General features: G+C 36.8%; 2 protein-coding genes across 3 annotated transcripts; one reads left to right on the top strand and one right to left on the bottom strand.

Annotated features, from left to right (window-relative positions):
• The first annotated feature begins 27,820 nt into the window (after positions 1-27,820).
• On the top strand, positions 27,821-53,693 carry LOC149817164 (receptor homology region, transmembrane domain- and RING domain-containing protein 2-like). 2 transcript variants are annotated; one of them, XM_089987504.1, is made up of 5 exons: positions 27,821-28,003; positions 28,490-28,748; positions 33,043-33,273; positions 51,875-52,279; positions 53,005-53,693. In XM_089987504.1, exons 2-5 carry the CDS (start codon positions 28,592-28,594, stop codon positions 53,601-53,603), a joined length of 1,392 nt encoding a protein of 463 aa, XP_089843630.1. In that variant the 5' UTR covers positions 27,821-28,003; positions 28,490-28,591; the 3' UTR covers positions 53,604-53,693. The 2 variants fall into 2 exon arrangements, with proteins under 2 accessions (XP_089843630.1, XP_089843629.1); XM_089987503.1 differs by lacking the exon at positions 27,821-28,003 and having other exon boundaries at positions 28,327-28,748.
• Positions 53,694-54,555: 862 nt separating this feature from the next.
• LOC149817163 (uncharacterized) lies at positions 54,556-62,139 on the bottom strand. The gene is made up of 2 exons (XM_089987500.1): positions 62,043-62,139; positions 54,556-55,019 (listed from the first exon to the last, which is right to left on the bottom strand). Exons 1-2 carry the CDS (start codon positions 62,110-62,112, stop codon positions 54,793-54,795), a joined length of 297 nt encoding a protein of 98 aa, XP_089843626.1. The 5' UTR covers positions 62,113-62,139; the 3' UTR covers positions 54,556-54,792.
• Between the last annotated feature and the right edge of the window lie 9,950 nt (positions 62,140-72,089).

The raw sequence follows: 72,089 nt of genomic DNA, 5'->3' as shown, positions 1-72,089 counted from the left end.
GAACGCGTTGACTTGGTCTTGCACCCACAGATCTAGTTCCCCTCAGTAGCTGCTGCCATTTGTTCGAGGTTGTGTTCAGACTTGACAGGGCCGGTAAGGGTATGTTTGATGGCTTGTTCATGGTTGGACGAAATGAACAAACAGAACAGAACAGAACATTGGTTCTCTTCGTTCCGTAACAGCTGTTTTAAGTCTAACGTTTGTTTGGACCTTACTCAAATGCTATGTTCCAAATGTCTGCTGTTTGATGACGATGTGCAAACAACTTGAACAGTCATAAATAATGGGTCGAATTACTTAGTTTTGGATAGTATCTAACCTAATACAAAAACAATGAAAATCTGTTGAAAAAGCATCAAAGCACATTTAAAAGACTCATTGACAGGAAAAATTATGCATACATGGATACAACTGACGCAGAGGAGACTCTCATCCACGATTCCCCGCATGGATCACCTTTGCTTGCTTTTCAACCAGTTAACTGAGGTAGTTGGTTCAGTGAGTTATATATAACTTGAAGGGCTTGAACTAAACAAAAAAGGAATGATGGTTGGTACCATATATTAAACCAAAAAAAGTAGTCAAAGTAGAAATGAAAAAAATTCAACTGCATTCTTGTTTTATAGTCAAGACTTACACATTCCACAACAAATACTATTTATGCACATCAAACAAGCGATACGACAGGTAAATAGTACTTGAAATTTTAACATTTTGGGAGATTATTGCATGTTTTATAGTCAAGCACTGTTCTTAATGATACTAACAAGATGAAGATCAATAAATAGTAAGGTATCAACAGAAATGGGATATTTTAATGAACCTTTTCATGCCCTTTTTTTAGAATCATAAGTAGTTAAAGAACTAATTTTTCCAAAAACAAACATGAAATCTTCTCTCATAGTTAATCATAAATTGATATTGTTGAAAATGCAACCCCAATAACAACGATAAGCAAACCATCAAATGGCAAAAAGACATGAACATATTGCAACTAAGTAAAAGAACAGATAAAAACCATTTTCTCATTTTCATTTCTTTAACACATAAATAAAACATTAGTCAGGAAATGCATAGAAGGATCCATTTCTTCCACTGCAACCAAAGAGAAAAAACAGATTTTGATCCGAGAAATACCAAAAAATGCATAAACAAAAATATGTTTTTTCCTCTTCTGTTGGTTATTTTACAAAATGCAAGAGCCGGGAAGAAATTATTGTTGGCTTGATCAGTGGTGGCGCGAACGACAGGCAGAAGAAGCAAAATCCAAAATGGCAAGAAACCCATTCTAAAGAGACCTTCCATCTTCCTCTTTCATGTCTACAAACACTTCATTTTCTTCTTCCCTTTCTTCTTTTCTCAAAAATAACAACAAAATCTAGAGAGAGAGTGTAAACAACAATAAAATCTAGAAAGAGCCAAAAGTAATTCAACATTACCATTCATGAAGATCAACAAAATATTGAACCCATGAACTGAACAAGAGCAAAAGCCAAAACAAAAAGAAAGCACAAGAGAAAAGAACATCAGACAGATAAAAAGGGCTCACACCGGAGCTGCTAGCCCAGTTTGCGGCAAATGAGAGGTAGTGTAAGCAGGAGGGAGCGGAAGATCATTAAGATGCATACGCAAGATTGCATAAACATCTACCAAAATTTTATGCACAAGGTTTTGAATGTTAACTGGAATTTAACGAAAATGAGCACCGCTTCGCGCCATCTAAACAAAACACCAAGAAGTAAGCAACCACGTCCACGAGATGAACCTTCACCTTTTGCTGCGCCTAATACAAACAAGTCCTAAGATCAGATCTAGCCCAAAGGACTCTCCTTAAAGGTCTTTTGTTGAAGAGTTTCACAAATATTAGGCAAAACCAGAACAAGTGAAATGTAGATGGTGTCTGCTTCTTCTCTCATTTGTATGCCTTCGTCAACACCTTCGTCAACATCTGTCAACAAGGCATCGTATTTACATTTAAGAAATGCATAAAAAAAACAATATGAAAGGTCGACGGGGAACGATTTAAAGAAAAAAGCATCGACGGGCACGCCCCTCCTATGCAGCAATAACTGGCAGAGGGGGAGGCGAGGACGGCGGTTAGAGGAGGAGAAGGAGGTGCTGGACAACCGACGGTTAGAGGAGGTGTTGGACGGCCGACGGAGGGGGAGGCGAGGACGGCGGTTCTGACGGTTAGAGCGCCTTGTATCGGCTGTCCAGCTCTCTGCTTCATCCTGGTCTTCCTCTCTATGACCCTCGTCGGATACTCCGCCTGGAAATCGATCCGGACAAAATCCAATGAGGACTCCGGCGATCTCGTCAAGAACCCGAAGGTTTCACCTTTTTTTTCGTGAATATTTAGGAGAATCGGAACCTATGATCTTCTTTCTCCTTCGAAATCACAAATGGACTCGGTTTTTTAGATCATTTTCCCTAATTTTTTGAGTCATTAGAGCGTGATCTTTATTTTCTGACGGAACTATCGAATCGGCGAGATTTTTTCTTTAATTTTCGTGAATTTGTATGAAAATTAGGAACTCGTGGTCTCTTTCCCGTGAAAATCTATAATTTTGACACAGTTTAGCTTTCCTTTTTTCTCATTTTTAAACGATCGAGACTTCTGAAGTCTCTCCTTTTTCTCATGGAAATCACAATAGGTGCATTTCTACTTTTCAATTCTGTGAATTTTTTCTGTTTCTTTCTTTTTGTAGTTGCCTTCAATGATCATCGGAGGATTCTGGGTGTTCATGGATATGGCGAGCGGAAAGTACTTGTGGAGGAACCTGAGATTTGGTGCTGAAAGTGTGAAGAAGGAATCCTAAATGGTTCGTCCATATTCGAGACACGTTCCCCTCTTTTTCTATTCCCTTTTGATTTTCTTGGGGTATATGGTTGGACAGATCGGGTTTCAATGTAAATAAGCTCACGTTTGAAAATTCATAAACAGAACCAATGTTCTGTTTTGTCTTTTGTTCATTTCGCTCAATCCTAGACAAACCGTCAAACATGCCTTAAAGGAGCGACGGACAGGGCATGTTTGAGCTCACCTTGGTTACCAACGGATTCATGTTTAGCATAACCAAGCTTGAGCTTGGCTCTTGATCGAATTAGAATATTAGTTTGGTGACTACTTCAGACCACATTGTTAAACCATTTTATTGACGTTTTATATATTTACACTAAGGGCACATTTGGAAGAGAGAAAAACTCATAGCAAAAGAAAGTTTTGCCTATCAAAGATTTTGATATGAAAAGTTTTTGGCTTGTTTGTGTAGTATAAAAAAATAGAGAAGGAAAATATAAAAAAATGAGAGAGAAGGAGGGTGGTGGTGGTGGTGGGATGGATGGTGGTGGTGATGGTGAGATGGTGGCTGTAAGATAGAGTATAAAAATAAATTTTCTCTAGGAAACATTCTTCCACCCCTTCCATGAAGGAATGTTTCCTATTAAAAAGTGTAATTTTTAGAAAAACTCTATCAGCGAAAAAGTCTCTATGGTTTTGATGGGTAAAAAATTTGTACTGATTTTTTTCATGTTGAATCACTTTTCCTACATCAGATTTTTCATTTTGGATAACTTTTCCTACATCTTTTTTACTTTCAAAAGTGCCCTGAGAGACCTAGACCTGCTGCTTTGTCTGTCGTACTTACTGTCCTAGCAGGTGGGTTAATAGGAATTTTTTTCTTTGAATTGATATTCTTGTTACAAGATTGGGTAATATTGCTTGTTGGTGATAATTTCAATCTTTTCCCAATAAGTTCACATAGGGGCAGGCAGTCTATAGTATTTCCTTTTGGCTGAATTGGATTTGAAGACAAGTCATAATTGTTGTTCTTTCTCTAATGATTGCAGGTGAATATTTTCCATCTCGGGTAATTGGTATCTGAGTCTGTGTTTGCAGTGGGTAGGAAGAAGCCTGTTATTGTGTCCGATAAAGAGCCTCCAGTTATGGGTGTTGCTATTGGCAAGAAAAACATGAAAAAGGATCATGTGGTTGATGATGACCAAGTTTCTACATGATCAAGTGCCAGGCTTAATGGATAAACAAACTGCAAGTGACAAGCATCAAGTTGATCATGAAATTGTTGAAGTGTCTGCTTTAACTGATGATGTAGCTTCTCCTAACAAGAATCTGAAGGAAATGAAAAGGGAAGACGACACCTGTGTAGAACAATGACAAGCAGAGTCTAGAGAGAAGAAAGCAAAGATAAGAAACAAGGATTTAAAAGTTGATGAATTTGACATTGGCGGTCCTGTTAAAGGTGAATTGGTAAAAGGAGAGAAGCAAAACATGGTAGTTGCAGGTGCAGGAAAAAGGAAGAATAAAAAGTCAAAGGAGGTTTATTGTTATTTGCACGAACAAACAGATTGTAATACTCGATAATTTTTTAGAGATTTTTGTTTGAATATAAATATCTAAGGTAATGAATATTTTTGGCAACCTATTTTATGATTTTTTAATACATGGCTGTGACCACATCGAAATTAAGAAAAATATCAAAGTGATTTCATCGAAATTGGAGCTCGTAAGCTCACAAAACATGCTCGACAATCTCAAAGGTAAAATCATAATTTTGAGAGTCAATTTTATGAGTTTTGAATACTTGGTTGCATTCATATCGAAAATCAAAGAAGAATGGTTTTGATTTCATCAAAATCAGATTTAAAATGCATTTAGAACATTCTCCACAAGTTTTATGAGTAAAATGGTCATTTTATAAATGCCATAGTGATATTTATGACCATAAGGTCATTCTTGTTCATCCCCTTGACTAGGCCAGTCAACTATAATTTTATAAAAGAAAACATATATATATATATATATAAGCATGCTTAAAGTGTAAACATAGTTACCTTAACTAAGTTAAAGTAACTAAATGACTGACCAACCAATTCAACCAACTGAGCTGATTAGACTAGTTGGACCTAGGGTTGAATCACAAAATCCAACCCAAAGACTTAGGCCCATTTAAACAAGAGGGGGTGCCCATGATTGAGAAGCCTCTTCACAAGTGTTGGGTGTGCCCAACACTTGTGAGAGGAGGCCAGACATGTGGCTCATTGGTGTTGGCATTTGGCAACACCAAGGGAGGCCCTTGGCTCTATAAATAGGGCCATCTCTCCCCTTCTTCAACCCACTTCACTCTCACTTTCTCTACTTTCGCCCTCTCCCCTCCTCTAACCACCACCCACCTTTAGCAGTATTTGCCACCTAACTCAGCCGATCTGCACCTTCACCTCAGCTGCACCTAGCTAGCCCTGTAAGACCCGCTAATTTTTTAAGGAAATTATTCAATATGTGGTAGAATTTCAATATATATATATATATATATATATATATATATATATATATTCATTTGATTCGAACCATCGAAATCTTTTTAGGACTTTTCATTATCGACAATGTTACATTAAAAGAGTTTTTCATTTTTGAAATGTTTAAAAATTATAGGAATTTAGGTAGATGAATTTCAAACTCTAAGTATAATCTTAAAAGAATAGAGATTTTTGGAAATGAGCTAAAATGAAATTAACAAAGTTAAAAAGGAGGTTTTCTAAATTTTGAAAAAGTTGGCATAAGGCCAACGTCAGCTTAGGGGCATGGGCGCACTCTAGAGTGCAGCCCACGCCATTTTGAAGTGACCACACACAAACTCAAACAAAAAATAATAATATGATTTGAAAGCCTTAAAAACGGGGGGAGGGGTGGCATTTTTGAAAAAGTTTTCAAAAATTCAAACCCATAGAGGGCGTGAACTTGAGTGGAGGCTTGATAGCCGTCCATCTCTTCTTCTAATCTCAGTCGTTCAATATGTAAACTCTAAACTTTAAACAACTTTGAGAAAGGAGAAGTGAGAGAAAACCCAAGCCATTTTTTGTCTCTCTCTCCTTTCTCTCTCTCCCTTCTCCAACCGTGTGCACCATTGCCATTACCTTCTTCCTTGTGCTCTTGTGTAAGGTGAGGTACCACGTAGGGACTTTCCCCTACACTTCTAGCCAAGTGAAGCTTTCATTCTTCCGGTTCTCCTCTTCAAATAAAGGTGAAGTTCTCTCTTCCATGTTTTTACCATTTTTCTTTTGGAAATGCATGCATGCCATATCCGAATGCCATAAAGCCTCATGCCCTTATTGCATTCGATGAAAGGTAAGGGGTTTGGGTAGATTAGATATTGTATATGTTCTTTCTCGCATCTTTGCATTCCCACCATTCTTGTGCACACACCTCATCTACTTGTTGTTTTCATTTTTTCTTGGATTCCCCGTTGTGGTTGGGTTCCTACTGCTTATTCATGGTCGTGTGGAGCCTCAGCTAGAGGGGCAGAATGGTGTAGGTGATTGCAACACACTCTTGCTGCTAGAAGCAAGGGGTTGTTGTTCCGGCACCCCCATTTTTTTATTTTTTTCAGTTTTGGGTGGAAGCCGGTTGTGGAGGGGTGGCAGTCGTGCCTCCTCTCTTTCTCGTTTTCCCCCTTCCATCGTGGTTGTAGCCCTATTGGGTTGAGAGGGAGGTTCAGACCTGATCTGCCCGCAGCAGGGTGACCCAGGCTGACCTCACTCGGGTCAGCCCAGGCCCCCTCTTTCTCTCCCTTTTTCTTTTCTTTTCCCGCTCCTTCTTCTTTTCCTTTGGGTGCAGCGGCACTCGGCTGCGTGCCAGGTTGGTGTTTGGGTCCAGCCAGTACCCTGTGCACCTGTTGTGTTGTGTCTGGGTCCCTAGCACCTGGACCATCCTTACCCTTGTTCCTGCGGTAACCTCAATGTTCGGGCGCCCTGATGTAGCCCCCTTCTTTTCGGCCTGGCATGGTCTAAACCGAGTTTGGTCCAGACCTGTCAAGAGGTCCCTGGGCCGAGTAGGTCTCAGACAGGGGTACCTCACCCTACAGCCACACCGTGCGGCTGGCGTCCGGATGCCTGCTGCAACAGGGTTGCCATAGGGGTGTCAGTGTCCTAGCGCAGTGACCGTGGGCCTGCATCATTTTCGGGTGTGGCCGGGCCACACCGGGTTTGGACACCCCGATCCAGACCTTGCTCACAGTCTGAGCATTTCTGCACAGGCCTGGACCGGTCAGTCCAGACCTGGGTTGTTCGCTATTGCCATGACATGTACCCGGTTTGGGTTAGGTCGTGGTTGCCGCTCATTGGCCCCAATAGGGCGCAATGTGTTGGCCATTTACTGAGCTTTTGTGTAGCCTCATGTTGTTGCGTCATGACAGCAGGGAGGTGATCGGTGAGCTGCATTGGCTGCTCATTTAGGGCACCCCATCCACAACATGGTTTCAGCTCCTGTTTGGCTGTAGTTGTGGATGATGCGGTATTCTCGCAACAACCTCGTAGGCTACAACTACCCATGTCGAGGTTGCACCTTTCCAACCATCATGGCTGCAACATGTGGTCCCTCGCATCGATACTAGCATGTGTTTGTAGAAGTGTGATCGCCACTATTTAAATCTTTACAAGGAAAAACGTGCCAAAGTAATTATCGCAAATATGTTACGCAAGTTATCGCACATCATGACACATGCATGAGAATCCTTCGTTAAAATGCGTAAGAGTGGTGGTGAGGTGAAAGGAATGTGTTGCAAGTAGGTGAACCGCCTTTGCACTTAATGACACCAAATGCGATTCAAAAAGGCATGTGATGTGGCGCGCAATTGCAAATGCATATTTTTGTCATAACTGCAAAATAATACGTGATAATGGGTAGTTGGCTTATGTATTGATTGTTGTCGCCCAATTACATTTCTCATTTGCACATATTGACACAAATGCAATATGAAATGTATGTGACATGTGTAGTTGATGTGATTTACATCTTAGCATGTGTGCAAAATTGATCGAAACATATTTGATTGAGTTAGAAACTTCATACACTCTTGCAAATCATGTCTCATAACTAAAATGTGTGAATTAAGTATGTTTGTATATCAAGTGTCTCATTCTTCAAGATGTTTTTATCATGCAATGAATGTTTAATGGAATTGTGTGCGTTTATAGTTGACACATAACGCACACTTGACATTTGATTCATCCTGAATATACAAAAGGGACATGGGGCACATTGCAGGGGTACAAATGTCTTTTGAGACTATTATGTGTGTAAGCTCTGTAGCGAGCTATGTGTGGGCGATGGACCCATCTTGTGAGTTGAGCTCACTAGTTTGAAATATGTCATACACCCCTAAAAATGATAATGATGAATGTCGCCTTCACCGGCAAGGTGCTCCTTTTAGCCGTTTGTACTAGAGCACGTGAATGGGCGGGCTAGACCTTTGAGTGTTGTCCTACGAGAAACACAAAATCAGATGGGCTTAAATACCTCAAAACGAGGGAATGTATAATAACTGAAGCCTTAAAAAGATAAATAGTCCAGTTGCCCATTTACAAAATGGTTCACCTTGGAGAGGGTGGATGGTACAATTCTGAGTGACCGATCGATTTTACGACATCTTTTAAAGAGCAAAGGCATCCTTTGACCTCCAGTCACTCAGAGTTAGGGAAGTTGAGGTGACCTATTGAGGTGCCTCTGCTACTGCAGTAGTGTGGATTGCAATCTATTACCTATGCAGGGTTTTTTCTCGGCTACGGGCTGCCCGCATGAGATTTACTCGGTCTGTAGGTACTCCAGTTATCATATAATATAGAATAATAAATGTCGGCGATATTTTTCACAGAATGCGCGGTTCCTTCACGTACCTGAATAAGTAATCAAGATGAAACAATTAAACTAACTTGCTAACTACTGACTTATGAATCAATGCTTATGTTGTAGTTCAATTCTTAGTTGCTTAACTGCATAGTTGTTTAGATGCTTAAATTCGCTATCTTGCTTATGGTTCTTTATTTTTTACTACTGTATTTGTTTAATTATTTCAAGTGTTTCTTACTGTTCCATCATGTTAAAGTTACTTAGGTTGTTTTTAGTAGTTATCCATGTTGATATCTGCATTTATGCCATTATTGTTTTTGTTTTCATAAATGTATGGTTGAAGATATTATCTCACCAACTCGCAAGAGCACTGACTCCGTTTCATAGGGATATAGGTGAGGACTGCTAGAGGTGCGATCACGATGGCTACACGACAAAGGCTTTGGATCCACACTTTGAACCTACGCAATCTTGGCAGTTGGTTTTGGGGATATCTCCAATTTTTGGGAGACATTTTGTAAATGAAATGATGTACATTTTATTTGGTCTCATTTTGTAAATCAACTATGGAATGAAATGTTTCTTTCTGTTGTTCATTCTATAACTCACTCAAAAATTTTAACTGATTTTCCATATGGTTTTCCCGCTTGCATAATGTTTTAAAAAAAATCCTTTAAAAATCTAAGAATTTTACAAGTTGGGATTTTGGGGTGTTACAAGCCCGACCTACCTGCCAAGTCTGCCCTATTTAAACACTACCCCGACTACATCCAGTCCAAACCTAGCTTAACAAACCCTAGTTCAGTTTTGACCAAACCTGATTTTGTCCACCTGTTAGAGTGCTCGAACTAAACCGAGTTTAGTTTGACCCAGGTTCCTCACACAAACCAATTCAGTTGCTATCATCGCTCCAATTTAGTCTACAACATGATCTGATTTATCTACATGCATCAAAGACTATATTAGAGGAAAAAATCTTCCAGGACTTTTTGGATTTTTTTTATTTCTTACCAATATTATTTATGAGGTATTCAGACCTTTGAATCTGAACTCGGGTCTTATTATTTATCACCATACCCAGACCCTATAGGGTTTGGTTCAGGTCGGTTCCAGGTAAACAAAGCATGTTGACACCCCTAGTCCATGCCCAACACCATCTATCAAAACCGATCTAAGGCAACAAACCCATTCATTCTAAATCTTTAGTTGACTCCATGTTGATGTGAAAACTGATTGAAATAAAGCGCAAGACCAGAAAACATGCTCATATAGACAACATCGGTTAGCTAGTTGAATGCCCCATGTTCGCATACGGTCTAAGATATTCACATGATTAGTCATCAATATTGTAAACACCTCAAATTTTCCTCATTCATGCTCAGACAACCCTCCTCGTGCAGTGCCAACCCTGTTAGGTCAGTGTAGGAGTCAAACTCCGAGTCTGTTTCAGAAAATCACCACTTTACCCATTTTTACTAAGAAAATTATCATTTTACCCCTAGGTCATCCCGGACCCCAGTCACTCGAAGTCAACCAAGCTTGTTGGTTAGTTCAGAACAGTTAAAATATTAGTCATTTCAAGTTCATTTGAACTCACAATGAACAAACCATTTCCATTTCTGACCATTCCTGCCAAAATGGGATAATTTCTTCATAAATGAGCTCATTTCTCACTCAAATCCAAGTCAATTGTCTTTGAGTCAGTCAATCTTATTTTCCTGAGTCTAGCTTGAGATCACCAAGAGTTCAAGTGCTCCAGCTTCAGTTCAAAACCATTTCCAAGTGTCTAGGAGCCCATTTTAGCCTGTTTCAACTCTTTCAGCTGAAATTGAGCTGAGTTCAGTCAGATGAGCTAGTGTTCGAGCTTCAATTTTAGTTCATGTAAGTATTACTGATCTTTGTTTCAGCTCAAACCCAGCTCAGATTCGTAATTCACTTTACTCCGATGATCATTCCATACCATTTCTCTAAAAATGGCAGCTTTTCTTTAAAATTTAGTCAAAAAGGTCAGTTAAGTCAGTGCCTTGTCAGTCTAGTTGAGATCCGAAACTCTTTTTCAGTGTCACTCTAGCCCGGTAGAGCCCAAAAATCATTTCTTGAATCATTTTGCAATTTTTAGCAGTTTTAACACTTTTGAACTAGTACAAGTGCCAATCGGGGTCTAATATCCAAATTTTTTTATTCAGGGTTAGCATTTTGCACGGCATCTCATGTCATTTCTCATCATTTCATATCATTTTATCACATTTCATTTCATTTTCGAGGTCCGGAACTCCAGTTTTATAAATTTCAATCCAGATTGAGTTTTAAAAGTTTTCAAAAATCAATTTCAAACCCTGGGTTTCCAAAATTGACATTTTTACCTCTGGGATTCTAAATTTAAAAATATTTTCTCAAGAAAAACAATCTGGATTTCTTTCAAACTCAATTTTTCAAATTCTAAACTGATTCTGCTTCGCAACAGGGTATGAAACTTCAAATTCTGAGTTCGTTTCAAAAACTACCAAAAATAGCTTATTTCGTCTGAGAATTTTTCTAAAAAGACTATTCTACCCTATGATTCTCAAAATGAATTTTAAATTTAAAAAATGGGCCCACTCTGAGATGGCTTATTCATTTGCATTTTCTTTTTATTAAAAAAAATATTTCTTTTATTCCCTTTCAATTTTCTCTTTATTTTTTTGTTTTTGTTTTTTTATTTTATTTTACGCTTTTATATAGGTGGGACCCATAAGGTGGTCAACCAAACCTCCAGCCCCCTCTCCCTTCCTTTCTTTCCTTTTTCATTTTTCCTTTCTCTTTCCGTCTTCTTCTTCCTTTCTTTCATTTTCATTTTCTTCTTCTTCTTCTTCTTTCTTTCCTTTCTTCTTCTTCCCTTTCTTTCCTTCTTCCCTTCCCTTCCTTCCTTTCCCTATTGTCCAGCCCATTCACGTAAACAACCTCTCTCTCATTTTTAAAATCTATCACTCATTAAAAAGCTAGGGATTTTCTATTTGCCCTAAGTTAAAAACCAAAAACAAGAAAGACCCTCTAATTTTTTTTTGGCTGGGCACTTTTGGCCTCTCTAGCCCTAACTCTCTTTCTCTCTCCCTTGGTTCCCCCTTGGTTCCCCCTTGGCTCCAGCAGCAGCCCTCTTCACAAGGTGCAACATCATCCTCCATCCTCTTCAACCGTAGTTGTTGCACCCCCAACTGCATCAAGCCTTGCAGCCAACCACCTTGTTGTTGCATCTCCAACCTCCATTGCACCAGCCGTTCTACAACCATCAGCCTTGCCTCACCTCCACCATTGGCAGCCACAGCAACCACCTCTAGCAAACACCATCGATCACCTTTAGCCTAGGTTGTGTCCCTTCTGGCTGCAACAAAGATACCAAGGTGAGAACCCTTTGGCTCATTAAAAAATTTCATTTGTTTGTTTTGGCGACGATAGAGCTATCGAGTGAGCTACTTCATTCATTCCATGGATGAAGCCTCTCACTTCAATGGCTGACATAAAAGCAAATATAAATCATGCCCCTCTGCTGGTTTTGTTTTTATTTTTATTTTTCATTCTCAAGTATTGCATTTAGTATAATTTGTTATTTCATAACACACAATATTGCTTTCATTAGTGTCTAACTTAGGATTTCATTTTTATGTAAAGTCCAGTCAATATTTTATGTTCAATTTTTTGTTTTTAAATATTGAGATTTTTATGGTGGATGCCTGTGTTTAATATTTGTTTCTCTGCAAAATTCTGGATTAATTTGGGTTTTGAAACTCCATTAAATAAATCCTAAACCGAGTTTGGTTTTGAACCCTTCAAAAATTCCAATTTCTGTTTTAGCAGACAAGAGCATCTAAGATCTCCTAGATGGACGATCTAAATTTCTCTCAAAAAATTCCAGTGAGTGCCTATTAGAGTCTACTATTTCTCAGTAAATTTTTAGTTTTTTCCAAAAATATTTAGTTCTGCTAAAAATTGATTTTTCCAGCCCCCAAAGAAAATCTCACTTTCCCGTGTCAGGGTCTAGACCGACCCTAACCCACTGTGTCCGTCCAATCCATAGGTTTTCTGTCAAAACTTCAAACATAGAAGTTGTTCCTAACCATTTACTCTGTCTTCGCCCAAAATTTAGGAATTTTTAGAACAGCCTAGATATTTTTCCCAAAATTATCTTCCCTGTCTGTCAGATTCCAATGTCCAAAATTTTTAGAGATCTAGGTCTCTGATAATAGTGTGTTCATTTTCAAACCGTAACCTGAATCCCAATATTATAAAAATATTAAATCTTCCTTTGTTTACCAAGGATATTCGACCAAAATTTTGGCCATTTTCTCATCTGTATGCTATTTTTACCATATTTTTTTTCCGAAACCTGTCAGTCGACCCTAAATCCTAGAGTCGCCGAATTCTGATCCGACTTGTCGGAGTTGTCCAGCTCTGACCATAGGTCAAAACCAAAATCTGTAAAAGGAAAAAATCTTTTCCTAACCATCCTTTGTCATCCCATAGAATTTGGGATTTTTTAATGGTATTTTAGTGCCCTAAATCTAATTTAGAATCAACATTTTAGGCAAAATCTTGATTTTTTTGGGCTTTTAGCTATTTTCTACATTAAAAAAATAACAAAAAAAAGAATTTTTAGATTTATTCTGTTTTTAGGTTTAGTCTAGGTGTCCATGCCAAATTTGTCTCAATTCCAAGTTCATTTGCTTTGTATGTTAGTTTATTTTTAAATTCAGAAGCGAAAATCAGGCGAAAAGCGAGTCAAATTTGATATTTTGTGATATTTTTGCCATTTTAGGGTTTTTATCATGTAAATAAGCATGGCATGTCATATTTGAGTTAATTTCAATCTCATTTGCATTTCAATTTCTCATTTTTGCAAAATTTATTTTTAAAAAAAACTGGTTTCAAGGCCATATTCTTGTTATCAGGGGCATTTTGGTCATTTTGACCTCAATTTCGAAATTCTAAACTTTAATTCTCCAAATTTTCGTGCATATCATCATGTTTCATCATATTGTATTTTATTTATTTTATTTGATTTTCAAAATTCCAAATTTTACAAAAATTCTTTTAGAAAACCCTGATTTCAAGGTCATGAGAGGCATTTTGGTCATTTTGACCTCAATTTTAAATTTCCAAGTTTATTTTCGAAATTTATTCATTATTTCTCATGTTTATATCCAAGGGGGTATGATTCTGGGTTTATATCTGAATAATATCTGATAATTTCCAATATTTTCGGATAAATTAAAAAAAAACTATATTTTTGTGCTGACATTGTTTTCTAGTTTTGCAAGAACATTCAAGAAGAAGATTTTGTTATTTTATTTCTTTTCTTTATTCAATTCAATATAAAAAGCAATGTAATATTTGGAATAAGAGTTACTTTTCAGCTTAGAATAGGACTACATTGCATATAGTTTAATTCCTGCAAATTTTTAATATCTGATGTATGATATATATGCACATTTTCCAAAATCACTATGGTTGACACGAATGACACATGCACAAGCTCTTATGAAGTTTATAAACTTGGTGGGATTCGTATTTATGGCCATAGTCAGAATACGAAGAAAACCAAGATTTATGATCTTCGTATTAGCCACATTCAGCCTACACTCTTAGGCTAACTTAAAAAATGCATTGCATTTCTCAAAACTCAAAAAGATTTCCCAATTCCTCAATGAAACATCTTTCAAATTCATATTCATTCATTCAATTTGCATTATTTCGAAATCATTTTTCAATTTTAATTTCAGAAAAATTAATTTTCTCAAAAATTTCCAAGTCTTTCTCAGGATTTGATTTTCTCAGAATTCTGAATTTTCAAATGAAATTTCAAAGTATTTCCCAAGTTCAAAATCTTGATTTTCCAAGATTTTCGCATTCTCAATTTCATTTTCAAATCTCAAAAATCAATTTTCTCATAGTTCCCATTTTCCTGAGAATCCACTTTCCATTTCAAAAAATCATTTTCTAATTAACTTCCTGATTTTCTAAGAATTCTCAAATCCATTTCCTCAGAAAAGTAATCCAAATCTCAAAATCAATTTTCCCAAAGTTCAAGTTTTCTTGAGAATTCATTTTCTAATCAAATTTCTGATTTCCAATGAAATTCAATGATTTTCCCAGGAATTCCATTTTCAAGCACTTTTCCAATCATTTTTCAAGCATATTTCAATTTTTCAAGGCAAACATCATATTTTCTCAAACTTGCATTATTTTCAAAATTCCATAGCACATGCCTGATTCTCTGTGCATTCTAGGAAAATAGAGCATAATTTAGATAATTTAACTTAGTCAAAACACACATTTGATCCTTGGTTCGATTACCCCTGGTAAAGGCGCCAGGAACTGTTGAACCTCGTACCAACAGACGGATCCCATTCCACGGGATTTTTCCGTAAATTTTCAAAACGGAGGCGAGTAATTTTAAAAAACCATTTTCAAAAACTTTGGTCGAGTTTGACTCGCAGAATCATTTCTCTCTCTCGCAGAGGGAGGGGGGGATTTTGCGATGATAACAAATACGCAAACAAAGAATTGGGCATAAGCCAATGAACCTTTGCCTCCATAAGTACACACTTAACAACCAATCCATACCAATCTTGTCCTTGTAACAAGAGGCTACACAGAAAGAATCATTAGAGGCATGTTTGGAAGAGAGAAAGATGTAGGAAAAGTGATGCAAAATGGAAAATCAGTACTAGTTTTTTTATCCTTCTAAACTAAAGAGACTTTTTTGCTGAGAGAGTTTGTTTAAAAAGCCCATTTTTTATAGGAAACATTCCTCTATAAGGGCATGTTTGGAAGAGAGAAAAACTCTTATAGAAAAGGAAAGTTTTTCCTAGCATGAGAAAAATAGAGCGAAAAAATATGAAAATTTGAGAGAGAGGAAGAGGATGGTGTTGATGGTGGTGAGATGAATGGTGGTGGTGTTGAGATGTGGTGAGATGGGTGGTGGAGAGTGTAAAAATAAATTCTCTTGGTGGGAAACATTCCTCCACCACCCCATGGAGGAATCACTGCAAGAATAATGCGTATTAGCGACGAACGCTATCCATCGCTAAATACGTTAGCAACAGATTTTGCGATAGATTCACGACAGATAGCATCTGTCGCATAACCCTAGTCACTAAACTGTGACAGAATTTATTTATCGCCAATCCCTCGCTAAGTAATGATGGCTTAGCGATGGATCATGTTCGTCGCCAATTTGGTGACGGCCATTAGCGATAGCTTAAATTCTATTGCAAACAGACAACTACTTCAAATTAGCCACGGATTAACGACTACTATTGTCCGTTGCTAATTTTTAATAAAAAAATAAATTTAAATTTTTTTTGAAATATTTTGAAACTTGAGAAAAAATTCTCGTTATACAATTCATATAACCTGCTTATAAAAAAAAAGTACACATAAAAAATACATATACAGGTGAAACAAATTTAACACAAGTTCTAAGTTAAGCAAACTTTAACAACCAAATAGAGTCCTTGCCAAGTTATAATTAGTTACAAGTACGTCAAACACATTAAACAAACGAATCTAATCCTCGCCAAGATTTTGTGCATCATCCTCTTCATTTTCTTGATCTGCCCCTCCCTCCATGCCTCCATCAGCTCCTCTACGTTAATCATCTCCAGCATCCTACAAGAGAACAAAAATGTTAGTTTTTATAAACAAAACATAATGAAATAAATTATATGCAATGCACCTAATCTAATGCAACAAAGTAAATGGCCGAATGACACATAGACTAGCAATAAACTGAAGGACATTAACAAAATTCAAATATATGTTCTAAGACTGGAAAAAAAATTATAGTGATTCAATCATGCATATATGTGTTCTAAGGTTGTCAAAGAATATCACAGTGATTCACACATGCATATATGGTTTATAAGGTTGTCAAATAAATGTGTTATGTATCACAATCTTGCATATATATGTGTTAAAAGACAGTAAAAAAACTTTCATAGTGATGAAATCATGCTTATATGTGTTCTAATGTTGTCAAAAAACTTTCATAGTGATTCAATCATGCTAATATGTGTTCTAAAGTAGTCAAAAAACTTGCATATTAATTCAATCATGGATAAATGTGTTCTAAGAAACATTTTATAGTAATTCAATCATGCATATGTGTATTCTAAGGCAGTAAAACAATTTCATAGTGATGAAAGCATGCTTGTATGTGTTCTAAGGTTGTCAAAAAACTTTCATAGTGATTCAATCATGCATATATGTGTTCTAAGGTTGTCAAACAACTTTCATATTGATTCAATCATGCATATATGTGTTCTAAGGTTGTCAAACAACTTTCATATTGATTCAATCATGCATATATGTGTTATAAGGCAGTCAAAAAACTTTTATATATGCTAATATCATGCTCATATGTGTTATAAGGCAATAAAAAAACTTTCATAGTGATTCAATCATGCTCATATGTGCTCTAAGGCAGTCAAAAAACTTTATATGTGATTCAATCATCGTATCATGTTCTAAGGCAGTCAAAAAATGTTATAGTGATTCAATCATGCTCATATGTGTTCTAAGGCAGTCAAAAAACTTTATATGTGATTCAATCATGCATATATGTGTTATAAGGCATTAAAAAACTTTCATATATGCTAATAGCAGGCTCATATGTGTTCTAAGGTTGTCATAGTGATGAAAGCATGCTTGCATGTGTTCTAAGGTTGTCAAAAAACTTTTATAGTGATTAAATCATGCATATATGTGTTATAAGGCACTAAGAAAATTTTATAGTGATGAAATCATGCATATATGTGTTGTAAGGTTGTAAACAAACTTTCATAGTGATTCAATCATGCGTATATGTGCTATAAGGGTGTCATAAAAATTGTATAGTGAATCAATCATGCATATATGTGTTATAAGGTGTCAAAAAAAGTCATAGTGAGGCAATTATGCATATATGTATTTAATCATGCATATACTAGCTTGAAATCTAACGACATGAAACAAATGACATGAATCTTTATACCTGACGGGCACCAGAGCTTAAGTTGAATGCAGACGAAGTTCCCCTGTCCTGAAAAAAGTTGCACAACTCATTACAGACAATATTGGGAATGACTTCATTTAAAAAGTACTTCATTTTGTCCTCAAGACGCTGACAGATACCATCCCAAGACATAGCAGGGTCAATCAGACATTGAGAGTTGATGTTGGCGGAAGAACTTTGAGAGGCGTGGCTGCATGAGGCAATGACTGGTGTGGTGTTCATGTTACTCCCAAACCCAAACACACAACCCTTTTTGGGTTCACTAGTTGCAGTCACCCATGCTGCAGGATCAAAAGGCGGATGCTGAGTGGAGTCATCACCATATCGTTGTACTATTTGCTGCTCGTATGACTCCTACAAAGTAATGATTAGAATATGAATTAATAATTAAGAATTACATTATTTATGATAACGTAATTCATAATAACTTGTATATTATAATGTTTATTAATACAATAAATAAATACTAATGTCACTCTCGCCTTCTCTGATACAAAATCTCTCATGATCTTACGTTTATGCGTTTCAACAAACACATTCTTGTAAGGCACAATGTCTTCTTTTTCTGCTTCCTGTAATGTTAAATGATAAAAAAATCGATTAATAAGTATACATAAATACTTACAAATTTGATTATATATATATATATTGATGAATTACCATTTTCTTCTGGTGGCTCCCAAAAGTCCTAGATTCACCTGTGTGTAGATGGGCATAAGACATCTTCGTCAGTTTTGTACAACCTTTGTTGAGCCGTTTCGAAATTCATTGCTCGCCCACTTGTCGCACATGCCCTCCCAATAATCTCTTCTAATAGTAGAAGGCCCATGGCCCTTCTACTGCAGTGGATCATCTATCCCACCAGTTGCTTTTTTTGCTGCAGTCTTCATATTATGCAGACTTCTGATACGCACAATGTTCTAAAAAATTTACTCAACTAGGACAATACCGCCCATATAGGTTTGTCTAACATATCATGGAATGCTAGGGGTATCAACCATTGCATAATGACATGACAATCATGGCTCTTCAACCTATATAATTGTCCCTCGTCTATTTTCACAGCCCGGGCAATGTTAGAGACGTATTCATCTAAAAATCTCAACTGTCTCAACCATTGACACACATGCTTTACTTGATCTGGTTCAAGCACGTACCTTGCCTTTGGTTTCAGTACTTTGCCATTGTACTCTTTGAGTTTCAATTCTAGTCTTTTACATATTACTTTTAAATCCACACGAGCCTTCGGATTATCCTTTGTTTTCCCTTTCACATTAATTACCACATTGAACACATTATCAAACGCATTTTTCTCCACATGTATGACATCCAAATTATGTTGTATCAATAAGGTCGACCAATATGGTAGTTTTCAAAATATAGATTTCTTTGTCCAATTGTGATCCTTCCCAAATCCAAGGAAGGGCGTCGACCTACGGGCATCTGTCAGTCCACATGAAAAGTATTGCAATCTTCTTAAAATCTATATGTCTGACAACCTTGTGGGTGAACCTTCCATTTCAGTTGTGCCTGCTCAAAACACATTCTTTTGTCATCAAAACTGATGGTCGCTGGGTAAAAATCGATAATGACAATCAAACCAACACGACTTCCTTTCATGCGTCAATCTAAAAGATTTTGTATCCCACATGCACTATAGTCATGCCAACCTCCCATGTGTACTCCAACCAGATAACATACCATATGCAGGGAAGTCACTGATTGTCCATAAAACAATAGCCTTTATATTGAAATTTTGTTTTTAGTAGGCATTGTATGTGAGAACACCGTCATCCCACAATATTTTCAATTCATTAATCAATGACCTTAAATATACATTAAGATTTTAGCCCAGAGAAGTCGGACTAGGGATCAATAGAGACAAGAAAAGATTTTGACGCTTCATACACAAACTTGGAAGAAGGTTGTATGGGGTAACAAATACCGGCCAACACGAGTATGAGGTTGATCTACCCCCAAATGGATTAAGTCCATCTGTACATAAACCTAGCCTAACATTTCTCACTTCCATTGTCAAGTTATGATGAGTATGATCAAAGTGCCTCAAAGCTTCTGCGTCAATAGGATGTGTGATATTGTCTTTATCATGTCAAACTTTATTTGCATGCAATATCATTTGTTTAACTATCCTCGAAGACATATACAGTCGTTACAATCTAGGGGTGAGAGGAAAGTAGCAAAGTGACTTATATGACACTTCTTTTGACCTTGTGCTACCATTTCTTCTTGTCTTTGGCTTGAACCGAGAATGTCTACATGATGGACATGATATACTATTTTCTTGATTTTTGAAATACAACATGCAGTGATTTATACAAGCATCTATCTTTTGATATCCCATACCTAGAGCATTGACCATAACCTTCGCACGGTAGAGATTTTGTGTCAATTTCTCATATTTGGGCAACATATTCTTTACAATAGAGCACGGACGGTCAAAACATGATTGACGCAAATTATACTCTGACTTCAAATTCAGTAGTTGAAAAACTGCAGGCAAGATAGTGTGACTCTCACAACCATTCCATAGTGGCTCATCAACATATCTAAGTAAGTCATAAAATCTACTAGCTGCATCATTTGTTACTTCTTCTTCTACCCAGTTGGTGCATCACTATGTCGCATAGCAGAACCCATTTTTGGTCCTACGACATCAAATATCAAATCCACATATGGATTATCGTGCACCACATCCACCCGTGCGTCAAAATTATTTCAAAATTCTTCACCATGAAGCGTCCAATTCTGATAACCACTAACAAAACCTTTCCTGTATAGGTGATGTCTAACGTCATGAGGTTCTACAAATTGATTGTTCTTACACATCGTGCAGAGACATCTGATCCGACCAGTGGGATCCACTATACTGACACTTACCGTTGCAAATTCAATAAAACTGTCAACAACATCCATATATTCATGTGACACTTAATTATCAACTATCTTATGGTACATCCATTCACGACTTGTATCCATTTTATCCTATAATGTTACAGATATTATCATCACCAGTTAAAAGAGAATCTTAATAATGATATGATGAAAAAAATATCTAATTTATCTATTAATTCTTGTTTGGTGATTGTTTGTGAGCAATTTTTTGTTTCAATTAATGCATAAATTTTCGTGTGTAATACCATCACATCATATTTATACACATCACGAGGATATTTAGAAATATGAAATCACATTCCATAAATGATACATTCATTTGAAGCATATTTTCATAATACAATTTCACATGGAAGATATAATCAAATGGAAAATAACTTCATGCAAGCATGGATACAGACATATCAAACATTGCAATATATTCAAATTATTCATATCAAAACAATGTTAAAGATATACCTGCAGCAAGAACACTCCAATATCTCGCTAACTACTACTATGCCTAGCATGAAATCCATACTCCAAAAATAAGAACACTGCTATTTTCATACATTAAAATCATGCTCAGCATGATCTCCAAACTCCATCAAAGCATTTCTAGATATCCACAACTAAGTGAGTATGTGAATAGAAAAGTGTTGCATCTAATAAATTAAATAAAATGTGATACGCTTGCATCACTTACTCACCACGGGTATTTACCCGATTTGAATTGCTTTTGCCTTTGCATTTTTTTAGCCACATGCGATGCTTAGCACTAAGTATCAAGCAATTAGCTCAGCAACGTACTTGCGAAGCATAAATATATAAATTAATATAGGGATGATGCTCAACCCCTACCTGGCGAAAAAAGAAACAGAGAGGGGTCAGAGTCCCTTCCTCGCATCCCGTAAGATAGGGAGGGGGCTCGGCCCCTCCCTGGCGAAAAAAAAAATAGGGAGAGGGCTCAGCCCCTCCTTGGCGAAAAAAAAGGGGAGGGGGCCGAGCCCCTCACTGGCATCTCGTAAGACAGAGAAGGGGCTCGGCCCCTGGCGAAAAAAAAAATAGGGAGGGGGCTCGGCCCCTGCCTGGCAAAAAAAAAAGAAAAGAAAGGGAGAGAGGGTCAAGCCCCTCCCAGGCATCCCGTAAGACAAGGAGGGGGCTCGGCCCCTCCCTGGCAAAAAAAACAAACAGGGAGGGGGCTCAGCCCCTCCCTAACAAAAAAAAAGGGGGAGTGAGCCGAGCCCTTCCCGCGCATCCCGTAAGACAGGGAGGGAGCTCAGCCCTTCTCTGGCGAAAAAAGCATAGGGAGAGGGTCGAGCCCCTCCCTCACATCCCGTAAGACAGGAAGACAGGGAGGCTCGGCCCTTACATGGAGAAAAAGGAAATGGTTGGCGATAAAAAAGAAAGTGATAGGGGAGTCAGGGGGTTACCTGAGCCGAAGGCGTCAGGCGACTGGCGTCGGGCGATGACCGAGGGGCGTCAGGCGACTGCCGTCGAGCGACTGGCGTCGGGCGACGGTCGAGGGGCGTCGGGCGACGGAGACAAAACTCGGTGGGAAGTGGAGATGAAACAGAAAAGAGAAAGAAAGGGGTTCAAATTATGGATTTACGGGAAAATTGGCGACGGATTCACGACGGACGAATTCCGTCGCTAGGTCGGCAATAATTGGCGACGGCGTAGCGACGAAAAAGTTTTGTCGCTGATCCATCGCTAAGTTGCGATGGATATTGAGACAGAATAAATTCTATCGCTAATCCGTCGCTAATTAGCGACGAACGAATTTCGTCGCTAGGTCAGCACTAATTGGCGACGACATAGCGATAAAAAAGTTTTGTCGCTGATCCGTCGCTAAGTTGTGATGGATATTAAGGCAGGATAAATTTCATCGCTAATCCGTCGCTAATTAGCAATGGATTACCAACATAATGTTTTTGATCGCGAATTTCGCAAATAAGCAAAATTTTAGCGATGAATATATTTCTCTCGCTAATCCATCGCAAATTTGTGCCAGATTTTTTCTGTCGCAGATTTTCGTCGCTAAGTGTAGTATTTAGAATTCTCTCTCAGCAAAAAAGTCTCTGGTTTGGAAGGGTTGAAAAATCTTTATGGATTTTCTATATTGCATCACTTTTGCTATATCTTTTTCTCTTCCAAACATGCCTTTAAGGGGGTGAAGTTATGTTTCTTACGATGAAGAAATTTATTTTTATACTCTCTACCATCCATCTCACCACCACCACCACCCACCATCTCACCATCACCCTCCTCCTCTCTCTCATTTTTTCACATTTTCCACCTTGTTTTTCTCATGCTCGATAAACAATCATCTTTTTTTTTTTTGAAAACTTCTAAAAAACTCTCATAAGCAAAACTTTCTTTTCGTGCGAGAGTTTTTCTCTCTTCCAAACATGCCCGAGGTTAACGACCATGAACAAGAGTTAGGATCGTTGGAGTCAACAAACAACGATGCAAAAGTGTGGAAGGACTTAGAAATCACTTTCCACGATTGGAAACCCTTTTTTCAATGGTTGTTGTTGCACCAATGTGATGGGTAACTGCAAACTATATTTAAGCTTAAAAAAACCAGTCCACGGAAAGGACCCTAATGCAATCCTCTATCACCATTTACGTAGTAACGAGGCATTGAAAAGTGAGTTTTTTTTTTTTATGGTTTCACAATGAATCCGTGTGCTACAAAGGAAAGAGAAGGGACAAGAAAGGCATCCTTATCCTGTCATAAAACATATGAATAATTGACGTTATCATTATTGAGTCAGTTGGGATAGATTTCTTGATAAAGAACATGTACCATCATTGTTATTTTACCTTCATAAGATATAGATAGATAGTTTATCATTAGGGATGGGAGTTGACCGGGGGAAACAGGGTCCTCCCGACTTGCCTCATTTGGACAGGAGATGGAGGACATGAAACGGGGATGGACTTATGCTTTCCCCCACCCTGCCTCGCCCTTTTTGAATCGGAGATGAAGGCGGGGATGGAGGTTAAAATCAAAACTCGTGCAGGGATGGAGGCGGAGATGGACTTATGCTTTCTCCTGCCCTGTCTTGATCTTCGTCATGCCCTGTTCTGCCTTGTCACCAATTCTTCTTTAGGGATGACAGTGGATCGAGAAAAAATGGAGCTCCGCCCCACCTCATCCTGTTTGTACCGGGGATGGAGGACATAAAAAGGGGATGGAGGTGAGGATAAAGGTTAAAATCAAAACCGGAAGGCAGGGATGAAGGGCTGAATGTTAAGAGCGGGGGAGGAGACCATATCACCCTCTCCCCCCCCAAGTCCACTGCCATCCCTATTTATCGTAGTAACAGGTTTATTATTCTTACATGGTGAAAAACAAAAACCTAAGCTGAATTCAACAATTTCAATAATGAAGACCAACGAGTAAAGGATTATATTGGGTGTTGTAAAAGACTGTGAAAGGTCCCATGCTACCATTTCAATAAAGGCTAATCTAATCTAGTCAAGGGATTTGTTTGAATAATTTACCAAAAGTTATCAAACTTTAAGCTATTTAGAAAAAAGTCACCAAACACTTTTTTAATTAAAAAAAAAAGCCTTCGTACCATATTCAGTTACCTTCTTTTATAATTTGTGTTTCAAAGACATCCTTGGTCGGTTGGTATTAAAATCATTCAGTTAACCTTTATTTAGTCAAGCAAAGTGTTTAAAAATGCCTTCGTTTGTTTTATTTGAATAATAAAAGAACATATCATAAGATAAGGTGACTAGGTGAGTTGTTCCATATTAAAAGTTTAAAAATGTCATTTATGCTGCATCCGGGTGGTTGAACTGCATTTAAATGGAAAAGGTGATTGAATGCAATAACGAGGGATGGCAGTGGAAGGTGGGGAGGGAGACCCGTGATGCATGGAGGACATGAAATGGTGATGGAGGTTAAAATCAAAACCCATGTAGGGATGAAGGTGGGGATGGACTTAAGCTTTCACCCGCCCCGCCCCATCCCTGCCTTGCCCCGCCCCATTTCATCCCTGATATTTCTTTAGAGATAGCAGTGGACCAAGGGAAAATGGGGCCCTGCCCCACCTCATCCCGCTGAAACCAGGGATGGAGGCGGAATGAAGGTTAAAATAAAAACCCGTGCAGGAATGAAAAGTAGGATTTGAGATGAAGAGGGGGTGGAGACCTTATTCTCCATCCCCGCCCCGATCCACTGCCATCACTAACAATAACCTAGGCAATATTTAGTAAATAACTTTATAAGTTAAGAAGCTATTTGTAAAGTACTTTATTTATTTATTTATTTTAGATAATTCAAGAGAAAACCCCATCACCGACTGCACATTGGCTGACCTCTGATTGGTAAAACCCTTGAGGTCCTCCCAGCTTGTTGAGAAATACACCCAGCTTTAACCTTGTGGCAAGGGATGCCGCTGAGGGTTTGGAACTCATGACGTTTCATCAACTTGGTGACATTCACAAGTCACCTCTACCAGATGAGAGGAGCCCTCGTGGGCAAGTATTTTAATTATTTTATAAAGAAAAGTTGAATAACTAATACGATGTAACATGGGTTTGGAGTCACCAGGGCTTTTTTTTCTTGGTTAGGAATACTATGATTTAGCAGATGACGGGCAACCCTGGCCGAAGGTTGAGTACTCCCCTACAAGTAGGACCTCAAGGGTTTTATCAACCAGATACCTCTACCAATATGCAGTGACTGATGATGAAGGGAAAGAGGGGGGGAGGATGTTTCTCTTGACCAATGTTATCATTATCGGTGTGCACTGGCCGATACTTCACCCTAAATCGATTATTTTTTTAAATAAATGAAAAAATATTAAAAATTATTCTTAATATCATTTTGATGGTTTTAACACGTGCTATATGATTGACACATAATATTTTATTATTATTGTATGGCCAATAGAGAATGATTCACTTGCATGTCCCAGCCAAAGAAAATGCAACATCCAACACCAAAAGAAGCAAATGAAAGCTACACAACAAGTTAGTCAATATGATATCAAAAGTAGGCCTGATTGAACTGAATCAAATTTTTTGAGTCTTTTAATGGGGGCAGGTCATGGGCCAGGACCGTGTCACCAAGGTCTGTGATCAAGTCAGAGATCACTTGAAAGCAAAGGGAAGAAAGGACTCAAGATTAGGGTGTGTGGGTCACGTTTGACCTGGAGCCAACTGGTATCATACCCTATAGGGTCAGGGTTTGGTGAAAGTCTGATCAGGATCTGGGTTGGACCTGAAGGGTCTGATCGATATATGGATCCGGGTATGGTTTGTGAAATTTCATACCAGACCCTAGTCCAACCCAAGTTCCGACTAAGATCCACAAATTTTAATTCTGTGTAAACAAGATAAAAAAAATTATTTTACCGAGTATGGTCGGGGTCTGATTTTTCTTATGATGGATCTGGTCTGATTTTTCTTATGATGGATCCGATTAGACTCAAGTTCAGACTTGATACCATCATCTCAAATCAGGTCTGCGATTGGTTTCACCTGAGTCCCAACCAAACCAACCCATTGACACCCTACTCAAGAATCAAGATAGAGAGATGGATACTAAGGAAGGGCTCTGCATGGATTGTAGGAGTTGTCAGTACACTTCTTCTTGTAGCGGAAAGTTGCAGGTTCAAAACCTCAATGGCACGATTGAATAATAACTGGGGTCTGGTTTGGTTTCAAACTCCAATACGGCATGTTAATGTGCTTTAGATGACCCACATCTTCGGGTCTGGCGCTGATGAGCACATTAAACTATCCATGTAGCTGAGAGCCCTCAGGCATTTAGGGGTGTGCTTTACAGCTGAGCTAATAGCAAGCTAGAGAAACCTCATCTCTCTCTTTCTTTTCTTTTTGTTTGCGCTCACTAGTTGCCACATATAGGGATGGCAGTGGACCGGGGGAAAGCGGGGCCCTGCCCCGCCTCGCCCCGTTTGGACCAGGGATGAAGGGTATGAAACGGGGATGGAGGCGGAGACGAAGGTTAAAATCCATCCCTGTCCGAGGGTGGAGGCGGGGATGGACATGCACTTTTCCCTACCCCATCCCGTCCCCGCCTCATCCCCGTCCAGACCACTTTTCCCTGCAATATCCCCGCCCCGCCCCGCCTCATCCCCGTTTGAACTGGGGATGGAGGATATGAAACGGGGATGAAGGCGGGGATGGAGGATAAAATCCATTCCCCACTGGGGATGGAGGTGGGGGTGGAGGATAAAATCTTGAGGCGGGGCGGGGGTGGAGACCTTGTCCCCCGCCCCGCCCCACTGCCATCCCTAGCCACATAAAGACGACTTGGAGTTGATTGTGATGTCCAGAGACCGGAAAGTAGTAGCATCTCAAACAGAAGAAATTGGGCCCAAGGCTTTCAAATCCAACGCCTAAAACAAACAGGTGGCGAAAAGGCAATGCAAAAGAAAACCACACGTCGAGTCCTGCTATGTATCGGTCATATTTTAAAACATTGTATTCGTTATTTTTCAAATAAAAGTTCTTGAAATTATTGTGATATATGTCAAAATATCACATATTTTTACATTATCACGATATTCACAAGGTATCAAAATAAAAAATAATCTTTAAAATTTTAAATTCTTATGCTTTTCCTTCAAAAATTTACATATTATAAATTTTAATACTTTAGAAAAATAAAAGTTTTAGTTTATTACGCACCGAAAAGAGAGATCAGGCGCCGAGACTTGCGACATTGGTTCTTATCATTTGACGCTACCAGTTTAACAAAATACAGGTACTTTTACAGTCCCAAATAACCTCATTCTGAGTAATATTTTGATAGTATCGACAGAATGGAGGTGGCAAAATATGATTGCCAAGAGCATTTTTTTTATGACAAGGAACCTCACGAAAACCCGTGTTTGGTGGAACCTCACAACCATCCTGCCTTACGTGGCCCACCTCTGGAAGTTAAGGACACACCGGTGCACCAGTAGGTTTGATCCACGCCAATAGGGTTTGATCCTCACAACCACCCTTTCTCCAACAAACGCTCCCACCACCAAAAGCATACTCACCAATTAAAAAAAAGAAAAAAGAAAAAAGAAAAGTAATCAATAAAAAATAAAAAAAATAAATAGGAAGAGGAAGAGAGAGAGAGAGAGAGAGAGATTATGTCATTCAAGATGTCCTTTGTCTTCGGGAGTCTTTGATGTCCTTGACCTCTATTTTTTGGCCAGCTTTTTTTTTCTTAATATTTCAGATTTTCAATACCAAATGAAAGAAGAGAGAGAGATAGAGAGGGGTCTTCTTCCTCTTTCCTTAACGTCGGCATAAGAAGAGTACCACGGCCTCTGGTCTATTATGGTAGAGGGGTCGATGCTGGTAAGAAGCGATGGAGGCGGACGTGTCGATTCTCCTCCACTGAGCTCTCTTCTCGTTTTGCGTGGAGCTATACTCTGTGGGGTTGCCATGTTCCTGAGGTACCCTTTCTCCCTCTACCTTTTTTTTTTTGCGTTTTATGGCTGAAGGCGTGATACCCATCTTCTAATTCTTTCTATTCTTCGCCTCTGTTTTTGTGGGTAGTGTTTTTTTTTGCGATTTTCTGGTTCTTCTTCGAGGCCTTGTGCGGATTAGCACCCTTATTGCTTGTGTTTTGCGTTTTTCTAATGTGGGTGTGTATTATTCAGGTCTGCCTTTTTTTTTTCAAGCCAATTTTGTGGGGTTTCTCTTTGTTTTTTTATTTGTTGGTTTCCATTGTCTTTGCGGATTAGCACCCTTATTGCTTGATTTTTGATTTGTTGGTTTTCATTGTCTTTGATTTGTTGTTTTATGTTGTTTTTGTTTTCAGTTAAAAATTTCTGAAGAATATTTTCTTTTTCTCCTTTGATAAAGAAAGATTTGAATTTTAGCGATTCGGCTTACTTAATGGTTTACATATGGTGATTTTTGGCCATTATTGCTTGCAGAGTCATGGTTTAGTGAGTAGCTTGAGCTATCTTTGGGTGAATTGGAACCTTAAGAACTCCCTACAGTCACCAAGGTGGAGCTTCTTGTTAGTAATTCTTGTTATGGGATCAGGCACTTTCGGAGGCGATAAGGGGGGACTAGTTTATCTCCCTCTCTTGTGCATTGTTGTTTCTTTGATCATGGGCATGACAACTGCAAACATGGTCTTGATTGGGAAGAACTTCTCGTTGACATTCGAGGACCTTGAAGCGAGCTTCAGTAAGATTTACGCCTGATTTCTAAGTTTCAGGCTGTATTTTAAGGCAAAAATTTATCTTCCTACTGGATGATTTATTCTTAGCTTCCATGCTATTTTCTTACTAGCTATTCTTTGTGCATTCTCATGAGGTTTTATTGAGCATCTGTTTGCTACATCTAATTGTGCTATTTCTATGGAAAGTTATTGAGTGAGTCTCGTAGTTTTATAGAGATGGGGGGAGATTGAAGTAGTCTTTAAGTTTTTAATGTTTGCCAAAAAAATATAGAACTATTGATCTTGGAGAAGTTCGTGGTTAAGGTAATAATTAATTTGAAACGTGGACCATGTGAAGTGCAAGTAGGGCATCTGCTTTTGTGCTTTTGTTGGTCATTCAAAACAATGCCCAAAGTTTATATACATGAAATGAAGGAATTATGTGAATCACCTCAAAGGCTCAAACAAAGAGGAATATGTAAAAAAGTCCAGATGATAGGAATTATCATGCAACAAATGCATGTGATAGATACACACCCTCTCTGGAAGTCATCTAGCATATAGTTACCATTTTTTTTCTCTGAAGGATAGCAATGTAATAAGTCGGCAACCAAGGGGTAGATATGTACTTTGACATGTTGGCTTAAAACGATATAAGACCCCTGATATGAAACAAAAAGTGCACTACAACAATGCCTCAAAGAGGCTACAAATGTGCACGCACAAATACAAATGCCTCTTATGGGCCAAATACACCAAAGCCACAAAAAAGGCCACATACAAAAACCTCTCAAAAGAGAGGAAGAACACCAATATAAAAAAATGTTATTTCAAATATGCTTAAGGAAGCGCTAACAAAAGAAGGGGCTAACAGCTCCTTTATATACAAGATGGTGCATTGGGGAGCTCCCAATATAGATGTTGGGAGCTCCCTAAAGGTCACATTTGTGACCGTTGGAGAGCCCCAAGAGCTCTATGGTCATATTGACCATAGAGCCCCTAACTAATTGGGAAATTTACAAATAAATAAAAATAAAAAGAAACCACAAACTATCTACACCTATTACATTATAAAATAACCAAAATACCCCTTATCAAATACCCAATTTATATGACCAAATATATATATATATATATATATATATATATTTTAACACCCCCCTTCAAACTTATTATGTAATCACCAAAAGTTTGTCAAGTAGAAAATGAAATCGAGGTGACGGAAGCGCCTTGGTGAAGAAGTCCGCTAGTTGATACTCGGAAGTGACATATGGTAGGGTGATGGTTTGCCTCATAAATTATTCATACACATAGTGACAATCCATTTCTATATGTTTGGTTCTTTCATGAAATATATGGTTGTCAGCTATGTATATTGCACTCTTATTATCACAACACAGTCCGGAGAGTGTCTAAAGATAAACGCTCATGTCTTCAAGTAATATTTATAACCAAATGATTTCTGATGTTGTAGTAGCTATTGCACGGTACTTAACCTCTGTGGATGATAATGATACTTTTTGTTGTTTTTTGCACTTCCACGACACAAAAAAATCACCTAACAAAACATAAAAGCCAATAGTTGAGCATCAATCATTTGAATCTTCTCCTCAATCTGAGTCAAAATAAGCAATCAACTCAAGAGAGGAAGAGGAGGATAACAAAAGACCTCTAGAGGTAGAGGTTTGTAAATATCTACAATTCTCATCATAACACTCATGTGAACTGTGGCAGGAGAATGTTGGAATTGGCTATCAGTATAATCTTCATGCGCAATATTAGGCCTAGTAATTATTAAATAAGTCAGGGCGTCAATCATTTGGCGATACGGAGTAGGATCATCTAAAGGTGTCACATCATCATTCTTCATCTTGACATTAATAACCTCAGGTGTGTTCACCATTTTTGCATCAGTAATGTTTGACTTGTCAATGATATCATTAGCAAACTTAGTTTGAGAAAACAAAAATCCCCTAGGAGAGTAAGCAACCTCAATCCCTAGAAAAAATTTAAGAAATCCAAGATCCAATCATTTCAAAATATTTTTTAAGAATATATTTATTATGTTTTACTCCCTGTTTGTCTTCACCTATAATGATCATATAATCAATATAAAGGAGAAAAATAACAACCCTGTGTCAGATTTCTTAGTAAATATGGCAGTATCAGTATAACAAGATTTAAAACCAAGCTTTAGCATAATAGAACTAAAATGGTCATATCAGACTTTGGGTGCCTATTTCAAACCATAAAGCACCATTCTCAATCGAAGCACCTTACTAGAAGGAACTTCATATCTAGGAGGTGAATCCATATAAACTTCTTTTAAATCTCTATTTAAAAATATAATTTTACATTCATTTGGTAGATAGGCCAATCTTTGACGACAACAACAACAATAAGGGTCCTAACCAAAGTCATCTTAGCTACTGGTGCGAATGTTTCATCATAGTTTATCCCGTATTCTTGTGCATACCCTTTGACAACTAATATGACTTTATTTCTTTTTTAGGGTCTCATCACTCTTAGTTTTGACTTTATATACCCATCTACAACCTATAGTTTTCTTACATTTAGGCAAGTCAGATATTTCTTTAAGTCATGGATTTTTCGAGTGCCCCTATTTTTTCATTTATAGCTTATCTATTCGAGATATTCCTTTGCTTGTTTATATGTAGTAGGTTCAAAATAAGACAAAATTTTAGCTGTTATATTGTGGTGAAAAAGATTCATTTGAGACAAATCTATCAAGGTGTCCAGAAGTCCTATATGATCTTCTGACTCCTTCTAACTGTTGATTTTCTAAGATGGAGTATCTTTCTAAAGCATTTGGTTGGCTATCATTTCACGTATTTTATATTAAATTATGCTAGGTCCTTCAGTATCAATATTTTCACTATCTTCATTTGATTGAGGCTCTTCATTTCTATCATTCACAAATAGAGAATCATCTCCACTTTGAGGTAATAATTCAAGCAAAAACGAATACTCAGGGTCTTTCTTAGGCACATTTTGAAAGAAACTTTCATTTTTCAGAAAGTAAACATTCCTGGATATATATAGTTTGTCCTTTTTGAAATCACATCTAAACCCTTTTTGAGTCTTCTCGTATGCTGCTCTTACAGGGCACATATTTTTGCCTTTTTCCCTAATTTGAGTTAGAAATTTATATTGTGCTATGTGTTACTGCATTTGGATTTGTTGAAAGAGGTCCATAAAAGGGAGTGTGTTAGTCATGATAATTTCTTAAGTTGTATAGTTGCAGAAAGTTGGATGTACTTGCTACATTTGCTCTTTCCTTTATGCAATGGAAAAGAAAGAATCTTGGGTTGTTTTGATACATACATACTTATACATTATATATGTATAGGATCCTTGCTAAATATGGCACAATGCTAAATGAAACATTTTATTGGATTTTCAGTGTTTTTTTGAATTTCTAACTGTACAAATGTGTTCAGCACGATTGATTTACTAGAAATTGACACTTGGATCATGCATTTGGGGTAAAAAAAAGCTATATGGAGCCTAAAAAATTTATGAAAATTGTAGGGCGTTGATTTTTGAAACCATATAAAAACAAATCCATGCATCGGAATCAAATCCTCCAAGAACTGATTCCTATAAAAATAAGCATATAGATTACATCTGTATGGTCAGAATTTCGAAGACAGAAAATCTGATAAAATGTTTCATTTAGCACCGTGCCATATTTAGCACATATCCTGTATCCATATATATATATATATAAAGGAAAATTGGTTCCTCCTAACTGTTCATACGGTGCAGACAATGCTGATTATTTTTTTTAAATGTTTCAAGCGATGTTTGCAAATCTGACCCCACAGATGTGTTCAACATGTTCCATTTGCTGGGAATCGACTGTTGGATCGTATTTTTTTGATGAAAAAAATATGATTTTGAGTTTAAATTTATGAAAATTCTGAGCCATAGATTTTTGATGCATTATAAAAGCCTGCTCACATGTCATAGTCAGATGATTCAAAAGCTTATTTCTGCTAAACAGACTATGTGAATCACATCTATAAGGTTGGATTCCATAAAAAGAAAAAGAACTTTAGACTTTAAATTAAGACTGTCCGGCCCCTCCTACCATTAGGAGGAACCAATCACTATATATACATATGTATCTGAAAAGGTCTTGGAAAGTTTATTGGTAACAGTGCAATGAACATGTTGATAATGCACATGCAATTCTGCTAAATAGAAAAACACATCCAATTGATTTCTCTTCCTGTTGGGCTTGCTAATATGCAACAGTACAAAATTGAGCTGATTATTATGTTTGCACATTTCCAGCTCCAGCAGTTACAGGGTCGGGAGAGTTTGGATTGCTATATTTAGCTGAACCTCTTAATGCTTGCGCTCCATTGACTAATAATATTGCTGCATTAGAAGGTAAAAGATCCTCATTTGCATTAATTATTCGAGGGGGATGCACATTTGAAGATAAGGTTAGGAATGCACAGCATGCTGGATTCAAGGCAGCTATTGTCTATGATTATGAGGACACTGGTGATTTGATTTCAAGTAAGTTGTTTGGTCTCTTCCTCTCTCTTAATATCTCGTATTCTGCTCCAGTTATGCATTCAAGAGAAAGGCATTCATTTTTGAAGTATTGATAGGCTGTATGTAGACAAAATATAAAACTCTAGCCATGAATGCAGTTGTTCACAAATGCGAGAACACTTGTTCTTTTATCACATTGGCAAAATGTGCAATCTACCTCATGGGCTTGTTTTTCAATGATAGACTGGCATTCAGACCATCTCTCTTCTTTTTGTTATCATTATTATTTTATTTTGTAAATATCTTATCTTTTCATTTGATTTTTCTCATTCTGAGCATTTTTCATCAAGAAAGCTACTTATGTACCATTGGTTTTGCCTAGTTATGGACTCAACTTTTTTAAGGTCGTAATAAGTTATTTGTTTTGGGAAAGAAAATAGAGTTAGGGATGACAAATGAAACCGGGAAACTGTAATGAAGTGGATTGAATCCGATGAATATGCAAGAACACACCTCAATCAAGTGGGAACACTTGATTGAATAATCACACCACCCACACAAGGGTCAATTGAGAAAGTATATTGCATAGAGAACTCTCTTGAAAAAGAGATGAAATAATACAAAGGCCATGAGGCCTATTTATAATACAAGAGGCTAAAGGGGGCAGCCAATATGGCTGTTGGGCTGCTCCCAACTCTCATATTTACGACTGTTGGGAGTAGCTCCAACAGTAAAAAACAAAAATTATAAAAAACAAAAAGTAAAAAAGGTTGTCAACCTCTAATGGGCTGATGCCTATTACAGAGAAAAGATCGAAATGCCCTTGCTGGGTATTTCGGTTACAATATATATATATATATATATATATATATATATATATATATATATATATATATCTACACACACACACACACTATATGTCACAGGGATTCGGCTAGCACGGTGCCGCACCCGCATCAACGCGACTCGACGCGAGTGCGGCATTGGGTTCAGTCAACCCAATCCTGGGTGCGTTGACCTTCCGGCAAGGAGCAGAGGAGGAGGGAAGAGCGCGACAGGGGGCCATCGGTTCCTTGCCGGCCTTCCGACGCACCACGAGAGAGAGGGAGGGAACGACAGGGGACTGCCGACCCTCCGAGAGAGAGAGAGAGAGAGAGAGAGAGAGAGAGAGAGAGAGAGAGAGAGAGAGAGAGAGAGAGAGAGAGAGAGAGGGCCAGGGGTGGCGTGAGCCACCGAGCTCCTGCCGACACCTTGATCGGAAACAGAGGAGAGAGGAGGGCACGACAGAGGTTGTCGGCCCTCTGCCGGTTCTCCGGTGACCCAACCGAAAAGAAAATCGCAAGGAGAGCCTTTTTACCTGCGAGGTCACGGCGACGACGACGGCAATGACGATTGGGAGGAAGGAGAGGGGATGGTGCTGAGCTCGCAGACGCACGCAGGGGCTGGTGGTGTTCGGGATTATACCGGTTCTCCGGTGAGTTGAGGGAGACGAGGCAACAGGAGAGCGATTGAGAGAGAGATGAGGAGGGGAGATGAGGCAGAGGAGGGAGGCACGGGCGGTGAGGGTCCCCCCCCCCTCTGCGATTATTTGAAGGCTTCAGGAAACCCCTAAGGGGTTTCCTTTCTCAGAAGAAGGGGAGGCTGCAGGGGTTTGAAATATGCGAGGGTTTTAACCCTCGCATTCGCATGCTAATAACCCTAATGGGTTACGGGTCCGGACGGGATCCAGTTCTGACCCTGGTCCGAAAGGATTTTTTTTACGTGGGATTTTATAACAGAAGCTGAGGTTTCTGGATTTGTCCAATTGTTCGTGTTTCTCAACTCTCCCTGAAAATACAAGCATGCTAGGCTGCTTGCCAAAGATCGACATGAGAGGGTTCTTGCGAAGAATCCTTGCAAAAATCAAGTTTTCAAATAACTTGATACTTCAAATACTCAATACACAAAATAAATGCACAGTGTTTATAAGCTTTACACTACAAAAGAAGTGCAATAAATGCAAGTGTTTATAAGCTTTACACCAAAGAAAGTGCAATAAATGCACAGTGTTTATAAGCTTTACACCAAAGAAAGTGCAATAAATGCACAGTGTTTATAAGCTTAAGGAGACAACTCCTTACTGTAATACATGCATACAATGGGCTCACATAACCCTTATTTATAAACATACTTAAGAGACGTTGGGAATCAGCCCAACGTCTATCTTTTTAAAACTGTGTGCATAGTTAGTGACTGACTGTTGTACACTGTACACAGTCAACCACTGACTATGTACAAAAGCATTATATAAAAAAAAACAAAAAATAAGAAATGGAAAAAATTACAAAAATAAGAAAAAATAAAAAGGAGGAATTACAATCATATTAAAAAACATGAATATGCGTAAAATGTAGAAACAACTAAAATACCCCTACAGCCAATACAAGAAAGAAATATATATTTTATATATATACAAGTAGATGGATACATGTATATATATATATATATATGAAATATATATATATATATATATATGTATATGTATCTTCTTATATATATATAAAATATATATAGAAAATACATTGTCTTATAAATTACAATTTAACAGTTCTCAGCAACAAGAGTCAGGCAGGGCTTTAGATGGGTCTGAGTCTAGTTCGGGCCAGACCGGGTGGGCTCAATGTCTACTCCGAGATCCTGTTCAATCTTGAATATAAATGCTACATTTCATGGATACTTCAACTTACACTTGTGTCATGTCCTCATCTGTCTCATTTGCTTCCAAAAGATTCTTGTTGAATAAATTTCTCCAACTCTCCAACTGTTGATGCTCGAGTTTTTTTTTTATATAAATAATATCATATATGCACACACACACACACACACACACACACACATATATATATATATAATTTGTTTTTGCCGCACCCCCGCACCCAAGGTTTTTGAAAGTGTCGCACCCGCACCCATGTGACTTAGTATATATATATATATATTTAACACCCCCCTTAAACTCATATTGGAACAACCGAGAGTTTTCCAAGTAAGAAGTGAAATCTTGGAGATGGAAGCGCTTTGGTGAAGAAGTCTGCTAATTGATATTCAGACGGAACATATGGAAATGTGATGGTCCTTCTCAGAATTTTTTCACGAACGTAGTGACAATCCATCTCAATGTGTTTCGTCCTCTTATGAAATGTATGATTGCTGACAATGTATACAATGCTCTTGTTGTCACAACATAATCTTGAAGGTTCTGCAATATGAACCCTCAAGTCTTCGAAAAGTTGTCTTAGCCATGCTAACTCGGACGTAGTTGTCGCCATGGCACAATACTCAGCTTCAGTGGAGGAGAGTGAAACCTTTTAATGCTTTTTGCATCTCCATGAAATAGGGAGTCACCTACAAATACATATAAACCAGTGGTTGAGCGTCTATCGTTGACATCCTCTCTCTAATCATAATCAAAATATGCAATGACTTCTAGTGAGGAGGAGGATGATAAAAACAAGGCAGGATTAATAGATTTTTTAATATATCTAACAATTTCATTACAACACTCATATGTACTACAGTGGGAGCATGCTGAAATTGACTAGCAGAATGAATAACATGAGATATATCAGGACGGGTAATAGAAAGATAAGCCAAAGCCCTAATCATTTGTCTGTAGGGCGTTGGATCTTGCAAGGGTTCTCCATCATCTTTCTTCATTTTGGCATTTATAACTTTCGGAGTATCGACCAATTTTTCATCTGAGAGTCCTGATCTTTCAATGATTTCCGCTGCGTATTTAGTTTGTGATAAAAAATAACCACGATGTGAGTAAGCAACTTCTATTCCAAGAAAGTATCGTAAAAACCAAGATCTGTCATATCAAAGTTGACTTTAAGCACATCTTTGATATGGTTAATTCCCTGCTTATCATCTGCTGTGATTATATATCATCTACGTAAAGAAGTAGGATCATCATTCCTGCATTAGAAGACTTAACAAACAATGTAGTGTCACTAAAACAAGATTTAAAATAAAATTGTGTCATCACATTACTAAACCTATCATACCAAGCTTTGGGGACTTGTTTCAAGCCATATAAGGCCTTACGTAACCGAAGAGCAGTGTTGTTAAAAACGCGCCTCAAGGCGCAAAAAGCGCGCCTCGCCTCGAGGCGAGGCCCTTTTTGCCTTGAGGCGCACTTAAAAAGCGCAACAGCCTCAAGGCGTACGCCTCATGCGCCTTGAGGCGTACACCTTGAGGCGAGGCGCGACTCAAAGTGAGGCGTGCATTAAAAATCGGATGGCCCGGACCCGAGTTCGACCCGGATCCGGGCCCGTATTCTCGAAAGATCGAGAACCTGTGTCTTTAAAAAAGACACAGGTGCTTTGGGGCGAGGGAAAGCCCTCGCCCCTTCTCTCTCCACTCCTTCCTCTCTCGTCCACCGCCACTGCTATCGCCGGCCACCACTCGCCGCCGGCCACCACCCATCGCCGATCATCGCATCTTCCACCTTCTTCTTTCCTCTGCTAAGAAGGCATCGACGACCCACAGCCACCGCCGTGCGACCACTCGTCGTGCGACCACTCGCCGCCGCCACTGCTGTCGCCGACCACCACCTCTTCCACCTTCTTCTTTCCTCTGCTGAGAAGGCATCGGCGACCCCCGCGCCAACGACTCACAGCCACCGCCGTGCGACCACTCGCCGCCGTCACTGCTGTCGCCGGCCACCACTCGCCGCCGGCGACCTCTGCATTTTCCGGTGACAGGTAAAGTTCTCTGTTTTCTGACAGGTAAAGTTCCAATGAAGGTAACGATTTTCTGGGTTTTCTTCTACCCTTTTTCTTTTTTTATTTTGTTTCTCTGTCTTTCTTTCTAGTTGCTTTTCATGATTTATACGTAGATGTGTTTGTTTCGGAACAACATGTTCCTTTGTGTTTATGTTATTTTGCATCTAAATATGAATGAAATGATACCATTTTTATCTTTAAATGTAATTGGTATGTTTTCTTTCCCTGTTGACTGATTTCGTTCATTAGAATTAGCGAGTTCCTCTTTTTATTAAGTTTCATCTTTTTTTTTTGGTGTTGATTTGTGTGAACTCATCTGATCCAGATATTTGAAGTTTCATTAAAATATGTATTTTTTATCCCTGTCGAATTGCTGGAATCAAAAGATCTCAGTCCTCTGATTGAGAATTTTCCATATATTCCCCCTTATGTTTTCTTTCCCCTGTTGACTGATTTCGTTCATTAGAATTAGTGGGTTCCTCTTTTTATTAAGTTTCATCTTTATTTTTTTGGTGTTGATTTGTGTGAACTCATCTGATTCAGATATTTTAAGTTTCATTGAAATATGTATTTTTTATCCCTGTCGAATTGCTGGAATCAAAAGATCTCCGTCATTGGGAATTTTCCATATATTCCCCCTTTCTTATGTTAAGCATCTGAAATATTCGAACATAATGGTGACCTCTGTTTAGCATATTCAATATATATTTTTTTTCGGCATTTTCACAATTTCTTGGGGTTGAAGAATTCTGGACAAATACATTAACATTTGGTTGTTAATGTTAACATGCATTTTTTAATTATGACATGATGTTGTTAGTGCTAATATGCATTTTGTTGTTAATGTTAGTTTTTTATTGAATGAATGCTCATATTTATGCAATTAGATACTTATATTGATCAAGTTGTTGCATTAATGTTACTTTTACGTGTTAATCTCATATTTTTTTCGTATTTATTTGAGATTTTTTATTTCGTGTTGGTTGGCGCTTCATCAATAAAGCATTTCTTATTTATTTATAATTTAGATCATTTTTATAGTTTTTTTTAAGTTTAAATTTTTTTTTGAGGCTTACGCCTCGCCTCAGATTTTGATGGAGCGCCTCGCTACGCCTCAACGCTTTTCACAACACTGCCGAAGAGTTTTTCCATGCGCTAAAGCCACTCCTGGTGGAGGATCCATGTACACCTCTTCATCTAGATTACCATTTAAAAATGCATTTTTAACATCCATTTGAAATATAGGCCATTTTCTAATCGATGCTGTAGCAACGAGAGTTCTAACAATGGTCATTCGAGCGATTGGTGCAAACGTCTCATCAATCATAGTTTATCCCATATTCTTGATTGTATCCTTTGGCCACTAACCTAGCTTTATATCTTTCTAATGTTCCATCGTACTTGGTTTTTAGCTTGTATACCCATCTGTATCCTATAGTTTTTCTTCCTTTAGGTAATGTTTGAATTTTTCAAGTTTTTGCTCTTTCTAATGCTTCTAACTCATTGTTCATGACCTTAACCCATTCTTGATGATGTTTAGCCTCATGGTATGATTGAGGTTCAAAATACGAGTGAATGACCATTAGACACGATTTATATCTTGGTTCAAGGAATCATATGATACAAATCTACTAGAAGCTTTTGAAATTCTTATAGATTTTCTAAGGCTAGAAGAATCTTCTTTTTGGTTTTGAGAGTATCTTTCTAGGGCACATGGTGGGTGACCTTCGGTACGTTGAACATAGGTTTGTAAATTATTGTGAGATAGGTCTATATCATCAAGATTCCCTCTCATATTCTCATTTGCCTCATGCATATCTTCACTTTCATGAATATTTTCATACTTATCATTGACTAGGTCAAAGAGGAACGAATAATCACAACTCCCTTGGAGTTTTTCTTTGCTAAAACCATTTTCATTTTCAAGGAATGTAACATTTCGAGAAACATACAATTTGTTTCTTTCAATGTCATAACACCTATATCTTTTTTGGTTTTCGGCATAGCCTAAAAACACACAAGGAATTGCTTTAGGAGAGAACTTATCATTCTTGTTGGTAAGAACAAAACACTTGCACCCGATGACTCTCAACCTTTTGTAATCAGGCTACATTTTACAAAGTTTTTCAATAGGGGAGACATTTTCAATATTTTTTGAAGGCATTCTATTTATCAAATAGACCGCTGTAAGGGTGGCTTCGGCCCAAAAATCTTTTGGAACATTTCTAGATACTAAAAGTGTTCTAGTGGTCTCAATAATGTATTTGTGTTTCCTTTCGGCAAGTCCATTTTGTTGAAGAGTGTATAGACACGATTTTTTATGAACAATCCCATTTAGGTCCAGATAATTTTCAAACTCTTTTGACACAAATTCTCTCCCGAAATCAGTTCTAAAGATTTGAATATTAGTTTTAAATTGATTCTTTATATACATATGAAATATTTTAAAACAATCAAATACTTCTAATTTGTGTTTTAAAAAGAATATCCAAGAGTGTCTACTATAATCACCTACAAACATAACATAATAGGAAACACCTCCTTTGGATACAACCGGAGCCGGTCCCCGTACATGCACTAATTCAAATGGATTCTTATTATAAGGTGTCTTGGTCTAAAAGGTAAAGACTTCATTTTGCCAAGAATGCAATCTTCACATAATTTTTTTTTCTTTACAATTTGAAAGAAATGAAAACAATTGTAATTTGGTCACACTAGGGTATCCTAGTCTTTTGTGCCAAATTTCTATATCTTTCTTTTCCACAAAATTACAAAAAAGTTGTTTTGGTAATTCAAGATTGTCCATGACATAAAGATCTTTTCTTCTATAGCCTCGCCCAATCAGCTTCTCGGACTGAAGATCCTGTATATGAAAAAACTATTTTGTAACCATAATCCGCAATTTGAGAAACTGATAAAAGATTTAAATTTAATTTTAGTACTACTCTAATGTTTGGTATGCGAAAGATAAGTGTTTTTTGATAAATACCAAAACTTTTAATTTTCAAAGATGTGCCATCGGCAGTTAAAACACAAGAATCATTTGGATTAAACTTGCATTTGGTCAATATGAACTCATTAGGGGTCATATGAAATGATATAGCGGAGTTTAGGATCTAAGAGGTCTTACCATGATTGTCACTTATAGATATGGCTGCTTCCGAATAAGAAGTAGCTTGAGCTTTAAGCATAGGTTGTAATGCTTTCATTAGTTGAGCTAAAGAGAGCGAGCCAATGCATTTGGAGTCGTCCATTTCACTCTTTTCAACCGAAGCCACTCTTTTGTCTTCTTTATGATCCTCCTTCTTTCTTTTGGAACAAAAAGATTTGATGTGTCCTGGTTCATAACAACGATAACAAATAATTTTTTCACCCTTTTTAAAATCATGATCACTCCTTTTTTCATAGTTGGAATTTCTACCATTCTCATTTCTTAAAAAATGAGGTGGTTTATAGCTCTTGGTGTGATTTTCAGGCTTTGATATAGCAAACACGGATTCTTCATCTTTAAAAGTGGATGGTTTTTTCAATCTATTTTCTTCCATCATTAATTCTTCAAGAGTTTCAACTATGGAAGGGACCCCTCCTCTATGAAGAATAGCGGATTTAGTTTCTTCAAATTTGGGCTTAAGTTCATTTATGAATTGATAGAAATGCTCCGCTTTGATTTGATTTTTGCGGAGTTCAACATTTTGTGGGCAATGCCACTTTGGTTCAAGAAGAACTAATTCATTCCAAAGGAGAGAGAGTGCATTGTAGTATTCTCTTACGCTCGCCCCTTCTTGAGTTATAGTCCTTACTTTGTTTTGGACGTTACATATATGTGTGATATCCTTAAAACTACATGTCTTTATGGTATTTCCATGCATCACTAGCGAAGTCAAACTTCACCAAACTAGAACACTTGTGGATGCCCACATTATTGATGAGCCATCCAATAATTTTGTAATGACCCTTCCTCCATTCCTTCTATCTTTTCTCATAGTCGGAAACGACTTTAGCCGTTTTTTTTCCTTGAAGCGCAACTTCTTTTCCATTCTCGATTTTCGTAAGAATGATCTTAGGCTCCTTTTCGGTGCTGTCAATCAACCCCCAAAGTATTTTTTTTCATATTTTATGTTTTACTATGGATGCCCACATCACATAGTTTGTGTCATTTAAGCGTATGGGAATGGGGACTATTACCTCCCTCTTATTCTCCATTTACAACAAGTGGATAGGGAGAGAAAGAAAAAGAAAGATAACAAGTAAGAAAATACAAGACTTTTTTTCCGAATTAGTTCGCTTCCCGATACAACAATTCGTGATTTATTGTATTTTGCCAAGCTCACAATCCTCTTGATATTGTCACGATCTTCTCTAAAAACGGCTTTTGGAACACCCAAGCTCTGATACCATGTAATGAAGTGGATCGAATCCGATGAATATGCAAGAACACACACCTCAATTAAGTGGGAACACTTGATTGAATAATCACACCGCCCACACAAGGGTCAAATGAGAAAGTATATTGCATAGAAAACTCTCTTGAAAAAGAGATGAAATAATACAAAGGCCATGAGGCCTATTTATAATACAAGAGGCTAAGGGGGGCAGCCAATATGGCTGTTGGGCTGCTCCCAACTCCAACAGCTATATTGGAGCTGGCCCAACAGTATACTGTGTTACTAGCATTCTATAACTGTTAAATGTAAACATATATGATATAGATATATGTATATATATATATATATATATATATATATATATATATATGTTTACATATGCATTCCTGTACATTTTTTGTATATTTGCAGTTCAGGGGTATTTTGGTCTGTTCTCATGTACAGCAGAAACAAGTGTTTTTTATTTTCATTTTTCTGTTTTTTTTATTCTTTTTAATGTAATAATTTCCAGCCTTCATGGGCTTTTTTGGGAATTAACAAAGAGTCGTTGGACCCTAACCAACTGCTAGCCGTTGGGTAGGTCCCAACAGCTCTCTATGAGCTCTCTCTTGTATATAATGGGGTCAACCCCCTCTCATTTTGTATCACTTCTCTAAGGGATTATTCTCCAGTAATATTCATTGTTTTTATGTGTGTTCTCAGCCCTTAGTGGCTTATTCTTGTGTTTTCATGTGTTGACCCATAAGCGGTCATATTCTCTAAGTGTTCTCTTGCCCATAAGAGGCACACCAAAGCATATACTTCATTTCATGACATGGTATCAGAGTCTATCGACTTCTTAGTGTTATTCAACTCTTTCTGAAGCGTATTTTGAGGTGACATGAAGATTGGCCCTTGCCTCAGGAAACATGCCTACCATCCTTCTTGAAGATTGTCCTTCTTATGAATACATTTCGGTTACAATATATATATATATATATATATATATATATATATATATATATATATATATATATATATATATATATATATATATATATATATATATATATATATAAACAGAGACCATGTGGGAAGACTTGGCCTATGCATAGGCATGTTGAGGCGGTATTATGCTATAGCCCTCCAGCTGAGTGAAGAGGACACAAAATCATGGATTATGCCTTTTGATGCCTCCTTCATAAATGGCACATTACACCTCAAACTCAAACAATCATCTTTTTACTGCAAGATTCATGTTCAGATAGTCTGTCATTCATTTAGGCATTTTGGTTGGACACTGTGGCAGGCGGAACTTGGATGCTTGTACACGAAAATTCTTTTTGACTTCTCGGACGAGGATCATAGGGGATGATTTGAGTGAGCCTTGGAGATGGCATATGAAAGTAAGTTGGTGGTGGGAATTATGGCTTGAATAAAATGCTTGATAGTGAAGCTGGGGAATGTCCCTCAATGGGATTCAAAACCCAAGTCTCCTTGATTAGGATATTGCAACTCTAACCAGTCTTATCTGTCTTATTTGACTGCAAAATGCTAGACATTTGTGAATTGAATGTCGCTTATTATTTAAATGTACACACTAGAAATGAGTTGCGACATCAAGGTGTGGAAATTTTTTGCATGGCCAAATGAAGATTTATCATACCTAGATTCTTGTCGTGGGGCCCTTCTAATACCTTTTCTATCTTCCAATTGATTTCACATTCATGGTTTCAAACTTTCAAAAAGTGTATTTTTCTTGTTATAGTATGTTTATCCTTGTTATACTTATTTCATTTTTCAGTGTGTAATTATAATAAATTGTTCCTTATTTATTTGTGTAAAAGCTTAGTCAAAGGTGCTAGGCGGTAGACCACTAAAAATACTTGTCAAGGATAGGGGGGACTAGTCGGATTAGTCAATACCCTACAAAATATACATAAAATATGTTTAATTCTTTTTGCAATAAGATATTTTCATCTCACAAGTACAAAATTACACATGCTTTCACAAAATGTACATAACCAGAATGCACATATATATAACTGTACAGACACACACATATTCAATTATTCATAACATATTCAGTATAATCAACAACATATGCTTTCAGCCTTTCATAGAAAAATTGATTTTAACACACACACAATATATGTTCATAGCATAATCAGAATACATACATACCTATATATACACACACACAAAAAAAAGAAAGCAAAAAATCATACCTTCAGCCTTCCACAGAAAAAATCACAGAAGCACAGTAACATATACATATATAAATAACATATTACATAATACTAAACATGCGTTTAGGCTTTTATAGAAAAAGTTGCAGAAACTCGCACATATATACAAATAAAAATTTCACATATAATCAATTAAAATTAATTGTGCATGGTTTCAACGTTTCACAGAAAAAATCTCAAAAGCAAAGTAACACAAACACATATATAAGACATAATCAATATATATATATATATATATATAATTAATTAAGGATGTTTTCATTATTTCATAGAGTGAATCACAAAAACACATGCACATATATAATTATATATAAAAAATGACAGAATACATATAATAATAATAAAATATGGTATCTTTTAAGGTATCTACCTAAGAATTGCAAAGACTAGTCGTTTTAGTTAAGCCTAGGCTGGCTAGATGGACTAGTTGGCGCTTTTGACTACTCAGTGTAGAAATAAAGCTTAATGTGAACTGCAAATTCACTTGTCTTTTACTTTGTAATACAAAAAAGGTCGATGAAGCAAGGTGTCCGATACAAATATACCTCTTGTTTAATTAGTAATATGAAAGTGGACATGGAAGGAGGGTTGCAGAGCACAACAGAAGTGTCCAAATGATTCGTAGACTACCTACAACAAGGACTGGTGGAAAGGGAGTAACAGGTTGATCATCCAAATTCCACTTGTCAATGTTTTTTACATATTCAACAGAGTCTAATCAAGAAGACAAAAATAATCTTACACTAGGGATGCCAAGGCAACAATCCACTGTCCTTATTAGCCAGCAGCAGTTGGAAACCAAAACTTAATCCTTCTGTTGGAAATGCCATTTAACATCAACTAAGTAATCAACAATTAGCATCAATCAGTGTTGTGAAAAGCGTTGAGGCGTAGCGAGGCACTCCACCAAAAACTGAGGCGAGGCGTAAAGCGTAAGCCTCAAATAATTTTTTTGAAAATTTCAAAAAAAAATATCTAAAAATAAAAATAAATAAAGAAATGCTTTATTGATGAAATAACAACCAATAAGAAATAGAAAATCTCAAATAAGTACTAAGAAATGTGAGATTAACATATAAAAGTAACTAAAAACTGATTACATAACTGAAAAATATATGAGATTTATCTTTTGTAACCAATATGGCTTAAACACACATTCCTCGATATTGCCCCTCAAACTTCTGATGTTCATATAATGAGGAATTGCAAGGCAGAAAGAAATGATGTAATGTGAGGCTTTTTAAAAGTGTCAATGAACCTTAGGGATGTCATGAAAGGCATGGTGATGTATTCACAATTTATTGTCTATTGAAGCATGCATTATGTATTATTTTTCAGTTGTTTATTAAGACAAAACTAGTTGGTGTTTAAGTAGCATCTCATTGCCACACTTCATCAAGTTAGGATCAGAGATTGAACACCGATATCAGAAGACAACCAAATGAACTCCTACTAACTGGCAAGTAGTTCTATAGAGCTTTTTGATTGGAATATAGTTTTCTTTTTACTTCACCAGGACATGAAAAAACTATCTCACAGAAAGGCACTAACTTGTGGTGGAAAAGTACCCACTCTTCTTCTTTTCATGCTGTCAGTATCAGAAATGCTCATGGAGCTCAAAGTGGGATTTAATGGAAGAAATAAGTTGTGTGCATCCTTTTGTATGATGGGTGGTACACATACTGCAAAAATATGTAACATCCTGAAATTGGATAGAGCTACGAACTGCGTTAAGAACAATTATCCACTCCACTCTTCTCAGTAAACTTGCCAGACTTATTGAACTCGTTGCACAGTGCTGAAAGTTCTGAAAAAATGCCTAACTGGACCACATGCCACAGGATGCACCATTGCCCAAAAGTAATATTTTCTGGCCTTCTCTATCCACAAGTTTCACAAGTCTCATTTTCTTAAATGAAACCTCACTCAAAACTCGTAAACAATTTGATCCCTCCCCCAAAGGAAAATGAGAAAAAGTAGTAGACTGCGTGTGAGAGAGGTAAGAGTACCTGTGTGAGAAAAATATGAGAGAGGGAGAGTATGCGTGTGAGAGAGAGCCTGCGCATGAGAGACGAGAGAGAGCCTGCATGAGAGAAAGAGAGTCTGCGTGAAAACATAAAATATTAGGGTTTGTTTAAACTTTAAACCCTATTTTTTGGTCAAATGAGGGCTTTGACCCTCATTTGACCAAAAGCCTCAAGCATACACGCCTCAGTTTGAGGCGCGCCTCGCCTCGAGGCGTGCGCCTCAAGGCGCGCCTCGCCTCGAGGCGTGCGCCTCAAGGCGTATGAGGCGCACGCCTCGAAGCTTTTGCGCTTTATATATGCGCCTCAAGGCATAAAGCCCCTCGCCTTGAGGCGAGGTGCGCTTTTTGCGCCTTGAGGCACGTTTTTAATAACACTGGCATCAATTAAGTAATCAACATGTATTAATTCAAGAAATGAAAACAATGTTCTTAAATTCCTCAAATCTACCACAACCATTCCCACAAGTCACCTACCATGCCAGGTCAATATTGCTCCTTGCTTCTTGGATCTGCCAGACAACTATTTGCATCATGTGCAAACTATACACACAAAAGCGCGCACACACGCATGTAACTCTGATCCACTTGTTTATCGTTACAGGTTGACCCTAGGTTTTGAGGTGCATGTTGTCCCTAGAAGTATACAAATTGAGGGAGAGTTGGCCTATTAAGGACATAGTGACAAAAGTTTAAAATAACAATTTCTTGGTTGTGAATTTCTCTTGAGATTTTCAATTTTTTTTTCTTGAATTTTTATTGGCTAAATCCAGTGTTGTGAAAAGCGTTGAGGCGTAGCGAGGCGCTCCACCAAAAACCGAGGCGAGGCGTAAGCCTCATGGCGTAAAGCGTAAGCCTCAATTTTTTTTGAAAACTTTAAAAAAATTATAAAAAAATATCTAAAAATGCAAATAAATAAAGAAATGCTTTATTGATGAAATAACAACCAATAAGAAATAGAAAATCTCAAATAAGTACTAAAAAACATGAGATTAACATATAAAAGTAGCTAAAAACTGATTATATAATTGGAAAATATATGAGATTAACCAAAAAAAGTTAAAATATACTAAGAAACTTATTACATAACTGATAACTGGAAAATATATGAGATTAACCTACAAAAATTAAAATATATGAGATTATTCTAAAAAATATGAGACTAACATATAAAAGTAACTAAAAAAATGATTACATAACTGGAAAATATATGAGATTAACCAATAAAAGAAAAAATATACTAAGAAACTGTTTACATAACTGGAAAATATACGAGATTAACCAACAAAAGTTAAAATATATAAGATTATTCTAAAAAATATGAGATTAACATATAAAAGTAACTAAAAAACTGATTACATAACTAGAAAATATATGAGATTAACCAACAAAAGTTAAAATATAATAAGAAACTGATTACATAACTGAAATAACTGGAAAATATATGAGATTAACCTACAAAAGTTAAAATATATGAGATTATTCTAAAAAATATGAGATTAACATATAAAAGTAACTATAAACTGATTACATAACTGGAAAATATATGAGATTAACCAACAAAAGTTAAAATATACTAAGAAACTGATTACATAACTGAAATAATTGAAAAATATATGAGATTAACCTACAAAAGTTAAAATATATAAGATTATTCTAAAAAATATGAGACTAACATATAAAAGTAACTAAAAAACTGATTACATAACTGGAAAATATATGAGATTAACCAACGAAAGTTGAAATATATTAAGAAACTAATTACATGACTGAAATGACTAAAAAATATACGAGATTAACCAACAAAAGTTAAAATATAGTAATATACTAAGAAGCTTATTACATAACTGAAATAGCTGGAAAATATATGAGATTAACCTACAAAAATCTTTTTGATTATGTCTTAGAAATTTTGTTGTAAAAAAATTTTTTTTTTTTGCGCCTCAGGCTTGCGCCTTGAGGCACAGAGGGCCGCGCCTCAAGGCGAGGCATGCCTTTTGCGCCTCAAGGCGCGTTTTTGATAACACTGATACTGATTATACCATTAAATTTTACATGCAAAGAAAAAATAAAATCTATTTTCCAATATTTCTTATATTTCTCATTATTTTCTTTTTTTTGTTATAACTTAAAGATAAAAATACTTAATATCCCCAAACACTCAAAGAAAATATAGAAGATTTTTTTCTTTTTTGTCCGGAGACCAAAAAGAAAATAAACAAAAAGATTAAGGTCAGCTGGATCACTAGTTTATTCTAACATTTGGATCTTTTACATTTTGAGAGCTAGCTACATAGCATAATTCTTAGCACTGGGGGCCGATTGCTTTTTTACTTTTCCAATACAGTCCCATGAACTCATGCATCCCTCTATAATGGACCCTAAGTTGTGCCTTGATTCTACAACAAACAACTCAAAGGAAATAATAAAAAAGAGTAAACCAAACAATAGACTGTGGCAAAAATACTACAAAAATTCCCATAACAAAAACCCTAAAAAATCAAATTTTTAGAACTAAAATTCAATGCAGTCAAGAACAATTCAATGCCATAGAATCAAAAGGAGTTCTCATAGACCAACCCAATCCTAAAACCACAAGAGAATTTGTTACTTCTTGGAAACCCAAAATAGCAAACATACCTTTCCAAAAAAAAATCATATAAAAGGGAGGAGAAAAATCTCATATCAACACTAAATCCAAATGCAGTCTTTCTTTAAAAAAAAAATGAATTGATGAAGAGAGAGACTCGCTGCTGTTGACTACACCAGAAAACCTTGATTTTCACCAGTGATCTGAAGATTCTGAACTTCAAGAGGTTTGGGGTTCTGTTGTTGAGAGAACCAGAGACGAGAAAAGGGCCAAAGACCACGTGTGGTGGTCTTTTGTTGAAAAACAAAAGGAACATTTCAAAATAAAAAGGCAAAAGATAATATCGCGGTAATTCAAAATACCGTGATATTATCACGATAATTAGTCACAAAAGTTAATTTCGCTAGATTTTGAAAATATTGCAAGAAAAAATGAAGTTTTTATCATTTTAGGAATTTCTCGCGATATTTGTCACACTGATTGAGGAGCCTTGACAGTTGACACACTAAACCCACATCAAAAGTAGATTTTCCCAATGCTATTGAAGAGAAATGAATTTTGTAAAGAAAAGAAAAAGTAAGAACTTTCAAACTGATCTCATTGGCACTCTTAAATATGAAGATCCTATATAAAAGAAACACCTTAGAGGGGTAAGAAGATAGAAGTATCTCTCAAATAAGCAAAAATTAATAATAAATGGAAGTATTTGTAGAGTACATACACTATACACATTGTTGGCCCTGTCTAAACAGTTTACTATATTCATGCTCCTAAACATAATGAAAAGACTGCCAGAGTATTCTTCCTGCACTCATATAAAATATTGTTAAATGGTAAGGTAGGTAGGACTTCTATTATCATAGAAAATATTGAAACTTGTGCTAAAACTCATAATAGAACCAATGAAAAAAGATTATAACATGATATATAGTCTCAACAGAAGGAAAAAAAACTTTTTCAGTAGTATTTTAGTATCCAGGCTGAGTGAAACCAAGCAAAATATGCTGGTGCTTTCTACAGACCCATAAGATCAGAGAGTAACCTAAGCAGTCCAAAATATCTGTATTAGAATGATGATTGATGATGTCATCTTCCTAATCTATATAAGTTGATAGCAATAGATGCAAGGAATGCAAGAGGTCTTGTGCAATTGCAGAATAAACAAAACTGCATTCATATGAGCATAAACAAGGCATTCAATACTAGCTAACTATTTGTAGGACATAGGTTACAAACACTTTTTCTACATAATTCTTTTTTGCATCATTCAAGCACTTTGGAGTGTCAGCAACATCGTCATCTATGTCCCACAGACTCCATTTTGACTCCCATTCCGTATCCCCTATATATCAATCATATTGGAAACTTCATGAAAATAACAGTATGCTCATATCCACAGCCGTATCCATGTGACATAGATTATCATCAAAATATGTGATTTAGAAGTCACTTTTGGAGGTAATTCTTTGGTGATAACTTTTATATATAAAGGGAAACCTCTATCTTCATGAGATACAGAGAAAACCTATGCTTGTTTTTGTAAATCTGATATCAAGCTTACCTTAGAGACTGGAAGGAAGAGTATATACGAAAGGAGAAGACAATGGTTCTCTTATAAAAGGTATATAGATAATCAACAGATAAAAGGAACAATGCACATACATATGGAAACTATTTATGTTTCTACATGGCACTGATACAAGGGATTAATGAATTTTGGCTTATCCTTACTGAGAGAAACCTTTGGAATGTGTCCAATTGAGTAGTAGTATGTAATCGATATTTTACATAGATAAGTGATACTGCAATGGATTCAGTCATTTTGCTACACTGAGGATCTTAGAAATAATCAGACCCCAAATCTCCAGTTAATCACGTAGGATCTCTCTTACTGCTATTTCCCTTCCAAAGGCGCTCTAACATCTTCAATTTAAAGGCATTGATGGATCACATGGCTATAGAGATGGTAGGGATATGAGAGGATTTGGTGGTTAATTTGGATAGTTTATAAGCTCATTGTGGAATATCTAAAGATCTTAATTAGTTAAGAGTTTTTTCATTCAGAAGTTTCTAATTTCAAGGAGAATACATAATATAACCATATGAAACCATACAACTTTAAGAAAAACATCTTTTTCTTTTACTGTGAAATCTGAGAAATTGTTTGAAGGCATACTTGTGTGTGCTTGTGTTTATGCTCACGTGTCCATGCACATGCAGGGTGTATGTGCACCCACGTTCACTTTGCTTTTGGCAATAGTTCTTGTTTCATGGGATCTGTTTTGATTGGAGTTACAGGGCTGAGGGTAACTTAGTGTAGTACATCCTGGAACTTTAGACCACCATTTTGCAGAAACAATTGGTCTATCTGGTACCCTTCAGTTGTATTTCTTAAAGTCCAGTAGTTGGACAGTTTTAGTGGGTGTTTTGATTTGATGTCTGCTGGTTTAGATCCATAACAGGATCACAGAGAAATCTTCGTGCATCAAGATACAAGTAATTAACTAAGGGTTCTCTGACTTTGTGCTAGAGATGATTATTTGTACGAAGAAAGTTTGCAGGTTTAAACTTACATTATCATATTCTTGCTGCACTATGTGACTAATTCAAAAACCTTGACGATGAAATTGCAGTGGCAGGGAACTCTGCAGGGATAAGAATTCATGCAGTATTTGTTTCCAAGGCATCTGGTGAAGAGCTGAAGTACTACGCTGGCATGCTTGATATCGAGTTGTGGATTATTCCAACTTTTGAGAATTCAGCATGGTCTATCATGGCTATCTCTTTCATATCTCTACTTGCCATAGCAGCTGTGCTGGCAATATGCTTCTTTGTGCGTAGGCATCGGATAAGAAGAGATATTCCCCAGACTCCCCTTGTTCGTGAGTTCCATGGAATGAGTCGTCGTCTGGTGAAAGCATTGCCAAGTGTTGTATTCACGTCTGTGGTTGAAGATAACTGTACATCATGTACATGTGCAATATGCCTTGAAGACTATGCGCCTGGGGAAAAATTAAGAGTACTTCCTTGTCGTCACAGTATGTTTTGCTCTCATATTCTTTCTATAAATCATTACATGTGTCACCAGTACTGACTTGCTAGAATAAAGAAAAAAGAGCATAAATCTTCATGAAATACCTCATCAAGTTCTATAAACTGGGACAATAATGCTGAATTTCTTTTTGCTCTTTCCACTTGGATACAGAAAGTCTCAAGCCTTTGAACAAGATAGGGCCTTTGTCATACCAATCAAATTTCGATGACAATAGAGAAAGACAAATTTGGTGACCAAAGAATACTAGATTAAAATGGGAAATAATGGGAGAAACAAATGGAATAATTGATTTGACATGTTGAAGATAGATTCTCTTAAATCTGTATAAACAGTCTTGCTAATAACAACAAATGGACTTGGACAAAGGATGTGGAAGGGTTTCGACAGATTGCTTTTCAAAGAATACTTACCTTTGAAATACAATGGAGATGTCTGCCTTCTCACCATTTAGATATTGATTCAAGTAGAAGATTAAAAATGAGGTCCCTATCTCCTAACTCTACACCTGCCAACAGTCAGAAAGTTGATGATATTGTGGTGTTTGCCATCAGTTATATTTTTTTCGGTATGTTTGGGTACTTATGTGATCTTGCATTAACTAATTACAAATGCTGTTACATTGTACTTTTGTTTTTTTCTCTTGAAACTAGCTATTTCCATCTTTCATGTTGCCTGGGAGTAGTTTCTAATTTTTTTAGCACTTTTCAGAGTTTCATGCTGTATGTGTGGATTCTTGGCTTACAATCTGGAGAACGTTCTGCCCAGTGTGCAAGCGGGATGCAAGAACAAGCATGGGGAATCCTCCAGCTTCTGAGTGCACGCCATTGCTTTCCCCATCAGTGTCTGCTGCTGCATCTCCATCTTCTTCTATGTTATCATCTTCCCACTCATTGCTAACAGCCTCGTCAGCCATACGAATAGCTCAGGCTTCATACCATTCTCGTGCTGCTTCTCGGAGTCAATCTCTTGCAAGTACTCCCAACATTCCACATTCACTTACGTCTTACAGTAACTCTCCAGCTGTACCAACTGTAGGTTTCAGTCGAAGTACTGCAGATCTGCAAAATTTAGCATCTCAAAGATCTCGTGCTTCTCACCTTGTTTCACCTTCACCTCATTCGTTTGGCGTACATTATTTAGTTTCCCCTGCTGGTTCAAGATTTGGCTCCTCTTATTTTGCTGGTTCGACCAATGCATCGCCACTCTATGTTGGATCATCCAGCAGGCAGCCATGCCTGTTGCACCATAGCGAATCAACTGCCAGCATCTCTCCATTGGCTTCTGCTCAATCTCTTCCTGGTTGCTGATTGTCCGTTGCTTTGTAAGTAGCTGAAGCTTGAAACCATGTGGATCATGTATCGGCAATTCAATACCTCTGAGAATGTTTTTGCGGCTTTTGTAAATGTTGTCTGTGAGGGAAACCACGAGGTTGGAGTTGCAGGGATCACTTGGGTACCTGGAAAGTGTGTCCTTTAAAGCATTCTTGCATTGGGGCCAACATGAGAACTCTTAAAGATCATCCATTCTGGAGATAGCCCAAGCAGTTAATTTTGGATCAGGACCCGTAAGCTGCAGATGATTTTTTCCCCTCCACTTATTTTTCTCCTTTACTAGCTATATTTGAGGCTAATGCTTTGTGGGACAAATCAAAAACCTCCTCAGTTAAGATAGTACAACTCCACCAACCCAACTATGTCTTTTTTTTCTGAAATGCAAGCTGGGGTTAGGCAGACCCCTACCAGTTATACAACAATACCATTGGGTTTTGAACCTGCAACGTCCCAAACACAAGGTGACGTGCACTAGCTACTCCTACCAAACAAGCGGAGCCCCAGTTGGTCAGACAACCCAGCTATATCTTGTTTGACTGAGGTGCAGTTGACGCTACAGACTCCTCGAGATGAATCATACATCAAGCATTATCCTTAAGGCACGAACCTCTTGAACCATGGGATGCAAGTATACCAATGCTTATGTTTGTAAAATCAATGTAATAATGAATAGTAAGGATTGTGGTGCAGCACCTTCAATGCGGTATATAGAACTTATTTAGCAATTGTTACTGCTGGACTGTAGTTTTCACCCCAATTATCTTTAAAAAATACGCTTACTGATTGTTGGTTCAGACAGTTAATCCCAATTGCGTATGATAACGAAATAGGCAACACGAATATTCAACTTCCACAGAGAGAGAGAGAGAGAGAGAGTAAACTAAAGTATGATACCCCCAAACCTTAATCCGATACCTTAACCAAATGCGCAAGAAATTGGGATGAAATGAAATAGCACGATGGTAAAGTCACACCAAGATATCCTAAAAAGGAAAGACTTTTTCAAGTGTTTCTCATATTGTGTCACCATCAAGATGGCATTATTCAGCAACGCCAAGTCAAACCTTTAAATTAAACATATTTCTTTCAGTCTAGGACAAAATGACACCAATCTTGTATCGGCATCAAGAGGAATGCACAGAAGGTCCAGTGGCCAGCAACAACATCAAACAGAAGCAGTCTTCTTCTGCTGGAATATGACAGCAACAAGGGGCACAGTTGTTCCGATGGTAAAACAAGTCCAGACACCAAGCGTCATCTTCAACTTCTGGTGCTTCATCCTGTCCAGATTGTACATGTGCTTCGCATGCAAGTAATATGGTTCTGAATCATGGCCATGGCCATGCCCACCTCCCATTCTCTTCACACCAGTTGAGTGCACTGCCCGTGTCACTGTCAGACCAAAAGCTAACAAGTTAACCATGACTTCTTCAAAACACGGGTCTAGCAATGTAAGAATGGTTCTTAAAAACGCAGACGGTGAATTCATCTACAAAAGTCTACAGGATCTAGCGAGTGAAGATGGACAGTCAAATGTGCTAAGAACAAAGCATAAAACAGTACAAAGTTTGAAACCATCTTAGACTGAACTAACATGTGTGTATGCATAGGAAAAGTAAAAAGCTATGGATCCCACGGTTCCAGCCTCTATGGATGTAAAATGAATTAAAAAAAGAGAAAAGGTTGGGACCCCATAGAGAATCCTCTCAACCGGGCATCCAAACACCTTAAAAGAATGCCTATAAAACCCCAAGAAGTTGGTACAAGTTCTTTTTGGAAGAACTCTAAAGTACTATTATATTCTCATTAGATTCGCATTGGCAGAGCAAATGTCGATGCAAATAAAAGCTTAATAAAGTTATACGTTGAAAAAAAAGTGTAAAATTTTCAGGTAAAGGGCAAATATATGTCGATATTGTTAAAATACATACTACATTTGATATATTGAAAATGCAAGTTCTTCCTTCCCTCAATGAAAAGCACAAGAGTTTCTTCCACACCAAAGAAGTTGCTGCACTCAGAAACTAACAATCTGGATAAAGGGATAACTGCTTGTTCTTTTTCCATTTCCTAAGGGGTGGAGGGTGGGGGATGACAGCAAGTCCCCCTCAGAGAGAGAGAGAGAGAGAGTTTCAGTTTGACATGAAATTTTTGGTAGTGTAGTGGCGAAATTTGTTAGGTGATGACCCCAATCAGAACCAAGGTTGCCAACGGGAAACAATACAGGAAGCAGAAGCAAGAAGCGATGCATTTTAAAATGTATAGGAAGGGAGAAGCAAGAGATAAAAAAAATAATATAAAAATTGAATGGGAATCAGAATGAAACACATAAAAACTAAAATAAAAGTGACTTCTTAAATTTTATGATTTTTTAGTGCAAGAATTAAATTTTTAACAATATCTAAAAATGATGATTGCCAATTTAGATAAAAGACATGGAAGTGAGTGACAAGCGTGAGAGGAAACACATAAAAAACGTGAAAAATAGAGTGAGAAAACATATAAGAATGAATAGATGAAGCGTGTGAAAAACATAAGAGAAGCGTGGGAGAATTGAGATTCCCATCAAGTTTCGGAAGCGAGGAGTACCGTGCTTCCGAAGCGAGTTTCTGAGAAGCAAGCTTTCGGTAACTGATCAGAACAGCATCCAGTAACATTCATCAAGGAAGTTAAAAATGAGATGATCCAATCATACATGTAGAAATAACAATGAAGACCTTGCAGTGAACTATAAAGTAGGAAGAAATGATAACTGAAGAAAGTATTGGTTTAGGTAATGATGGAATTTGTAAATTATTGGTATGGGCATGTTTTCGAGAATTTCAGTTATTCAAGTGTAATGTTGGTAACTACAAATCACAAAATTATTTTAATGCATCAAAGGATATAAGATGCATTGAGGCCAGTTGAAGAGACTAAATGTTAAAATATATGAATCTCATGTGTGTGTGTGTGTGTTTACACCCGTATCCCTTTTTTGTAATGCCCACTAGGGGCAATTTAATATTTTTGTTCATAGTAAATAGACATGTCCACTAGGAACATTTTTGTAACTCTTTAATTTTTGTTTTTTATTTTTCTTTTTATTTGTTTAAATGGGGAAAGGGCCTCCCATAAAGAGATGTTGGGACCCTTCCCAACGGTCTCCCCACAACTCTTTTGAGAGCCCCCATTGGTCCCCATTGAGCGTATAAATAGGGGACACTTCCCTTACTTTAATGTTTTTTCAAGCATTTAATCAAATGATTTCTGCAGAGTAGAAATCGATTTTGCACAGACCACTATGAGTTCTCTCAGTCACGGACCACTCAAGTGGGTTTTCACACTCTTCAAATCTATTTGAAAATTAGAATATATGGCATAATAAACAACCCATGCAATTGTTGAGTTGGAGTTAAGGTCCTGGGAATGTACCCTTAAAAGATAGTGAAAGAGTAACAATGTAATAATACATTAAATGTGTTCACAAGTACATCAATATCATGTGTTATGTATGTTTATGCATTACATGCATATTGTGATTACAAGCATGGGTTATGAATATTGGCATACTTGGTTCTGTATTTGCCTATGATGTGGATTTCTAACATGTGGTTGTAGGTGACCTTACTTGTGGGTAAGATTGGTTAATTAAGAATACAAGTGTGTTTATTGCCTAGTTTGTGAATGTTTGTATGACATAAAATTATCATATTATGACTATTTTTGAATCATGAAAAAATGTATGAGATATGTGTTGTGTTCTTTTTATGCCCATGTTGTGAGATGTTTCCTACGGGGACCATTGTTAATGCCCTTACTTTTATCATTTTCAAGTTGCGAGTAAGCTGATTTTAACAATTTTATTGAACTTGTAAACTCTGATTAAGTGAGACTAATGCTTTGAGTTATGTTAATACAATTAATTGTTCGATTTAGTTAACTCTAGGCTTACACGTGTGAGTTGAGAACTGTAACCCACCCAAGGCTTGAATCGTGTTTAAAAGAGTTTTTGTCATGTTATTGAAAATCATGTAAAAAGAGATTTAAAAAAAAAAGTCGTAAATTTTTTATTTAAAAAATTGGATCGTTACACATTGTATCTTGTCCATTAGTGACATTTTGCTTATATGATTGTGCCTTCTTGTAGTCACTTTGTGACATTGTTCTTGGCACTTGTATTTCATTACACTAAAGTCTATTTACAACAGATTTGATAAAATTCTAATTCTAGGAGGTAGCAATATGGAACATGTTAAATGAGAGTCGGAGAGGCTTAACATATATATATATATATATATATATATAGCTATACTTTTCAATTGGCAAGATGGTATCATAAAAATAATAACCAGTACATTTTGCTACTAGGAAATCATCACCATCATCATCAAGCCTTATTACAACTACATGGGGTCGGCTTTGCAGGTCCTATTTCTCCATTCCTGTCTATCTAGAGTTACAGGTTTGGTGACTTTACAATCCTTCGTGTCACCTCTAACTGCCTCCTTCCAGGTCTTCAATGGTGCTCTTTTCCTACTTCCTTATACTCGTTTCATATCAATGTTCCTTACAAGAGCTGTGAGGTCTTCTTGCAACATGTCCTATTTGCAAATCTTTGAAGCAAAGTATATGTTGTTACTACATGGGGTCGGCTTTGCAGGTCCTATTTCTCCATTCCTGTCTATCTAGAGTTACAGGTTTGGTGACTTTACAATCCTTCGTGTCACCTCTAACTGCCTCCTTCCAAGTTTTCAATGGTCATCTTTTCCTACTTTATACTCGTTCCATATCAATGTTCCTTACAAGAGCTGTGAGTGGTCTTCTTGGAACATGTCCTATTTGCAAATCTTTGAAGCAAAGTATATGATGTTACCTCTCACAGTCCAAGGGAAGACACAATATGAAATATGGCCAACAAGGTCAATTTCCTCTAGAGCAATGAGGTCCTCTATATAGGTATCCTGGGTGACCCCATGTGGATAGGAGGAACCCGAAAAACACCTGGCGAACCATGAAAAATTGCCCCCCAACCAAACTTTTCCTTTTTGGAATCTGACTTCACCAATATGTTCTCCATGGTTGATTGTATGGGAAAGAATTCATTTTCAGTCCCAAACTCCAACAAGTGCTCAGACATCCTTCACCCCAAAGCTGGGTGCATGCCTGGTGTGTGTGTGTGTGTGTGTGTGTGTGTGTGTGTGTGTGTGTGTATCATAGTCACAGATATCACCGATATTTTGAAAATATCGTGATATTATCGCTAGAAATTCAACAAACGATATTAAAGGTAAAATATTGCGATATTTTCAAAATATCAAAATTTTTATATATCGTGATATTATCAAGTAGTTTCACTTTTTCATTTATTTTTTACATTTTAAATATGTTTTCTTCTTTCTTTTACATTTTTACTTATTTCTTTTATTATTTATGTATTTTTTTTTTCTAAACATGATATTTTCATATTTTTTTGTTATTTTTTTATATTTTTTAATCCCCAATATTTTTTAATCCCCTATAATAGCGCAAGAAATAGCCTCACCGAGATATAGCCGATACTGATATTTGTGACTATATATATATATATAAAGACTGTAACAATGGACACACAATTTATCCATTGTTACATCAAACAAAGGAGCGCCGCAATCGCTGATTGCATGCGCCAATCAGCAGTCCAAACAAATTTGTGCACATGAACCCTTTAGTGGTGGTCATGATCACTGCTAAAAGCCCTAAAACCGTTGTTTGCCTATATATGTATATCATAGTCATTCGTTAAAGGTAATTTCTTTGCCAGGGTATGTCTCAGAGAAATTTTCAAAAGTTGATAAATCTTGAGTTTAAAAAATTGAAATAAATATAAATAACAACAAAAAAGCTAAGAAATAATAAGTTTTGCATTATCTTTCCTTAAAAAACATAAAGAAACATGTTTAAAAAAAATAGGAAATGCAAACTTAAAATAAAAAAAGATTTTTTCTCAAAAAATATCACGACATTTTGTTTCTAGAGATATTTTGAAAATATCGTGATATATTCCTGACATTATGAGCTACCTTGAAATAACCGATAATATCATGATATTTTGAAAATATCGCAAGAAATGCCAATATTAAAGGTACTATCTCGCAATATTTTCAAAATATCAACATAAGTCAAAATATTGTGATATTATCGACATTATATATTGTTTTGTTTGTTTTATAATTTAAAACCTTTAAAATTCTTTATATATTCTCAAGATTTATCAACTTTTGAAAATCTCTTTGAAAAATACCCTTGTCGAGAAATTACCTTTAACGATACAGGTGTCTATATATATATATATATATATATATAAGACCGTAACAATGGACACACAAATTGTCCATTGTTATGTCAGACAAAGGAGATCGCGCACGCCGATTAGTAGCACAAAAAAATTGCACAAAGAAACCCTTTAGTTGTGGTAATGACGGCCACTAAAAGCCCTAAAACCGTTGTACGACGCTAAGGCCATTCGGCATTACCCTTCTCTCTCTCTATATATATATATACATATATAGTAGGAGTAGCTGCCAAGGACCTTAGATTCCTACAACAGCCTACTACGAATAGAGTTGTTTTTCTCAAATCTGATAGCACAAATGTGTTTAACATGGTTAATTTGATAGGAAATGACACTTGAATAGTGTTTTTCAATAAAAAACATGATTTTTTAAGCCTTGTATATTTATGATATTTATAAAAATTTTACACCATTGATTTTCAAACATTATAAAAACCTAACTGTGTATTGGAATTGAATGATGCAAGTATCCAATCCTATAAAATCAAACTCGTGGAACACACCTGTACAGTCAGATTCAAGAAAAACATGGAAAAGAACCCTTCAAAAGCCTCACAGGCAGCGGTAGGCACGGATCAGTGTAGGCAGCTACTCTCTACTATATATATATCACTGTCACCGATATTTTAAAAATATCACGATATTATCAGCTATTTCAAGGTAGCCAATAATATCGGAATATATCACAATATTTTCAAAATATCGCCAGAAACAAAATATCATGATATTTTTTGCAAAAAAATCTTTTTTTATTATTTTAAGTTTGCATTTCCTTTTTTTTGTTTCTTTTATATTTTAAAACCTTTAAAACATGTTTTATTATATTTTTGAAAGAAAAATAATGCAAAACTTATTATTTTCTTAGCTTTTTGTTGTTATTTATATTTTTTTCAATTTTTTAAACTCCCAAAATTTATCATCTTTAGAAAATCTCTCTGAGAAATACCCTAGCCGAGAAATTACCTTTAACGATTCAGGTGACTATATATATATATATATATATATATATATATATATATATATATATATATATATATATCGGTGTGATATCATCAACAATAAGGAAGAAACATGAAATCCAGGAAGTACAACAAAGACTCGCCCAAGGCTAGCACGATCAGACGAGGACAGAACAAAATAGCCCACATCTTCTGCACCTAGTTCTTAAGTATTTCACCTAGAAAGTTGCCTATTGTGCTGTTGATCCTTCTTTTTTCACAAGTTTTTGGGTTTACACTTCAAGGAATATCTCAATTATCTTCAGTTTCAAACCAGCTGACATTCAGCAAAAAGAAATATAGGTTTTTTAGTGGAAGAGAAAGAATCATAAGTACTCATGATATCTTAAGGCCTACAGATGCCACTGCCTTTTGTTAGTCATGAATCTTGGAACAATCTGTATTTTCAATCGAAAACTGGCAAAAAAGGAAATCATCAAATGCAGCAACACCATCCTCCATGACATTCGAATTCTTCATCAAAACCACATTTTTTTTACTGATGACCCATATAAATAATAAATCAACGGTTGGGGGTGCTTTCAAAGCCACATCCTTCAAAATCAACAAAATCGTAAATGCATCGAAAACAAATCCAGCATCATCACCTATTCAGTATAAAAGGAAAGGGACGGATCTTCCATCCAAAAAAACAGTGAAGCATACCATTTACCCCATCCTCCAAACCACCCAAAGTGAAAAACAAGAAAAGGATAACGTTACAAAACAATGAAATCGCATAAACAGGAAGCCACATCCGCCGAGATAATCACCAATACTGAACCAGGGAAACCGTTTGCCTTAACATCCATCAGAAACAAAAAACACCACCTCTTCTGCCACTTTCGAAGATGCGAAAAGAAACCAACAAATCGGACGGAAAAAACTTTCAAAGAATCCCCTTCAGAAACCGGAAGTAAGAATTCACTGAGTGGTGTTAGGGTCCGTAAAAGAAGGGATCGATCATCGCCCAATCTTTCTTTGAGAAAAAAAGAAAACGATAATCATCCGATCTAGGGCAAGAAACGAGGTTATAGCATGAAAGAAGATTCCACCCACTCAAAGAGAAAGAATTCATCCAACCAGGAAGAAGAATTGATTTACCGGATCTGCAGAGGCCGCCACTAGAGCCGTTCAAGAGCTTCAGCCCAGACCTCACCCCGTTGAGAGCCATCGTTTCTTCGACTCAACCCTTTCTCTCGGACTTTCTCACCTCCCTGTCCCTCTATTTATAGCAGGAAGGGCTAGGGCGTAAGTGGGATTCGTAAAACCTGATTGCTGAAAGTGAAAAGTACGAAAATAAAAAGCCTTTCCTATTGTTTAGCCATTTGTGGAACTGTACCCGTCATTTACCAGAAATTACCTCGTTCTTTTGAGAGAATTCCAAAAATGCCTCCACAACCGTACACGCACGCTCGAGTTTAACTTTTCTAAGTAACTTTGCCATGTTTTCAGGATTCACCCTACTGCGCATTGGATCGATAGCCAGTAACCCCAAAGTTGAGTTCTTGTTCCAGAGAGGACTCGGCCCCTCCAAGTGTAAGTTCGTGCTTTTTGAGTAAGTGGATCCGACCCGAACCAAAAGAAACACCAGTCTAGACTGATTAAGGCATTAAAATCAATGGCTCATAATCTTCATGAATATTCAAGCATTCAAGTATCACATTTTTTCATAAAAAATACAGGATCCAATAGCTGATTACAACTAAATTCACCATGTCAAGCACATCCACATGGTTGGATTTGCAAAAACAGTGTTGAAAAATGCTTATATTTTTAGTTCTCATATTCTACTTACTCTGTGCCTTCCTATGGTTAAAAGTTGGCCAATTCAAAATGATTCAGCCTGGAAATGCTCATATTTTTAGTTCTCATATTTTAGTAACCCATTTGCAATAGTGTGATTCCATTTCTAATAATAAGATTGGCAACAGGAGTTTCCTTGCACTTTTTTGTGTGCAAATCGAGTCATTTACTATATCACTTTTTTGCATTATAGGCTCCTACCAAAGCTGGGTGGTGGTGGTGGTTTGGTAGGGGGGCTGTTAGTGCAGGTTACCATGTGTTGGGACCTTGCAAGTTCAAAATCCAATGGCATGTTGTGTAACCGGTGGGGGTCTGCATAATCCCAGCTTGCCTATCAAAGAAAAAAAAATCACATGTTTGCAAAAGAATGTGAAAATGATCAACTATGTGAAAGAATTTTAAACACTGGAAGAAGCTCAATTTTCTCACTTGTACACCAAGTAGTCGAGCGTATATTTATATATGAGAAAATACTTACAAAAATCGATGAGAGATACAAGAAACGATAATACGATAATGATAAAATGATAATGCTTAAGGATTATCGTTTTATCAAAACTTGGCACAACTTGATATTTCTAACTCTTCTAATGATGTGAACTCTTCCATGTTATACTTGATTCAAAACTTCTTAACTCGGCTGAACTTCTACTATTTTCCAGAATCGAATTCTTATTTACACTAGATTTCGGTTTTCGTGGACTTCTTCTATCTGCTGGACTTCTACTATCTTCCAGAGCATCTTTGACTTTAGGAAAAAATGAATTCTTGTTGACTACACTAGAATTTGGTTTTCGTGAGTTTCTTCTAGATTGCTCTATCGAAATACCATTATCCTTATCATGCCTCTGCAAGCTAAGAGTGGGTTCAACGTGGTTGAGCTTGTCACAAATGAACATGAAATGTGAAATGGGAATGGGTTTGGTTAGACTGTCAGCAAGCTGGTCAGCAGAATTAATAAACTGCACTTGAAGATGCCCCTTTTGCACATGGTCTCGAACAAAGTGAAAGTCAATTTCAACATGTTTGGTGCGTGAATGAAAGACAGGATTTGCCACGAGATATAATGTGCCTAGATTGTCACACCAAAGAGTGGGTGGAGAAGAAGAGTCAAAGCCGAGCTCAGTAAGAAGTGACTTGAGCCAAAGGAGATTAGCCGCTGCACAGGCCAAGGACTTATACTCAGCTTCAGTGCTGGACCGGGCAACAGTCTGTTACTTGCGAGAGGACCACGACACCATATTAGAGCCAAGAAAGACTGCAAAACCACTTGTGGACTTTCGATCATCAATACTGCCCGCCCAATCAACATCAGAGAATGCACTGAGATGGAAAGAGGATGTCCGTGCAAGGAACAAGGCATGATGAATGGTCGCCTTAACATACCAAAGAATGTGTTTGACTGCAGACCAATGAGTGACCGTGGGGCTATGCATGAATTGACAAACTTTATTTACCGCAAATGCAATGTCTGGTTGAGTGATGTGATGTGAGATATTGAAGACCACCCACAACACTATAATATAAAGAAGGATCGTGGAAAGAAGTAGCATTATCCTTGGCCAACCGAGAACTAGAGCTTAGTGGGGTAGAAATCAGCTTCACTTTAGTCATGGCGGCACATTGGAGTAATTGAAGTGCATATGTGTGCTGACAAAGGAGAAGTCTAGATGAGTCATAAAGGATTTCAATACCGAAGAAATAATTTAATCGCCAAGGTCTTTGATGGAGAAGGTCCCACTAAAACACTTGATTAAATCCTGAATAGCACTTGAAGAGCTGCCAATAGTAATAATGTCATCAACATAGACAAGTAAATAAATGATCAAGCCTCTGTCACAAAAAATAAATAACGAAGTATCCGAAAGCAAGATACGAAAGCCGCAAGTCAGAAGGTAGGAACTGAGATGCTGGTACCAAGCATGCAAAGCTTGTTTGAGGCCATACAATGCCCGATCAAGTTTGCAAACATACTGAGGGCATGGTGGATCTTCAAAACCTTGAGGTTGTGCCATATAAATGTCTTCAGTTAAGAGACCATTAAGAAAGGCATTATTAAAATCCAATTGATGAATCGGCCAACCTGAAGAAACAACAAGAGCAAGAACAACATGAATGGTGGTGGGCTTGACTACGGGACTAAAGGTCTCAAAATAATTGATGCCCTCTTCTTGATGAAAACCTTTGGCAACTAGTCAAACTTTATATCGAGCCACGAAGTCATCAGCATGTCATTTAATGCAAAATACCCACTTGAAATCAATGACATTATAATGAGAGCGAGGGAGAATAAGATGACAAGTGTGGTTAAGTTGGAGGACATGAAATTCTTTAGTCATAGCCGCACGCCATTTGGGGCCAAGGCTAGCCTGTTTCAATGAGAAAGGTTCAGGAGTGAGGAGGACAGAACTAAACCAAGCAAAGGAAGAGGATAGCGGGTGGTGGAGAAAACACAAGGTTTAAGAGAGTTGGTCATGGATAGAGTAACCATGGGGTGAGTATGGTGAGAGGGATGACTAACAAGAGATTTAGTAAAGGATGAGTCAGGTGGGTCAGGAGCAAGAGTGAGGCTCACAAGAGAGGATGGACATGATGAAGTAGACGACATAGAGATATCAGACGGGGCCAACAGTGGGGGAAGGGACGGTGAAATTGGTTCAGGCAGAGGTAGGATGACTGGGGAAGAAAGGCCCCACTCAGAGAGGGTAGGTGATGAGGGGCAAAAAGACTGAGTGATGAGGCCAAAGACAGATTCATCAAAGTAAACATACCGAGAGATGTAGGTGTAGCGATGAAAGGGATCAAAACAAAGGTAACCTTTATGGCGAAAGGCGTAGCCAAGGAAAATACAGGGAGTGGTCTTTAACTGAAACTTTGAAGTTTGATAGGGTGCTGTTAACAGGAGGTAGCAACGGGCACCAAAAATACGAAGATGATAGTAAGAAATTTTATGAAAAAGAAGTTCATACAGGGTTTTACGATTAAGAACAAGGGTGAAAAGATGGTTAATAATATAGACAGCAGTGCAAAAGACATCAACCCAAAAGATATAAGGCAGGGTGACAATATGTAACAAACTAAGTCCAATTTCAATGACATGTCGATGTTTTTGCTCAATAAGCCCGTTTTGTTCTGATGAAGAATACCATGGTCCCGTAAAAAAGCATTCAAATTCACGATTAGTAAATTCACCACCATTATCAGTTTGAAAAGCTCAAATGGCAAATTGGAATTGTTTTTCGGTAACTTGCTTTAAAGATTTAAAGCACTCAAATACTTGTGACTTAGCATGCAATGAAAAAAGCCAAGAAAAATGAGAAAAATCATCCACTATAAGACGATAAAAACGAAAGCCTTCACGAGAAGCAACTGGAACAGGCCCCAGACATCTTCATGTAAAAGTTCAAGAGTAGATGTTGTAGAGGAGCAAGAAGAACCAAAAGGCAGTTTGTGAGCTTTGCATATGAGACAACTCTCTCACACTTTTATTTTGCTATTTTTAAGAACAAAAATAGAATTATAAGAGTTTAAGTAAGATACAATTTTTTGATTAGCATGTCCAAGACGTTAATGACATGTGTCAAAAGAGGCTGTTCTACTAGCATATGCCGCCACCTGCTTAGCATCAACAAATTTGATTGGGTATGGTCTCGCGTTGGATTTCAGTTCCCAGAGACGAATCTTGCCTCTCTGTCGATTCTTAACAAGGAATTCAGAAGGAGTGAATTAAAAAATACAATCATTATCTTCAGTAATCTGGCCCACAGATAAAAGATTCTTTGTAATGAAAGGAACATGAAGAACATCATTTAAATCAAGTGAAGATCCATGAGATTTTAAAGTAAGATTACTAGTGTGTGAGATGGGAAGCATCTTACCATTGCCAACCATGATTTGCTCACTACCATAATATTGAGATTTATGGGTGAGTTGTTGATCATCCATGACGAGATGATTTGTAGTGCCAGTGTCAGATCATTAGCAGATTGCTGAAGAGACACGGTTGAGAAAACTTTTAGAATATCCTAGCAAGTTTTAGCAATATGCCCTCATTTTCCACAGTATTGATAGGTAACAACTCCACGACCACCTTGAGTTGGATTATTACTGGACGAGTTCAGCGAGAAGTTTCTTCCTTGGCTCCGACCACGACAACGGTAAAAACTACGGCCACGACCTCACCCTCTGGATGATGTAAAGGCAGTTTGTTGTAGTTCAGGATTATCAAGAGGCTTGACATGCATGAGAAGTACACATTTTTCTTGGTTAAGCAGCATATCATATAGATCTGTGAAAGTATACAGGGCCAGATTAGTGGTGACAAAGGTCACAAAGCTTTCATATTCAAGAGGCAGGCCATTCAGAGTGATCTGGACTAATTCTTCATCTTCAATAGGATGGTTGGCAGCGGCAAGAGGGTTGGCTAGAAACTTTATGCAGTCAAGATATAACAACATGTTCATACTATCTTTCTTAATAAAAGTTAGATCCTTTTTTAGAAGCATGAGTCCCAAGGGGGATTGAGATCCATATGCTTTTTCGAAAGCAAGATAGGCTTCACGAGCCATTTATGTTCTCATGATTTGCCTGAGAACAACTTCAATCACGGTGGCTTTAATCCAATTGAGGGCTAGTTGATTAGAACGAATCCAAATATGATAACTTGGATTTTTGGTCTTACCTCCATCGACTGTGGTAATGAATGGTTTTGGTTGAATACAAGTTCCATCAACGAACTTGAGGAGGTTCTGGCTGATCATGACAAATTCAAGTTGAGATCTCCATAGCAGGTAAATGTCTCGACTTAGTTTTATCGAGACTAAAATGGCGATAGCATTCCATTGGGTCATAGGAGACGAGAGGGACGACGAAGAGGCCATTGATGACTCGTTTGAGGTTGCAGGCTCTGATACCATGAAAGAATTTTAAACACTGAAATAAGCTTAATTTTTTCTCACTTGTACATTAAGAGGTCGAGCATATATTTATATATGAGAAAATACAGACTATTACAAAAATCAAGAATGAGAGATACAAGAAACAATAATATGATAATCCTTAAGGATTATTGTTTTATCAAAACTTGATACAACTTGCTATTTCGAACTCTTCTAATGCTGTGAACTCTTCTATGTTATACTTGATTCAAAACTTCTTAACTCTGATGGACTTCTAATATCTTCCATAACCGAATTCTTATTTATACTAGAATTCGGTTTTCATGGACTTCTTGTATATGTTGGACTTCTACTATCTTCCAGAGCATCTTTGACTTTAGGAAAAACTGAATTCTTGTTGACACTAGAATTCGGTTTTCATGAGTCTCTTCTAGATTGATCTATCTAACTACCATTATCCTTATCACTATGAATCAAGCTCTGACACTTGTGAGGATTCAATTCATATTTGAGGCTGAGAAATTAAGCCTGCTTGCCACATTAAAGGCTCAATCTGATATTTAGTGGACTTACTACATAATCCTATATTATCTAAACCTGAATTGGGTTCGAATGAGATGACCAGATGGTTAGGTTGCTTTATCATAACTGAGGGGCCTGGGTTTGAATACCACAGGGGTTATCAACAAAATATAGTTCTTATTCGATATATTTTTTGCTATGGTCCTATTTCTTCAGTTGATTTTAACCAACCTTAGAAAAAAGACAAGAAAAATGTCATTGAAGAAAATCTTTGAATGGACGACCCTCCAACAAACAAAAACAAGTTTGAGATGGAAACCCTAATTCTTACATTAATTAATCTTTCATCCCCTCAATAGAGTTTCTACATGATTTTTTACAAAACAGAAAATAACCTAAGAATAATGTTATTTCATAAAAAATTGCAAGATATCGCAATATTCTTTGAATATCGACATGCTTGATTTTCACTGAATATAGGGGCATTTTCAATGATTTTACCCTTACGCTAAAACATGAAACAATGAAACTCACAATTTCAGCAAAATAGAGATCCACCTATATTATTTTAGGAAACTCACAATTTCAGCGAATCTATACAATTTTAGCAAAATTTAATATTTCAATGAAACTTAGATTCACCTATATAGTTTTAGTAAAACTCAACATTTTAGCAAAACTTAGTTTTAGTGAAACTCAACTTTTGCCAACAAAACTCAGTTGCAATAAAATAGCAAAACTCTGTTGCAATAAAATAATGAATAAAATGCATCTAAATTCTAAAATGTTCAATAAATAAAGAGAATATACAAAAAATAAAAATGACCATTGTATTATGTAATTAGAGTTCATACTGCCAAAAGAGAGAGAGTTGCAATGAAATGTCAAAAGTTTAAAACCCAAAGTTTAAAGCCCAATCTTGATGGCAATGAGCAGGTGACTTCGTCATGGTTGCCCTCTTCTCAAAGTTGCATGGCATAGAAAAAACCTAAGCATTAATAATAAGGAACAACTAAATAGACACTTTACAGTCTTTTACTTCTTGTAAGTTTCTTTATAAAAAAAACTTTTAAAAACTAGATTCATTAAATGTCTCAACTTGAACGGTTTAGGCCAAGTCTGACTAATTAATGATGACTTGGCCGGTTTAGGCTGAGTTGAAGATAAGTTTAGGCAAAAAAAAAGAGGCATTTTCATTTGGTGACTTGTTTGGTACTTATTTGGAATGAGTCATCGAGTCAACTGAGTTAGGCAACTTTGGTAGTGGTGGTGGTGGTGGTAATAGTAATGGTAGTAGTGGTAGTGGTGATGACGATAGTGATGGATGGTTGTAGTGGTAATCGTGGTGATGACAATGATGGTGGTGGTGGTGATAATAGTGGAGAAGTGATGGTGGTGATGGGGGTGAAGTGAAAGAAAAGAAACAATGAAAATCAGATGAATTAAGAGCATGAAAAAAAAATGATGAAGCATCGCTGATTGATCGCGCTCAATCAACGATGACACTTCATTCGACGTATCAGGGGTTACTATTTATATATGATAGTATAATGTATCATCATAACTCAATTTGTCCACATAGTGCAATAAGAAGCACTTTGAACGTACCAAACAATGAACAATGTTGATGTCCCAAACATGCAAATGTCTCAAACAATGAATGATAGTAATTTTGTACATGTTGAGGGCATGCAATTGTCTTAATCAATTATGAATATATATATATATATATATATATATATATATATATATATATATATATATATATATATATTCGACATGCAGACAATGAAGAACTTTCACAAATAATTGATGATGTACATGGTTAGAGGATCACTATAGATGATGTAGAACAACGTGGGCAGCCCAATGCTAGTGATTGTCATCACAACAATGTGAATGACATCCATCCTTCTAGAGCTAAAGACAAAGCTATGTACAAGTTGTCGGACATTAGAATTTACATTTTAGAGGTAAGTGTGATGATGGATATGATATTTTCATGGTTAATCTTGAAATTTGAAAATGAAGGATTGTTGCATGTGTGAAAGCAAAAGATGAGATAAAGAATTTTGATTTACTTTATGCAACTGAACAATCAATTAGTAGCAACAACAATGATATAAATGGTGAAGAATATAATGATAGCAACGATGACGTAAATAATGACCGCAACATTGACGATGACTATACCATCTCTATTGAGCTGTACTAAAAAACAATAGGATATTACCAAGACATTGATGATACATAATAAATAATTGCTGCTGAAAATAATACATTAGTGACATATAGGAAGCTCAAACTTTGGTATGGTGTATGATCTATATGAGCATTTGTTGGGCAATAGAATTATTTTATGTTTTTACACTAATATTTAGGTTTTACTAGGTTCTTGCTTAATGTATTCTCTTTCAATGAATATCAATTGGCAATCATTGATACAAAGAAAACTTGATTGTGTGAGCAGCTACGTAACAAAAGACTTAATGATTGTGAACAATTTCAGTGGCTATCAATAGAGTCGAATGATCAAGAAGTTGCTATCTGCAAAATGTTTAATGAAATTCAACATTATCGTATATTTTTTAAAGATCATGTAATCACGAATAATTATAAAACAAAATTCATGAAGAGCTACAATAACAGAGTCATTGTGGCATGCACGAGAAGAACCTGCAGATTATGATTGAATGCATCTGGAGGATCCATTGCACAAAGGTTTGGGGAGCAACATTCTTTCAAGTGAAGAAGTATCAAAGAGAGCATACATGTGATAGATCATTGGTCAACCTAATAGTGAAAAAAGTATCTTCCAAGCAGATTTTAGGTGTTATTCATAGATGCTTACATGACAACCCAAAGATGACTCCAAGAGAAATCATGAATGACATCAATCGTGAGGAATATGTAGAGGTTACATACAAACAAACATGGCATGAACGAAAATTGATCTGGGTGGCACTATATGATTCATTCAAAGAGTCTTTCATGATGCTTTTCACTTATTGCCATCATTTGATGACAATTAACCGATGATTGATGGCATACATTGAGACTGATAAGCGATATCGATATATATATGTACCTATTTGTATCATTTTGTGTATGCATTGCTGAGTATTTCAAAGGATGCCCTCCACTTTGTATATGTTTATATTCAATGTTAATTATTGATGAGAATATGTTGGTCAAGAAAATAAAAATGTGCAAAAGATAGAAAATAAGCCAAAAGAGTATGAATTTTATGAAGATACTTTAATGCCAAGTGACATAAGTGTTAGGTTTGCATGTTCGTATGTTTATTCTTTTGTTTTGTTTGTATGTATACTCAAATGAATCTAACATGAATATACTACATATATAGCATTTAACAAGATTCATAGAAAGTCTAAAAATAGCCCACCACCGAGACATGAAAAAAGAATATAATGTGTCAATGACCGTTTACCTTACCCCTTATTTTTTGTAAGTTTGAAAACTGATGTTTCTTTTATTTTACTACAGACTAGCAAAAGCTAACTTGTAAACATTGGTTGGTTATAGTAAATGCTCACAACTAAAGGGCAAGAATAGGGGCTTGCTAGATGCTTGAATATTGATGACATGCCCTATGTTTGGTCTGAATCTGACAAGGTATCTGTTAGACAATGTTGCATACATAGCAAGCATAAATTTGGGATATCCAAAGCGACTTTAAACTCGATTTATGTTGTGGTTCTTATTTCCTATCAGCTGGGGCAACAAACATTGGGTTTTTTGAAAAATAGACCCGAAGGTGAAGGAGTTCAAGTTATACAATTCAATTAATGACGCACATAAGAAAATCTGTAGTATAATAAGTTAAGATTACTTATTTAACTATGATCTTATTGCTCTCTCGTACTCAATAGGTTTAATATTTTGTTGTAAGCTGAATTTTTTA

Source organism: Nuphar pumila, chromosome 14 (genome assembly GCF_984573655.1).
Source record: "Nuphar pumila chromosome 14, dmNupPumi1.hap1.1, whole genome shotgun sequence".
In the NCBI taxonomy this organism is placed as follows: domain Eukaryota; kingdom Viridiplantae; phylum Streptophyta; class Magnoliopsida; order Nymphaeales; family Nymphaeaceae; genus Nuphar; species Nuphar pumila.
This window is presented reverse-complemented; position numbering and strand designations above follow the sequence as displayed.

What these genes read in the sequence shown, in the direction of transcription:
- LOC149817164 (XM_089987503.1), top strand. Translation starts at nt 28,460, where the DNA reads ATGGTGATTTTTGGCCATTATTGCTTGCAGAGTCATGGTTTAGTGAGT. An exon ending in GGACCTTGAAGCGAGCTTCA is followed by an intron (nt 28,749 to 33,042) that starts GTAAGATTTACG and finishes GCACATTTCCAG; the next exon opens with CTCCAGCAGTTACAGGGTCG. An exon ending in AGTACTTCCTTGTCGTCACA is followed by an intron (nt 52,280 to 53,004) that starts GTATGTTTTGCT and finishes AGCACTTTTCAG; the next exon opens with AGTTTCATGCTGTATGTGTG.
- LOC149817163 (XM_089987500.1), bottom strand. Translation starts at nt 62,112, where the DNA reads ATGGCTCTCAACGGGGTGAGGTCTGGGCTGAAGCTCTTGAACGGCTCT. An exon ending in TGGCGGCCTCTGCAGATCCG is followed by an intron (nt 55,020 to 62,042) that starts GTAAATCAATTC and finishes TTGGTCTGACAG; the next exon opens with TGACACGGGCAGTGCACTCA.